The 72,089-nt window shown below is 49.0% G+C and overlaps 1 protein-coding gene across 1 annotated transcript; it reads left to right on the top strand.

Moving 5' to 3' along the window:
* The first annotated feature begins 12,021 nt into the window (after positions 1-12,021).
* Positions 12,022-40,870, top strand: LOC103637034 (probable LRR receptor-like serine/threonine-protein kinase At3g47570). The gene is made up of 2 exons (XM_008659310.2): positions 12,022-12,557; positions 40,827-40,870. Exons 1-2 carry the CDS (start codon positions 12,065-12,067, stop codon positions 40,868-40,870), a joined length of 537 nt encoding a protein of 178 aa, XP_008657532.2. The 5' UTR covers positions 12,022-12,064.
* Positions 40,871-72,089: the final 31,219 nt, after the last annotated feature.

Genomic DNA, 72,089 nt, shown 5'->3' with positions numbered 1-72,089 from the left:
TGGAGGTTTTTTGGGTCGTATTTATAGCCACCAACTACTTCCTAGTCGTTGCCCCTTTTCTACCAACCACGGACGGTCCGTGCCCCTGGTCCGGATGGTTTGCCCCTGTACATCAACAGCTGAAATCGCGACAGTCAGCAGTAATGGCTATATCAACGGCTATAGTGCATTTAATGTGTCGTTAGATGTCAAACACAGCAGTCGCGAACAGTTCGATCGTACACCCTGGACGGTCCGAGAGGACGCTAAAAATGCATTTTACCAAACCCATCACCTTTGGGTTTTTCTGGTTTTTTAACGATCGGACGGTCCGCGCCTGAGGCCGAATGGGCCAAGCTTGGTCCCGGATGGTGCTTTCTTCTGCTTCGAACAGTCCATAGTATAGATGCTTGTTTTGCAGTGTTCATGTCCGAGGCACACCTTGGTGTCGCGGATGGTCCACCGGAGAGGCCCGGACGGTCCGCACATAGGTTAATTTTCCAAAAAAGCTTCTTATGTCCAGAATAATCTACGGTACTCCGGACAGTCCACTTTGAATTGATATAGATGAACTTATGCACATGAGAAATAAGTAATTAGGCAAACTAGTTAGTCCATAAGATTTGTGGTGGTCGTCAAGCACCAAAATTGATTATAGAAAATGGTTAAGGTCATTTCCCTTTCACTCTGCTAGTGTCTTCTTTTTGCCCTCGACCTGGTTCCTGCCAGGGGCTCCTTTCTCCTCCTCGACTCCATCGCTGTCTTCTGTTCCTTTCTTTGGATCCCGATTCCTTTTGATTCGTTTCCTTGCAGTCTCTGCGCCCGATCCATGTGCGCTGACTCCATGTTTGTGTTGTTTTTTTAGATCTTCAATGTTGCAGGTTTGGTCACCGTGCATAGGTCCTGAAATCGTCCTCTTAGCCCCTTCTGCAGCGATCTGAGGTAAGCCACTACTTGCACCGTTCCTCGGTTTGTCGTGTTGCTTTGGTGTCTTCTTCGCGTTTTCACACTACTTTTTGTGCCATCTGCGTGCATACATATTTATTCCTCGTTTCACTGGATCCATACATAGGTACATGCATAGATGAATAGAGTGCCTACATTTTTAAGTAGTCGAAGGCTTTCACAGCTAGCTTTGTTTTAGGTTCCGTAGCTTCCTATCTAAGTTGTAGCGATTACGCATACATATTGTCAGGCATTAGTAGTGGTTGTTGCAGTTTAGTCAGTAATGGAACACTTGTGCAGCTAATTTTGATTTAGGGCCCATAACTTCCTCTCTAAGAGATTGTATTTGCCCTTGTAGAACTACAACATCCCTTAAATGTCGCTGAGAAATGAGTGTTCCACTGCCCTGGATCCCCATTTTTGTGTTGAGCCTTTATATGCTTCTAAATTTCCAACCTATGTAATAACACCGCTATAGAAGAAATAGGTTGGCTTTTGTTAGCAGCAAAGAAAGGGTATGGATTCTGCATTCATGTTCATCCCTGCTAGCACATTTCTGTTTGGACTTTTCAATACCCTAAATTGAGGACTTCCCCAAACTGGATTGAGCAGACCTGAGCCTTGTCTTCATTTGTTGTCTCCCACTCACATTTCCAAAACAAGCTATGAGTTGTTCCCACTTGACACTAAGCATTTCCCACTCTCATTTCCCACTATATGTAGAACAAACAACCATACTGACGCTAAGTATTAGATAACTTATATAATGCTAAAAGAACAATGTGTCATTTTTCTTAGTAAACGACAGATAGGTTATATCAGGCCAAAAAATAGCATATAATTTTTCTTAGTAAACGACTCAGAAGTGATAAAATTTCTGGACAAGACATCCCAGTGCCACACCCAATGAAATCAATGGAATTACCTAGACTTCCGCTCTTAAAACTGAAGGTTTACTGGGCCTACAGAAAAGGTGTAAATAAATACAGACCTATAGAGGAACCATGTTTGTTTCCTGTTGTGCAAACTTGCTTAATGTAAAAGAAAACCATGTAATACGTACCAAAAACGCATATCTTACTTCTGTTTTCAGCATCTTCTCTACATGCATAATGACATTGTATAAACATTGTAATTCATATAAATGCCTCTTTGATAGATTAAATATCTAATTGAGATGACCTAATTAAACAATCATGTTCTCTATTCCCTTGACACAACATAATCTGGCTCTCCTGCCTTCAGAGCGCTCGGAGGTTTATTTGGAGCATCTGTGCTCGAAAAATTGCCGCATGTGTTATATATTTTTTGAGACATTTTTCGGCTAGAAACAATCATGTTTTGTTTAACAGATTTGAGTGTGCATTTTTTGACAAGGGATTTGAGTTTCTTATTAGTTCCATTCCTTGATGTTAGGCACGTTTCCCTGCTAATATCGTCATATGAGGTGTGGTCAAGTAGCGCTTTCTTAGCTGATCGGCTCAAACTTGTACATAACCTACATGTAAAATAAAAAGGTTATATTGACAACACGTTTATTTCTCGTACATGTTCCACTAAAATGTTTTCCCTGCACTGTAACGTTCATCTACCAACCTATCGGCATGCGACCACTATATGTGGCAAGTTTACAAAGGGAAACCGCTATGTTTACATACTCCAATGAATCTTGGCATACAACATCCTTGCTAGATGCCTACTTGTAACGCCCCGAATTTTGCAGTTGAATTTTTTCTTTTCTTTACTCGCCAAAATTCGGGCGTTACCTTTTCCTTTTCTTTTTCCCTTCGCTAAACCTTGACCTTTTCCAAAGTTCTAAGCGGGATTCGGTTTGGATCTCCCGTGTAGGAAAAACCCTAAATACTTTATGTTGTTTGATGCACCATGCCGAACCTTGCATTTCTTTTGATTGCTTTGAAAGCGCAATTGCATTCATGTAGAAAGATCGGATTTCGAAAATGTGGAGAAGATCTTTTCTTTCTTTTTTCTCCCTCTCTTTTTTCTCTCCTCTTTTTCTCTCTCTCCCGCGCCGTGGGCCGACCCCGGCCGGCCCAGGCCCCTGCGCCCCCCCCCCTTGGGCCCAATAGGCCCAGCCGCCCCCCCTCTCTTTCCCTTATTCCCTAACCCTCTCCCTCTCCCCCTCATTTTCTCCCTCCCCACCTAAGCCGCCGCCCCTACCCCCTACCCGCCCCCTGCCCTAGGTCGCCGCGCCGCCCCCTGCCGCCGGCCGCCCCTCGCCGTCGATCCCCGACACCGGTGAGCCCCCCCCTCCTCCCTCTCTCCCTCCTCCCTCTCTCCCCTCCCCTCCCCCTCCCTGCCCGGCCAAGGCCCGGCCGCCCCCTGTCCGCGCCGGTCGTCCCCCGCCCCGCCGTGGCCGCTGGCCGGCCCTCGGCCGCGCCCAGCCGGCTCCCGGCCGCCCCCCAGCCCGCGCGCCTGGCCCCCCGGCCAGCCTGTGGCCGCCCGCTCGGCCGCCCAGCCCGACCCCCCCCCCCCCCCCCCCCCCGCGCCCGCCTGGCCGCCGGTTCAACCGGCCGGCTCAGCGGCTCAGCCGCCCGGCCAGCCCCGGCCGCGCCCGCGCCCGCGCCCCGCCTAGGGCCGGTTCAACCGCCCCTAGGGCCGGTTCAACCGCCCCCCTCTGTTTTTTTTATTTTTTTATTTTATTTTATTTACTTTCTGTGATCATAATTACTGTATTTAAGTAGGCTAATCACTGTTCATGCTATGGGAAAATAGGAAGTTTAATTTAGAATTCCGTTATGTTATTGATTCACGTAGTTAATTGTTTACCCTGTGCAATGTTGATCAACTAAAAGTGATTAGGTTTCCATTAGTATATATAAATATATATAACAGAATTATTTTGTTAAAAACCAATTGTGTCATTAGTGCATAAGATTTAACCCTCTGCGAGACCTTTCCCGTTTCTTTCTAACCATAACAAATGCGATATCGAATGTCATACTTGGTGCATACACTACCGGAATCAGCTTCTTTGCCGTGTGTTCTAAACACACGGCAAAGGCTATTTTACACTCGGCAAAGCCTTTGCCGAGTGTAACACTCGGCAAAGAACGCTCGGCGAACTGTACATCGGCAACAGCTTCTTTGCCGAGTACTTTTTGTCGGGCACTCGGCAAAGACTTTGCCGAGTGCCATTTGGCACTCGGCAAAGAAAAGTCACCGTCACGGCGCCAAGTGACGGTGACGGATCCTTTGCCGAGTGCCAACGGCGACACTCGGCAAAGACGGGTCTAGTGGACCCCACAGCCAGTCTCTGTGCCGAGAGCCCTAGTAGGCACTCGGCAAAGGAGGTTTCTTTGCCGAGTGTCTGGTGGACTGGCACTCGGCAAAGAACCCTCCAGTGGGCCCCTTTGCCAGTCCCTTTGCCGAGTGCCTTGGCAACGGCACTCGGCAAAGAAATCTTTGCCGGTTCCCAGGTTTCCTTCTTTGCCGAGTGCCATGGTCAGCACTCGGCAAAGATGGCTTTACCGGTTCCCAGGTTTCCTTCTTTGCCGAGTGCCATGGTCATAGCACTCGGCAAAGCGACCTTTGCCGAGTGTTACACTCGGCAAAGTGACCAGGATGTCCCTTTTTTATTTGTTTTTGCTGTTCCATCCAAACAAACAAAAGATATATATCATTCACATCACATTATATATCATTCGCATCACAGAATCAACACATTTATCATCAACACCATATATATCACAAATATCACCACATAAATCAGGTTTCACAGCACATAAGTCTCATTAAGTATCTCACAAGACCAAGTATAACTAACATCACCAACACTCACAAATATAAGTTTGGATCATCACAAAACAGATATAAGTCTGGATCATCACTAACATCACCAAGTATCTCACAAGACCAAGTCTAGCCAAACATCACCAACACTCACAAGACCAAGTCTGGATCATCAACGAGGTGGGCATCTGGACTGGTTCGGCGAAGGGCTGGACGAAGCATGAGGGTTGTTCGACGCCGCCGATTGACGCTGCACAGAGAATAGATTGTATGTGTGAGAACATATGAATATATATCATGCAGTACTAAAATTTTGATACTCACAGGAGTAGTGAACTCAGCAGGGTCAGTTGCAGGGAACAACGGAGGTGGTGGAGCATGACCCTGTGCGGCGCCAAGGCTCTGCACGTACGCGAACAAATCCGACATCCTCTTCTCCAGCTCCTCACGTTGCCTCCTCTCATCATCTAGCTGAGTCTGTAATATTTCGCCCTAATGTTACGATAATGCAAAGAGAAGATATATAAAAATTAATGAACGATGAATAGATAAGGAATAACCTGGAGTTGCTGGATACGATGCTGTGAGGTGTCCTGCCGAGGTCGTATGGCTGGGCTCGCGCTCGTGCTCCTTGCTCGCACCTGAGAGAGAGTGGGAGTGGAGGACGAGTCGATTGCCCCGTCGGCAATCCAGTACCGCCCATGCCTCTTGCCTCCTCCGACCCTCATGAGGACATCTCCGTCGATGTCCTCGGTCCTCGGATCGTAATCTGGCCCATGGACCTCCTTGGCCATTGCGGTGTACTCACTGAGTCGGCTGTGGATGGCGGGGTTGGTGTACGCCTCGGGCCCGTCATCCGGGTTGTAGGTGACGTCGGACGTCGCCTTCCCCTTGTGGGCCATGGCATATGCCGAGAACGTGGAGCAAGGCGCGCCACCATGTGCCGCCGACTGCGAGAAAACCAACGATATGGTTAGAAATCATGTCTAATCGAAAGTTATATACCTAAATAAAAAAGAGCGCGTACCCATGCTTCCGCGTATTTGCCCAGGCTGCGGCTGCCTTGATGGTGGGAGGGACCTTGCATCAGCAAACGCCGTTCCCGGCTAGCGTTGTGCGCCTCGTCCCACTCAGCCGAGCACCACCTCTGCACCATCTTCTCCCAGCACTCAGGATGCGCGGCGCACCAATGAGGAATCATCTAAAAAAATATAAGTACACCGCATATCAGAAGATAAGAATAAGCATATTTAGTACCAATAATAAAGTTTTGTATTTACCTGCAAGTACTGGTCCGCAGTCAATGACATGGTTCGGGCGTCCTTCTTGGTCACCTTCTCCCCAAGGACGGAGCCGTGGTAAGTGACGATGGCCTGGATGCGCGCCTCGTAGTGCATGTCCACGACGAGCTTCTTACAGCACGTCGTAGACACCACATCCGCCCTGGCCTCGTATCCAGCATCGCACCTGAAGAAATCCTACATACAAAGACGATGTATCCATACATTATTTAAAGAATATGCAACAAATGCGACTTATTAAACAATATAGTGCGAGAAAGACTTACCCACAGCTCTTGCTTGACCCGCTCCGCCTTGTTGTTGAATTGTCTGCCGTCCCGATCTACTGCATCGGGGGCGACGGCGTAGTGGTCGAAGGTGTACGCTGGGCTCGTCACTCCGGCGTACTCGACAAGCCCAGGGAAGTGTTCCCGGCATAGAAGGCCGAGGATGCCATTGGGGTTGCGGCCGTGACCCCCTGCAGTCTCCAAAACCATCCAAGACCTGTCGAAGTGATTAAGATGAAGTATTAGTTTCTATTATTAATTTGAACATATAATATGAAAAAGCAGCAACAACATCTAAAGTTACCTACCTCTCTCCATCGGGTCGTATGAGGGGACGTCTGTCACGAAGAATGGGTCGCTTAGGTAGGCTCGCGGGACCTCGCAGGTAGATACTCCTCGAACCTGAGGAGCCAGAACCTGAGACGCCCTGCTGAGCGGCGGCGTCGTCGTCGTCGTCCTGCTGCGCCGCATCGTCGTCGTCCTGCTGCGCCGCATCGTCGTCGTCCTGCTGTGCCGCATCGACAGCGGCTTGCTGCTCCACCTGCTGCTGTACAGCGTCGTCCTGCTGCGCCTCCTCCTCCGTCCTACGGGTGCTCCTCCTCCCCCTCCCCCTCCCCCTCCTCGTCCTCGTCCCACCGCCCACCATCTTTGTCCAACAACCTGCAATTAAGAGTAAACAATTAAGCACAGATAAAAAAATATGTATTTAGAAACATATGCAAAATAAATGAAATATAGCATTACATCGATTAAAAATAATCTTCATATGTGTCCGGGTTAGCCGGATCATAAGTGTCATCATCACTATCAACCATTTCATAGTCAACATCATCTGAAGGCACAACTTCGTCATTGGCATTGCCTTCAAGTATTTCTAAGTCATTCTCATTTTGCACCTCATCATCCTCGTCATCAACAACCATTTCAATATCTACTTCCATTCCGATCGCTTCGGTTAAGTCTATCTCAAATTGCCCTTCGAGCCCATCTTCTTGGAAGAACTCTCCGTCATATGTGTCCGGGTCTAAGTTATAATCTTCATCGTTTGGAACAGGTAATTTAGCGTGCGGTGATACCTTATACACAACATCCCAACCCTTAAGATGTTGTTTCGTTTGGCACGCATATGGAAGATAATACACTTGTGTGGCCTGTTGGGCCACAATGTAGACATCGTCTCCTGTTAAGGTGGAATCCTGTCGAATTTCGACTATCCCAAGATTAGAATGTGTCCGTCTCGTAACTTCAGGGTCAAACCAATGACATTTGAATATCACTGGAGTAAGAGGTTTGGAACCATAAAAATTGAGTTCATATATTTCTTCAATTCTTCCATAATACTCGACCTCGTCAAGCCCGGGCGTAAAGACTCCAGAACACGTGGTTTTTCGATTGGGCCGACTTTGGTCGTAGCTTGTTGTGCGAAAACGGTATCCATTGATGTCATACCCAGAAAATTTCCTGACCCTATAGGCAAAGCCATTGGCTACTTGTCTCAACTCGGCACTCATAGACGGCTCTCTTTGGCCCTGCAAGTTCAAACACGCTAGATTGTTATATTATTCGCACGTAAGAGCAATTTGGAATAACAAACTAAGCACGTACCTTATGTTTAAACCAGGAAATGAAATCGGGCAATCCATTTCCCGCACCCTTTCTAAGAAGGGTATCATATTCCTGTGGAGTTGGGTCCCTTGATCGACGCCAGAATTCATGAATAAATTGCTCCATGTATGGCGTCACCTCTTCAAGGTTGGTCAATACATATAGCATGATATGGCGCCACTCTTCATGTCTCAGGGTCTTGGTGGTCGAACCACTCGCGCTTCCGAGTTGCCCTCGAAAAATGCTGAGGTTCGATTCATTGCCGCCATCATTGTAACGAGGGGGTGGATTATGCACGCTCGGCAGTTTGTCACCATAGTAAGTTGTTGTGAAGTTTGACACCTCCTCCAGTATGTATGCCTCTGCAATGGAAGCCTCGATTTTGCATTTATTTCTACATTTCTTTCGGATACTCTTTAGACATCTCTCGATTGGATAGCACCAACGTCCCTGCACGGGCCCCCCATTCGTGCCTCATATGGGAGATGAATAATCAAATGCTGCATCGGATTGAAGAAGCCGGGTGGAAAGATCTTCTCCAGCTTACACAGTAACACGGGTGCCATCCTTTCCAAGTCTGCAATCATGGTCCGAGCTAACTCTTTTGCACAAAGCTGGCGAAAGAAATAGCTCAACTCTGCAAGCGCTAGCCAGACATGCTCAGGGACATAGCCTCGAACCATCGCCGGAAGAATTCGTTCAATCCATATGTGGAAGTCATGACTCTTCATCCCTAAGACTCGCAGAGTAGATAAGTTCACCCCCCTACTAAGGTTAGCTGCATACCCATCAGGGAACATTAACATCTTGATCCACTGTAGTACTTCCTTCCTCTGGGCCCTGCTCAGGACGAAATCGGCCTTAGGCCTTCTCCATGTCTTACCACCACTAGGCGGCTTCATCTCTTGGTTTGGTCTATCACATAACTCTGCCAGATCCACTCTTGCCTTTACGTTGTCCTTTGACTTATCAGGAATCTCCATAATTGTCGCCCAAAGTGCCTCGGCGACATTCTTTTCAGTGTGCATCACGTCAATGTTGTGTGGAAGGAGCAGGTCATCATAATAGGGGAGCCGAGTCAAGCCCGACTTATGTGTCCACATATGTTGCTCACCATATCCCACAAAACCACCTTCTGGGTTGGCCACGAGACCATCTATCTGTTCGCGAACTTCGGCACCAGTCATCATTGCAGGTGGGCGGTCTGTCACCACAACACCTTTCGTAAAGTTCTTGATGTCTTGTCGGAATGCATGGTCAGGAGGGAGAAATTGTCGATGTTTATCGAATGACGAATATTTGCCACCCTTCTTCAACCAAATGAACCTAAGAGCTTCCTTGCAAACTGGGCATGGAAACTTACCGTGAACACACCAGGCGGAAAATAGCCCGTACGCCGGAAAGTCATGCATGGAGTACTGGTACCAAACATGCATTTTGAAGTTTGTCTTCGTAGCTCGGTCGTACGTCCATACCCCTTCCTCCCAAGCACGGACCAATTCATCAATCAAAGGCTCCATGTACACGCCCATTTTATTCCCCGGGTGTCCAGGAATTATCAACGACACGAATATGTTCTGTCTTTGAAAGCATACGCCGGGGGGGAGATTGATGGGGATAACGAACACGGGCCAACATGTGTATGGGGCAGCGGTCATTCCATAGGGATTGAACCCATCTGTGGCCAGCGCAACACGAACATGTCGAGCCTCTTTGGCTTTCTCATGGTGAATGGCATCAAAGTGGGTCCATGCTTCACCATCGGATGCGTGAACCATCTTGTCAGGATTGTATCGTTTGCCTTTTTTGTGCCATGTCATCTGTTTCGCGGATTCCTCTGTCATGTATAGACGCTGGATCCTCGGTATGAACGGAAGGTGGCGTAGGATTGTCACGGGGATGTCGAGCTGCTTCTTCTGTCCATCACCAGAGTCTACCTCCATGAACCTAGACGATTTACACTTCGGACAGTACTTTGCCTCAGTGTGTTCTTTCCTAAATAGGACACAGCCCTTCGGACAAGCATGTATCTGCTCATACGTCATCTTGAGTGCACGAAGGAGTTTCTGTGCCTCGTACATGCTCTTTGGCAGAACGTGATCCTCCGGAAGCAGGCTGCCAATAACTGTCAACAAACCATCGAAGGCGTCTCGACTCATGCTATACTGCGACTTCAACGCCATTATACGCCCAATGGCATCCAGTTGAGAAACCTTTGTCTTGCCGTGAAGGGGTTTCTGTGCCGCGTCAAACATGTCGTAGAATGCCTTTGCGGTCGCCTCTGGCTCGTCCTCCGTACGTCCTTCGGCGAACTGTGCCTCGTGATAGTCGTTCAACATGTCTGCTACCCCGGCATCAGCATCGTAATCCTCGACGCGTTGTCTCACCACCTCCTCTCTCGTGCGATGCGCTTCACCATGGAAGATCCACCGAGTATAGTCCGGCGTAAATCCATTCTTCCAAATATGTTCTACCATGGCCTTCTTTGGTTTTCTTTTCCGGTTGTCACATTTGCTGCACGGACAAGGGACTAGGCTAGCTCCTTTAGCAGCTTCGCCATATGCCCGTTCCACGAAAGCATCGGTCTTCCTAATCCATTCTGGGGTGACATCATTACGTCGAACGCGGCCCGTGTACATCCACTCACGGTCCTCCATCCTCTAACATATATAACCGAGTATAGTTTAATATAGACATGTAATGCATGTACACTACGTTCCTACCTTCTAATAGGTGAGGATAGGTCCTAATCCCACCCGCGGTTGCGTAGATGGAGTTAGTTTCCATGCTCTACTCCGATCCGAGATAGAATTTCGGCAGCACCTCCCCGCTGTTCTCCGGATACACGTCCTGGCAGGGAGAGTGTACTGTCCGGAGAACAACAGGGAGGTGACGCCGAAACTCTTTCTCGGACCGGAGTAGAGCATGGAAACTAACACCATCTACGCAACCGCGGGCTGTCCAAAAAACGTGGACAATTCGAAACTGATACATTTGTAGATATGCAAAGATCTGCATATCTACACCGTATCACTTTCGAACGGGAGACGCCTAACTGGGTTACGTGATCTACGACCATGATGCGGAAATAGAGGTTATACCTAGGGTGGCGGTGGAGTCAGGCTAGTGGGGCTGTGGCGGGTCGGTGCAGTGGCGACGCGACGCGGTGCAGGCAGACCAGCAGCGGCTAGGAAGACAAGTATCTTCTCTGTAAAAAAGAAACACAAGTCTATTAATACAAAAAAAAATCGACAGCACCTCCACTGTACGTTGAGGTTTTTAAAACCTGCAAATAACACTAACAGCACGATGGCTGACATGCACACAGTAACAAAAAATCTCAACTTGCTGCGGCCTACGTTCGACTTGCTGCCTCGACGGACGGCCGGCTCGATCTCGACCGATCGCCGGTCGTCGATCGGAGATCGATGGAGTTCACCACTCCCCCGCCCGCGACCCGGTCGGGCGGCGGAGAGGAGAGGGCGGCTGCTGAGCACAACCAGCACCACCAGCAGCAGCATGCGACGGTGGAGAAGGAGCACATGTTCGACAAGGTGGTGACGCCGAGCGACGTCGGGAAGCTGAACCGGCTGGTGATCCCGAAGCAGCACGCGGAGAAGTACTTCTCGCTGGATGCTCGCGTGGCTGTGGCTGGCCAGCGGGGCTGGCTCGCTACGGCGGCTGGAGGTTTTGTATTGACTATAGAAGGTTGAACTCCATGACCATCAAGAACCGTTTTCCCATGCCCTTGGTGGATGAGATTCTGGATGAGTTGGCAGGAACTCAGTTTTTCACAAGTCTAGACATGACTGCGGGGTATCATCAGATTCGGATGGCAGAGGAGGATGAGGGTAAAACTGCATTCAAAACTCATCATGGATGCGGGGTATCATGAGATTTTGAATTCCTATGAGACAGATGCTGAAGCCCAGGAGTTAATTACTCAGCTGTTGGTGCATAGTCCAAATGAACAAGGGTTTAGCTTGCAGCAAGGTATTGTCAGGAAAGGTGACCAAATTTGGATAGGGTCCAACTCTGCCCTTAGAACCAAACTGATAGCAGCTTTACATGACAGTGCCATGGGGGGGCATTCTGGTATACATGCAACTTATCAGAGAGTCAAGAAACTTTTCTGGTGGAAGGGCCTTCTCGGAGTCTAACCTGGTCGGCAGAGGAAGCTACGGGTCAGTGTACAGATGCAGGTTAAAGGGGCACGGAATGGAGGAGGAGATGGCAGTGAAGGTCTTCGACCTCGAGATGCCAGGCGCGGAGAGGAGCTTCTTGGCCGAGTGCGAAGCGCTGAGGAGCATCCAGCATCGCAACCTTCTCCCCATCAGAACCGCGTGCTCGGCGGTCGACAACAGGGGCGGCATGTTCAAGGCCTTGCTCTACGAGTTCATGCCTAACGGGAGCCTCGACACGTGGTTGCACCCTAGAGCGGCGCCGGCGGCGGGCGAGAAAGCTCCGAAGCGTCTAGGGTTCTCTCAGAGAGTGAACATCATCGTCAACGTAGCCGATGTGCTGGACTATTTGCACCACGAGTGCGGGAGGCCGACTGTTCACTGCGACCTGAAGCCCAGCAACATCCTCCTGGACGACGACCTGAACGCCCTTCTGGGAGATTTCGGCATCGCGAGGTTTTACGCTGACTCCAAGTCAGCACCGTCGCCGGCGGTAGACCCAACTAGTTCCGTCGGTGTGAGAGGGACTAGTGCGCAAACCACAATGAGAATAATCCAGAGAATCATATCCGTAACAAACTCACCTGAATTGTTGCGACTCGCTGACGCTCCGACGAACTCACGCCCCGGCGGTGGCGCGCCGGCGGCCACGGGTTGTCTCAGCGCGGCGGGCGCGGGGAGGCGGCGGCGCGGCGAGCCGGCGGCGCGCGGCGGGCGCGGGCGGGCAAGGCGGGCGCGGGGAGGCGGCGGCGCGGCGAGCCGGCGGCGCGCGGCGGGCGCGGGCGGGCGCGGCGGGCGCGGGGAGGCGGCGGCGCGGGCGGGCGCGGCGGGCGCGGGGAGGCGGCGGCGCGGCGAGCCGGCGGCGTGGGGAGGCACGGGGAGGCGGCGGCGAGCGAACGGCGCAGGCGGCGGCGCGTGACAGAGAGAGTGAGAGGAGAGAAAGAAGGAGAAAGAAGAACGCGCGGGTAGTTTATTTCCTTTCTTTGCCGAGTGCCCGTGATCCGGCACTCGGCAAAGATTTTTTTAAAATATTAAAATATTCTTTGCCGAGTGCCAGATCAGCGGCTCTCGGCAAAGAGTTCTTTGCCGAGTGTCCCCCGTTCCGGCACTCGGCAAAGGTTCTTTACTTCCTCTTTGCCGAGTGTCACACATCTAGCACTCGGCAAAGAAGTCTTTGCCGAGTGTCAGCCCTAGACACTCGGCAAAGTGCATTTGTATTTTTTTTATTTTGTCTCCCAAACTTTTTGTGGTATGTTCCTACACTATGTAGATCTACATGTATCATTTGTGGACAATTTTAACAGAGTTTGAAATAGCTAGTAGATTTAGTTTGTTTATTTGAATTTCTTCGGAAAATTCAAATTTGAACTGCAGGTCACTCGAAACTTGGAAAACCGTGCATGAAAAAATGATATTCATGTTACTTAGCATAAGTTACGACCGATTCCATGAGCGGACCGAAAACTTCGAGCAAAATGCTCACTAAACATGGCCGTGAACTTGCCATCCACATGTTTAAAAATTGTATAAAACACAAACAAAGTCAGAAAATCATGAAACTTGTCCACGTGTCATGATATCATATGTACAGGTTGTGATAAAAAATTGAAAAAATTTCGAGAAAACTATGACGCGCTATGTGTACAAACCTAAGAGATCCACATTGAAACTCTATGATTTCATGTGTAGTTCTCTTAAGTTTCTACACATAGTGTCTCACAACTTTGTCCAAACATTCTCAATTTTTTATCACAACCTGTACATATGATATCATGACACGTGGACAAGTTTCATGATTTTCTGACTTTTGTTTGTGTTTTATACAATTTTTAAACATGTGGATGGCAAGTTCACGGCCATGTTTAGTGAGCATGTTGCTCGACGTTTTTGGTCCGCTCCTGGAATCGGTCGTAACTTATGCTAAGTAACATGAATATCATTTTTTCATGCACGGTTTTCCAAGTTTCGAGTGACCTGCAGTTCAAATCTAAATTTTCCGAAGAAATTCAAATAAACGAACTAAATCTACTAACGATTGAAACTCTGTTAAAATTGTCCACAAATGATACATGTAGGTCTACATAGTGTAGGAACATACCACAAAAAGTTTGGGAGACAAAATAAAAGAAATAAAAATATACTTTGCCGAGTGTCTAGGTATGGCACTCGGCAAAGAGTTCTTTGCCGAGCGTCAACTGGGCGACACTCGGCAAAGAAGGCTCTTTGCCGAGTGCTAACCGTTGGCGCTCGGCAAAGACTGACGGCCGTCAGCTTTGGGACGGCCGCTGACGGCCCTTTGCCGAGAGCCCCGTTTGCCGAGTGTTCGACACTCGGCAAACATGGATTTGCCGAGTGTGGACCTGTACCGAGTGTCCTACTCTCGGTAAAGATGCTCGTTACCGAGAGCCAAGCTTTGCCGAGTGCGGCTCTCGGCAAAGCCGTCTTTGCCGAGTGCCCGAGAAAAGGCACTCGGCAAAGCGGCCGGCACTCGGCAAAGTCTCGGATTCCGGTAGTGATATTCACTTTATTTGTTATCTTGTATGGTGTACTGTTCTTTTGTATTAAATATGTGGATGTATGTATGTATGTTTGCGCTCGCATAGAGAACGATCCGGTCGAAGAGCCCGAGGAATTCGCAGGAGAAGCCCCTGAGCAGCAGTCGGTTGGTGGAGGCAAGTGTCCTTTGACCTATCTCTGTCCTATTCATTCTTTAATTCACCTCCCGCATTACACATTTATACCTAAGGATTGACTAGCTTTTGTTATCCATGTCCTTGTTTACCTATTTGGGTCGGATTATTACTACTTAGTCTGATGCTATTGCTCAACTCTAATCAATGAACATGATGTGATTATCTATGATACGCTGTTTTCCCGTTCTTCTTTATGATTATACTTTTGGTTTTCAAGGGGACTCGAGCGGTTTCTCGAGTGCCTCTCCGTAAGGACCTGTTCTATGGATGACCGCCCGGGAAAACAGTGCAACCATGAGGGTGGAATGGGGTGCCCTTAGCTGAATAATTAGAGGATCCGGGATGTAGTTCACTTAGCCGTCGTGCCGTCAATGGGGCTCGGTGTATGCGGCTCGCTCTGCCAAGTTTGGGTTCGCCCCTTGGGGAGGAGTGCGGTGCATTTAGGAAACCTAACGGGTGGCTACAGCCCCGGGGAATCTTTGTAAAGGCTACGTAGTGAAACCCTGCCTATTCACCTTGGTAGTGTTTAAGGGTTTGATCGGCCCGAGGCAAGAGGGAATCACGGCTTGTGGGTAAAGTGCACAACCTCTGCAGAGTGTTATGAAACTGATATATCAGCCGTGCTCGCGGTTATGAGCGGCCAAGGGAGCTCCAGTGATTAGTGGTACTTGATCAGAGACATTGTGGTACAGGTGGTTATGAGATTGATGGTTTTGGTTATGACTATGGTGCTGGTAAGTGGTATTCTTTCCGTTTGGAAAGGGTACATCGGGTTAATAACTTGGGTAATGCTAAAACTTGGCTTTCTACTAGTAAATAATAATCTGACCAACTAAAAGCAACTGCTTGACTTATCCCCACATAAAGCTAGTCCACTACAGCCAAACAGGATACTTGCTGAGTATGTTGATGTGTACTCACCCTTGCTCTACACACCAAACCCCCCCCCCCCCCCCAGGTTGTCAGCATTGCAACCACTGCTCAGGAGAAGACGAAGCTGTGGAAGGAGACTTCCAGGAGTTCCAAGATTACGACGAGTTCTAGGTGTGGGTTAGCGGCAACCCCCAGTCGGCTGCCTGTGAAGGCCGCGTTATCTACGTTTCTTTTCCGCACTTTGATTTATTGTAAGAACTATATGGACGTCTCAGACGTATGATGTAATCGACTATTATCCCTTTTTAATACTATTTTGAGCACTGTGTGATGATGTCCATATTATGTAACTGCTGTGTACGTGAATAACTGATCCTGGCACGTACATGGTTCGCATTCGGTTTGCCTTCTAAAACCGGGTGTGACATAAGTGGTATCAGAACCGTGCTGACTGTAGGACCGCTAACCTAGAGTAGAATGGTCGTTCTAAGGATTATAGACCTCTGTCTCTTCCTTGACTTTGATATCCCTTCAAAAGTTGGTCCTACTGACCAAACCTATGTTCTACTACATATTATACCTTGCTGAAAATTATGTTTTATTCTGATCCTTCATTTACTTATGATTCATTACTTGCTGGTCATATTAATTCTGTTCTCACCCTTTTGCTTGCGATGTCTTTTGTAGATGGCTCGACTTAGACACACTGCACGAAAGTCAGTCATCCCCTTCTTACCCTCCCGCCTTGCTGAGCGTCCGCTTCGCCGTCCCGTGGCCGGACAGTCCAGCCACTTGGAGAGACTACACCACCGCCTGCGTGAGGAGCAGGAGCGTCGACGACAGGAGCAGCAGAGCTCTTCCCTCTCGCTCCACCAGGAGATAGAGTCTGTGAGGAGCTGCTCCCCTGTGCTTCCTCTGGAGCCGCCCCCTGCACCACCACTGGGCGCCCCAGCCTCTGGAGTAGCTGCTGGAGGAGACCCAGACGACGGAGATGGCGACGACAGCTCGAGCCACGACACCGACTTCTCTGCTAACCTTGAGCCGGAAGGATGGGTTGCTCGACCCATCACTCGCGACGCTGCTCGCGGGTGTCACTTCCATGATGCGCTCGACACCCTGCTACGTCGGGCATTTGACCGGCATACTTGGTCCGTCGAGTATCGCTGTGTGGTCTACCAGCATAGTCGCGGGGTCTACCCGGACCGCTGGGAGGCGACTTGCTTGGTGCGCTGCCCGGAGGACAGTCTCCAGGGTGCAGAGGCCTGTTCAGAGCACTATTCTATCTCTGAGCGGGACTCAGCTGAGGCAGCCATGCAAGATGCTGCACGGCGTGCGCTTTCGCACTACTGCTCGGTTTTCGGTGGGGCAGCTGACGGTCTTGACCTGAAGTATTACCCCCGCCGTTCATCTGGCAGCACAGGAGGCGTGATTGTCTCACCTGTCGGTGAGGGCAATCCTAGGTTGAGCAGCACAGTCAACCTAGCCGCCGTGCTAAACACGGAGCTGGACCATGCATTAGACGAGCTGAGTAGGGCTCGTGCTGAGATCGCCCTGCTGCGGGCTGAGCGCGCGGAACGTCGTTATCTGGACGGTGGTTCCCCCGCTCCCGTTGGGACTCAGCACCCGTACCGCTCACCTCAGCGTGGACACCAGTCTTATGGCAATCCCGCCTGCAAGACCAAGATAAACCTAGAACCATAGATCGTTAGAGTTGGATCTTGTAATTAATACGAAATAAATATATACATGGAAGCTTCAGTCTTAGCGTTAGTCTCGGTCTTAGTTAGCTTTAGTTAGACAGGGTAGTTTGCTATATCCTGTGCATTTATGTTTGTCATGATGAACTATGTTTGGTTTGGATCTTTGTAATGATTGTCACCAGAGTGTGGGTATCCCCTGCATTTTGGTTTACATACTATGTCAATAAAGTTAGTTATATAGTTGGGAAACCCATTATTCTCCTTTCCTCTTTATCTGAGAAGCTGTGTGGTCTGTGTTGGAGATCAGTGAAGATGCTCATCTGTTCAGTGCTGTTGGAGAATTCTATACTCTTTTCTTATGCTGCAAGCTTTGCCAGATCAGTTCTGATGTGTGGTTGCGTTCTGCAGATGTCAGAGAACAGGCGTAGAGGAGGAAGGCGTGCTCAGCAGGAGCGAGCCGCTCCGCAGGATGAGGTGCCCCAGCAGCAGCACCTGCCGCCCCCGCCCCCGATGTCGATCGAGCAGATGTTTCTGATGCAGACTCAGGCAGTTCAAGCCATCGGTCAGACTCTGGCCGCCATTCAGCAGCAGCAGCAGCAGCAACAGCAGCAAGCACCACCCCAGCCTCAGATGCCTCAGATGCCTAGAGACAAGCGTGCTGAATTCATGAGAGGTCATCCACCAACGTTCGCTCACTCTTCTGACCCCATGGATGCTGAAGATTGGCTGCGCACTGTGGAGCGGGAGTTGCATACCGCTCAGTGCGATGACCGGGAGAAAGTCTTGTATGGTCCCCGTCTGTTGAGAGGAGCAGCCCAGTCATGGTGGGAGTCTTACCTCGCCACCCATGCCAACCCCGACACCATCACCTGGGAAGAATTCAGAGGTAGCTTTCGTCAGTACCATGTCCCTGCAGGTCTGATGACAGTGAAGAAGGAGGAGTTCCTGGCCCTTAAGCAAGGGTCATCGTCTGTCAGTGAGTATCGAGACAGGTTTCTGCAATTGTCTCGCTATGCTCCTGAAGATGTCAACACCGACGCCAAGCGACAGTACCGTTTCCTGAGAGGCTTGGTTGACCCACTGCAGTATCAGCTGATGAACCACACCTTCCCGACATTCCAGCACCTGATTGACAGAGCAATCATGACAGAAAGGAAGCGTAAGGAGATGGAAGATCGTAAGCGCAAGATCAGTGGACCCCAGCCTGGAAGCAGCAGCCGTCCCCGTTTCTCAGGCAATCAACCTCAGCAGTTCAGGCAGAACCAGCGTCCACCTCAGCAGCATCAGCAGCGTCAGCAGTATCAGCAGTTCCAAAGGCAGTACCCTCAGAATCAGTACCAGAACCGTCAGAGCAATCAGTCAGGAGGTCAGTTTCAGAGGCAGAATCAGCAGACACCTCGTCTTCCTGCCCCAGCAAACCAGCAGAACAATCAGGCAGCACCAGTTCAGGTTGGAAACAGGGCATGTTTCCACTGTGGAGAGCAAGGCCATTGGGTGATGCAATGTCCGAAGAAGGCAGCCCAGCAGCAGTCAGGCCCCAATGCCCCAGCAAAGCAGAATGTGCCTCAGCCTGGAGCAGGCAATCGCTCTCAGCAGCGCTATAATCATGGAAGATTGAATCACTTGGAGGCTGAAGCAGTTCAGGAGACCCCCGACATGACAGTAGGTATGTTCCCAGTCGATTCCCATATTGCAGAAGTGTTATTTGATACTGGAGCAACACATTCTTTCATTACTGCATCATGGGTAGAAGCACATAATCTTCCAACTACTACCATGTTAACCCCCATTCAAATTGACTCAGCCGGTGGTAGAATTCGAGCTGATAACATTTGTTTAAATGTAAGTGTGGAAATAAGGGGGATAGCGTTTCCCGCCAACCTTATAGTAATGGGTACTCAGGGAATAGATGTCATCCTAGGGATGAATTGGTTAGATAAGTATCAGGCAGTTATCAGTTGTGATAAAAGGACAATCAAGTTGGTGTCCCCACTAGGAGAGGAAGTGGTGACCGAGTTAGTCCCGCCTGAGCCAAAGAAAGGAAGTTGTTATCAGATGGCTGTCGATAGCAGTGAAGCAGACCCAATTGAGAGTATCAAGGTTGTGTCTGAATTCCCAGATGTGTTTCCAAGGGATTTACCGGGTATGCCACCAGAGCGGAAAGTTGAATTTGCTATAGAGCTTCTTCCTGGAACCGCCCCTATCTTCAAGAGAGCTTACAGAATATCTGGACCAGAGTTGGATGAACTTAAGAAGCAAATTGATGAGCTGTCAGAGAAAGGTTACATTCGGCCAAGCACCTCGCCTTGGGCCGCTCCTGTCTTGTTCGTAGAGAAGAAAGATGGCACCAAGAGGATGTGTATCGATTACCGAGCTTTGAATGAAGTCACGATCAAGAACAAGTATCCTTTGCCCAGAATAGAAGATCTGTTCGACCAGTTGAGAGGAGCCAGTGTGTTCTCCAAGATCGATCTGAGGTCAGGTTATCATCAGCTCAGGATCCGACCTTCGGACATTCCGAAGACGGCATTCATTACCAAGTATGGTTTATATGAGTTCACAGTGATGTCTTTTGGTTTGACCAATGCGCCAGCATTCTTCATGAACTTGATGAACAGTGTATTCATGGATTATCTTGATAAGTTCGTGGTGGTATTCATTGATGACATTCTGGTTTATTCTCAAAGTGAAGAAGAGCATGCAGATCATTTGAGGATGGTATTGCAGAGATTGCGAGAGCACCAGTTGTATGCAAAGTTGAGCAAGTGTGAGTTCTGGATCAGTGAAGTCCTGTTCTTGGGTCACATAATCAACAAAGAAGGATTGGCTGTGGATCCGAAGAAAGTGGCAGACATTCTAAACTGGAAAGCGCCAACGGATGCTCGAGGAATCAAGAGCTTCATTGGAATGGCCGGATATTATCGGCGATTCATTGAAGGGTTTTCGAAGATTGCGAAGCCAATGACAGCGTTGCTAGGCAACAAGGTTGAGTTCAAGTGGACCCAGAAATGCCAAGAGGCCTTTGAAGCGCTGAAAGAGAAGTTGACAACAGCGCCTGTCCTAGTCTTGCCTGATGTGCACAAGCCCTTCTCGGTGTATTGCGATGCTTGTTACACAGGTTTGGGATGTGTGTTGATGCAAGAGGGAAGAGTTGTGGCTTACTCGTCCCGACAGTTGAAGGTTCATGAGAAGAACTACCCAATCCATGATCTAGAGTTGGCAGCAGTGGTTCACGCACTGAAGACATGGAGGCACTATCTGTATGGACAGAAATGCGATGTTTACACAGACCACAAGAGTCTGAAGTACATATTCACTCAGTCAGAATTGAACATGAGGCAACGAAGATGGTTAGAATTGATCAAAGACTATGAGTTGGAGATTCATTACCATCCAGGAAAAGCGAACGTAGTGGCAGATGCTTTGAGCAGAAAGAGTCAAGTCAATCTGATGGTTGCTCGCCCGATGCCTTATGAGTTGGCCAAGGAGTTTGACAGGTTGAGTCTCGGATTTCTGAACAATTCGCGAGGAGTCACAGTTGAATTGGAACCTACCTTGGAGCGCGAAATCAAAGAAGCGCAGAAAAATGATGAGAAGATCAGTGAGATTCGGCGATTGATTCTAGATGGCGGAGGCAAAGATTTTCGAGAAGATGCAGAAGGTGTGATATGGTTCAAAGACCGCTTGTGTGTTCCCAATGTCCAGTCTATTCGGGAGTTGATTCTTAAGGAAGCTCATGAGACAGCTTATTCGATTCACCCTGGCAGTGAGAAGATGTATCAGGATCTGAAGAAGAAATTCTGGTGGTACGGAATGAAAAGAGAAATCGCAGAGCATGTGGCTATGTGCGATAGTTGTCGAAGAATTAAGGCAGAACACCAGAGACCAGCTGGATTGTTGCAACCGTTGCAGATCCCTCAGTGGAAATGGGATGAAATTGGTATGGATTTCATAGTCGGATTGCCTCGCACTCGAGCCGGCTACGATTCCATTTGGGTAGTAGTGGACCGCTTGACCAAGTCAGCCCACTTCATACCTGTCAAGACCAACTACAACAGTGCAGTATTGGCAGAATTGTATATGTCTCGGATCGTCTGTCTTCATGGTGTGCCAAAGAAGATAGTGTCAGACAGAGGAACGCAGTTCACCTCTCATTTCTGGCAGCAGTTGCATGAAGCCTTGGGCACGCATCTGAATTTCAGTTCAGCTTATCACCCGCAGACAGATGGTCAGACTGAAAGAACCAATCAAATTCTTGAAGATATGTTGAGAGCCTGTGCGTTGCAAGATCAGTCCGGATGGGACAAGCGATTGCCTTATGCAGAGTTTTCCTATAACAACAGTTATCAGGCCAGTTTGAAGATGTCACCGTTTCAAGCGCTGTACGGAAGGAGTTGCAGAACTCCGTTGCAATGGGATCAGCCTGGAGAGAAGCAGGTGTTTGGGCCAGATATTTTGCTTGAAGCCGAAGAGAACATCAAGATGGTCCGAGAGAATCTGAAGATAGCGCAATCAAGGCAGCGAAGCTATGCAGACACAAGAAGAAGAGAGCTGAATTTCGAAGTCGGAGACTTTGTTTATCTGAAAGTGTCACCGATCAGAGGAGTCAGAAGGTTCGGAGTGAAAGGCAAGCTAGCACCCCGCTACATTGGTCCGTATCAGGTTCTTGCAAGACGAGGAGAAGTGGCTTATCAGCTCAGTTTGCCAGAGAATTTGTCTGCTGTGCATAATGTCTTTCATGTGTCTCAGTTGAAGAAGTGCTTGCGTGTGCCGGAAGAGCAGTTGCCAGTGGAAGGTCTTGAGGTCCAGGAGGACTTGACCTACGTTGAGAAGCTAGCTCAGATCCTTGAGGTTGCAGATAGAGTCACCCGAAGGAAGACCGTCAGAATGTGCAAAGTCAGATGGAGTCACCACTCTGAAGAAGAAGCAACCTGGGAGCGTGAAGATGATCTGATGGCCAAGTACCCGGAGCTCTTTGCTAGCCAGCCCTGAATCTCGAGGGCGAGATTCTTTTAAGGGGGATAGGTTTGTAACGCCCCGAATTTTGCAGTTGAATTTTTTCTTTTCTTTACTCGCCAAAATTCGGGCGTTACCTTTTCCTTTTCTTTTTCCCTTCGCTAAACCTTGACCTTTTCCAAAGTTCTAAGCGGGATTCGGTTTGGATCTCCCGTGTAGGAAAAACCCTAAATACTTTATGTTGTTTGATGCACCATGCCGAACCTTGCATTTCTTTTGATTGCTTTGAAAGCGCAATTGCATTCATGTAGAAAGATCGGATTTCGAAAATGTGGAGAAGATCTTTTCTTTCTTTTTTCTCCCTCTCTTTTTTCTCTCCTCTTTTTCTCTCTCTCCCGCGCCGTGGGCCGACCCCGGCCGGCCCAGGCCCCTGCGCGCCCCCCCCCCTTGGGCCCAATAGGCCCAGCCGCCCCCCCCCCCTCTCTTTCCCTTATTCCCTAACCCTCTCCCTCTCCCCCTCATTTTCTCCCTCCCCACCTAAGCCGCCGCCCCTACCCCCTACCCGCCCCCTGCCCTAGGTCGCCGCGCCGCCCCCTGCCGCCGGCCGCCCCTCGCCGTCGATCCCCGACACCGGTGAGCCCCCCCCTCCTCCCTCTCTCCCTCCTCCCTCTCTCCCCTCCCCTCCCCCTCCCTGCCCGGCCAAGGCCCGGCCGCCCCCTGTCCGCGCCGGTCGTCCCCCGCCCCGCCGTGGCCGCTGGCCGGCCATCGGCCGCGCCCAGCCGGCTCCCGGCCGCCCCCCAGCCCGCGCGCCTGGCCCCCCTGCCAGCCTGTGGCCGCCCGCTCGGCCGCCCAGCCCGACCCCCCCCCCCCGCGCCCGCCTGGCCGCCGGTTCAACCGGCCGGCTCAGCGGCTCAGCCGCCCGGCCAGCCCCGGCCGCGCCCGCGCCCCGCCTAGGGCCGGTTCAACCGCCCCTAGGGCCGGTTCAACCGCCCCCCCCTCTGTTTTTTTTATTTTTTTTATTTTATTTTATTTACTTTCTGTGATCATAATTACTGTATTTAAGTAGGCTAATCACTGTTCATGCTATGGGAAAATAGGAAGTTTAATTTAGAATTCCGTTATGTTATTGATTCACGTAGTTAATTGTTTACCCTGTGCAATGTTGATCAACTAAAAGTGATTAGGTTTCCATTAGTATATATAAATATATATAACAGAATTATTTTGTTAAAAACCAATTGTGTCATTAGTGCATAAGATTTAACCCTCTGCGAGACCTTTCCCGTTTCTTTCTAACCATAACAAATGCGATATCGAATGTCATACTTGGTGCATATTCACTTTATTTGTTATCTTGTATGGTGTACTGTTCTTTTGTATTAAATATGTGGATGTATGTATGTATGTTTGCGCTCGCATAGAGAACGATCCGGTCGAAGAGCCCGAGGAATTCGCAGGAGAAGCCCCTGAGCAGCAGTCGGTTGGTGGAGGCAAGTGTCCTTTGACCTATCTCTGTCCTATTCATTCTTTAATTCACCTCCCGCATTACACATTTATACCTAAGGATTGACTAGCTTTTGTTATCCATGTCCTTGTTTACCTATTTGGGTCGGATTATTACTACTTAGTCTGATGCTATTGCTCAACTCTAATCAATGAACATGATGTGATTATCTATGATACGCTGTTTTCCCGTTCTTCTTTATGATTATACTTGTGGTTTTCAAGGGGACTCGAGCGGTTTCTCGAGTGCCTCTCCGTAAGGACCTGTTCTATGGATGACCGCCCGGGAAAACAGTGCAACCATGAGGGTGGAATGGGGTGCCCTTAGCTGAATAATTAGAGGATCCGGGATGTAGTTCACTTAGCCGTCGTGCCGTCAATGGGGCTCGGTGTATGCGGCTCGCTCTGCCAAGTTTGGGTTCGCCCCTTGGGGAGGAGTGCGGTGCATTTAGGAAACCTAACGGGTGGCTACAGCCCCGGGGAATCTTTGTAAAGGCTACGTAGTGAAACCCTGCCTATTCACCTTGGTAGTGTTTAAGGGTTTGATCGGCCCGAGGCAAGAGGGAATCACGGCTTGTGGGTAAAGTGCACAACCTCTGCAGAGTGTTATGAAACTGATATATCAGCCGTGCTCGCGGTTATGAGCGGCCAAGGGAGCTCCAGTGATTAGTGGTACTTGATCAGAGACATTGTGGTACAGGTGGTTATGAGATTGATGGTTTTGGTTATGACTATGGTGCTGGTAAGTGGTATTCTTTCCGTTTGGAAAGGGTACATCGGGTTAATAACTTGGGTAATGCTAAAACTTGGCTTTCTACTAGTAAATAATAATCTGACCAACTAAAAGCAACTGCTTGACTTATCCCCACATAAAGCTAGTCCACTACAGCCAAACAGGATACTTGCTGAGTATGTTGATGTGTACTCACCCTTGCTCTACACACCAAACCCCCCCCCAGGTTGTCAGCATTGCAACCACTGCTCAGGAGAAGACGAAGCTGTGGAAGGAGACTTCCAGGAGTTCCAAGATTACGACGAGTTCTAGGTGTGGGTTAGCGGCAACCCCCAGTCGGCTGCCTGTGAAGGCCGCGTTATCTACGTTTCTTTTCCGCACTTTGATTTATTGTAAGAACTATATGGACGTCTCAGACGTATGATGTAATCGACTATTATCCCTTTTTAATACTATTTTGAGCACTGTGTGATGATGTCCATATTATGTAACTGCTGTGTACGTGAATAACTGATCCTGGCACGTACATGGTTCGCATTCGGTTTGCCTTCTAAAACCGGGTGTGACACTACTCAATGATATTAAACTACCTTTACTTAGCATGTTTCTCCTATACTAAATAATTTTTGGGTACACATACTGACCTTATCATCATTGAGTGTAATGTTTGATGTTTTATGGTGATTGCTTATTTCACTGGAAATGACTAACCTCTTCATTACTACAGATGGGGGACATACTCATTCCTAGCCTTATGGTTGGAGACTGCTCTTGCAGCTTGTGTGTGCGTGTCTCAAGGCTTTGGGAATTCCTTGATCCTTAGGATGACAGTAGGCCCCTGCATATTGATCTTGTTTTGCTTGACGAAGAGGTAAATACACCCCTAGACTGGTCTAATACTTGTGCATGCATAATAATAATCATCTCATACAACACGATATACAGTGTTCTACATAGTTCTTGCATGTTGTTTTAAACATTGTCTCCTTTTGTTAGGGAAACAACATACATGCCCAGATTTATCCTCCGTTATGCTAGCAGTTTAGTGATCTGATTGATGAGGGAGGGGTATACAACTTGAAGTATTTCTTAGCCAGGAAAGCTAACAAATACTACAAACAAGTAGAAAACTACAACATGATCAACTTTACAAAGTGGACTATGGTTGAGGTTGTCCTCCAAATCCCCCTCCTTTTTAGGTTTACACGTATGTTGACGTCACAAGTGTAATATATCAAAAGACAATGCAATAAATGTGTAAAGAGAGTAGAGTAACTTTATTACATCATCTAGACATATAAGTCTCAAATAATATCATCATCAAAGTACAATGGATATAACATGGGCAATCTTCCATAGGAAGATGACTGCCGCATCGTTAGACTTAGTACTCGTCATCACCATCATCACAGTCTTCCTCATCAGCTTCTGATCAAAATATTAGCAAGGGGTGAGCTCACTTATGGTGGGGGCTCATCAAGTGGAAGGAGTTATGCAAGGTTACAAGGTAGGCTATTGTTATGCGGTAAGCATTTTAGTTGGTCAATATTTTAATAACAACGCCTAACTTACTTATTGTAAGTGTATCCCAAAATATCCCAATTAATCATAAGCATATGATTATATCAAAAGTACTTAAGTGAAACCACTTAAGCAAACCATTTATAAATCCTTGGATCACGATTTATTCTCCATCTTTGAGTTTAATTATCATGTGAGGGTTCAGGTTGCTCTTAACCGTGAGCACGACTGACATATCAATTTTACACTTTACAGAGGTAGTACAACTTTACCCACAAGCCATGTATCCCATCTAGTCTGGGTTGTACAGACCCATAAACACTGCCGAAGTGAATGGCTAGGGATCCACTATGAGGCTTTCACAAAACACACTTAATACGAAACAACCTGCTAAGGTTTCCAGGTCAGTGTGGAGGCCCTCTGGGCGAGGCAGCTTAGCCAAGTCTACATCCCCATGTTAACGTGACCTGCCACAACCCTCTTGCCCATATTTCAGGAAAGGTTGCTAGGTACTAAGTGCATTAAGCTAATTACCAAAGCCAGAACCATGATAGCACTTGTGGTTGCACTGTTATGCTGGATGCTCACTCCATGTTACATTTAATATGAAATGATCTTGTTTAACCATCCGGTTAACATCATAATACAAAATTTATTTTCGGGACATTAGTATCATTAAAGAGTGACATCATAGTTATCAAGTTGAGCGATAGCACAAATTGCTAAGCATAGTATTTATTCTAGGGTAATCAAGGAATAGGATTGGTATTTCTGGGAAATCCTATTTAGGCAAATCTCATCAAATTATGAAAATATTCCAAAAAGTAAACATTATTATATATATTATTTGGGTACAAACAGAAATACAGAGGGATAATCCACTTGCCTTTCACAAAAGTGTCATGCGGGTCGTCTTCAAACGTATTTTGGTCTTCTACCACGAAATTAGCTTCTAATATAGATTCACATATTGTACATACAAAAGGAAACATTCACTAAATAAATAAACATACACCAATACATGAATAGCATTCACCATTACACGAACAAACATATACCATTACATGTATAGACATATGCCAAACAAACCATACTTATAAAAGTGCCTAGAATAAAACCTAATTCATATTCATTTTATTAATCCACTATAACTCTATTTTGGATTGTCACTAGTGAAAGTTATATAGACATTTGACTACGAAAGTATTTTACATAACATAGCTTAGATGTAATGATTTAACCAATTCTATAGAAATAAATTAATCATCAATTAATTATTTCTATTATGAACAATGATCTCCTTTTAGTTTTATATTTTCTTTCTAAAAGAAAATGTCATTATAATAATCGGAGGTCAAAACATTTTACTAATTAAAACCACTGATTAGACTACAATATTTGTATTATTATGAATCCTATACCACTTATTACTATCTATGTTAAGAAAATTTCTATTATTTACTTAGTGGGTCTAAATGAACCTATGATTATAAACTTCTAGATTAATTCTAAAATTCATCATAGACAAAATTTGCTATGAAATTACTTATCTAGTGTTTTTATTACTAACATATGGCCTACCAATTTTTTTGTCATCCTTCTTTCTAATCCCAAATTCTAAAGTAATCGTAAATCAATATCATGACTAACAACAATTCACTAATTCATCGCATATATACCCAAAATCAATAGTTCACATACACATGCATTACAAATCACAATATTTCCAAATTACAACAACAATTACAAAATTTATGAAATAATTCAAAACATGATTTTGAAAATAAAAAACCAGGTTGTCTTCAACCTTGGATGAACGGAGGGGTTTGGTCACGGCGAGGTGAGGCACGGGTGTGGCCGATCGGCGGACGAAGGTGGCAGACGTTGACGGCGACATTAGCGCGACCGGGAAGCAGGGGTTTGCTGCGGCCGGGGTCAGCGGGGCACGGCCGGGACGACGAGCGTGGGCGCGGCAGGGCGAGAGCGCGGCCGAGGAGGAGCAAGGCGCCGGTGGGCGGTGTCTCGGTGGTGCTCCAGCGGGCGGCGTGGGAGAGAGAGAAGGGGCGAGGGAGAGTGAGCTCGGAGGGGAAGGAGCAAGGGGCTCGGTGGCTTTTATAGAAGAGTGGAGGGAGGTGAGAGGGTGCTAGGGGAGAGGAAGAGGTAGCGGCTCCATTGATGGTAGGAGTTTCTCCATTGATGGGGAGGAGTGAGTGGGGGGAGAGGAAGAGGTGGTGGCTCCATAACTCCATTGATGGCGGGAGTTACAGAAGGGGAGAGGGTGGGGAGAGGAAAGGAAGGGGTGGCTGCTGCTACAGGTGCTGAGGAGGCAAGGGGGCATGACGGGCGGCTCGGCAGTTGGGCGGCTCGGCCGGGGGGGACAGCACGACCAGGGCGGCGGCGCACTCATGCACGCGCAGCGCATGCGCGTCTGGGAAGACGAAGGGCCTGTGGGTGGGGCCCGCATGCCAGCGAAAGGGAGGGGCACGCGTGGCGGCTCGCGCGGAGATGGGTCTCCTAGCTGGGTCGGTTCAGCTGGTATGGCTAGGGTTTTGTTTTTTTCTTTTATCCTTATTTCCCATAATAATATAAATATATATTTTAATATTTCTAAAAAATCATAATAATTATCCAAAAATATTTACCATTAAAGTTTTATTTTTGGACCAAGGTTCCCACATTAATTAATTGGGTTTTCATATAAAAGAAATTTTATGAAAACAATCATCAATCAATTATGAGCAAAAAATCATTCTAAAGATAAATAAGATCAAACACTTGATTTAAAATTTTCTTTACTATACTCTCTACTATAATTTAAATGCATTATTTTTAATTGATGGTTTTGAGGTGTTACAAACCTACCCCCCTAAAAAGAATCTCGTCCTCGAGATTAAGGAACTTCTAAAAATAGATGGAGAAATTCTGCTCTCAGTTCATCTTCTCTTTCCCAAGTGGCCACATTTGACGAATGATGACTCCGCTGAACTTTGCCCAAATTGATAACTTTACTCCGAGTAATTCTGTGAGATGTTTCCAAAATTCCAATCAGATACTCAGAATAAGTCAAGTCATTATTAACATTCAGTTCTTCCATGGGTCACTGTTCTTCTGGTACTCTTAAACATTTCTTGAGTTGTGATACATGGAACACATCATGTACATCCAATAAATTGTCGGGTAGTTCCAACTGATATGCTACTTCTCCTTTCCTTTCCAAGATTTTAAATGGACCAATATAACAAGGAAATAATTTGCCTTTAACCTTAAATCTTCTCATTCCTCTCATTGGTGACACCTTAAGATACACGAAGTCTCCAACTTCAAAGGTTAATTCTCTTCTTCTATTGTCAGTGTAATAACCCTGGTGTTACGAGAACTAAAACTTTGGCATGACATCGTATGCATTGACATTTCATTATCTATGATACACCTAAGATGCATCCACTAGGCTAAAATTTCAAAACAAACATGTGATGTGATGCGTGGGTGATGATCTGATGTGGTAAAAGAGGTCCTTGACCCTAGGTGGGAGTGTCTCTCTCCAAGGATTAGAAGCTTGTGGTCTTGTGAGATGAGCACTAAAGGATGATCTCAACAATTTGGTAGAAATGTTCAAGAAATGTTAAGCTTAATGAGCTTAAGTGGTACATGTACCCTAGAACACTCAAAACCCAAATTTGGAACCCTAAAACCCTAAATAGTGCCCTATTGGGTGATTTCAAGTTCTATGCACTTTTAGTCAAAAGTGTATACATCAAAGTGATAGAGTAACAAAAGTTAAGCAACTTTCATGTTTGAGGATTTCCATATTTTGTGGTGAAACTTGGAGTAAATTGCAAAAATATCCAAGAGCACCCTTGTTCTTAAACTCTGAAAACAGTGTCAACAAGCCAACTTTAAGCCTTTGTATCTCTTGATCTATGAGGAGTTTGTTATGAGTCACCACAACAAAGTTGTAGAGCTACTATAGTTGTCTAAGTTTGATTAAGTGACTTAGCCCAAGAATGGTATAGAAATTGGAGTAAAATGCCCTAGAAGTCGGGCTGTCAGTCAAGCAGTAATCTGAAATCAAACTGTTAGTTGTATTGGATCAAATTTGGAGCCAAGTGGTGCTTGATCTAGTAAGTAAATGACCAAGGTCTCTATGACAACGTTGAAGCTGGTCTATAGGGGAATAACTTTGATGTAATCGGATTAGTAGCTCATCACATGGAAATCGAAGAAAAATGCCCCTGAAGTTGCTCTGTCAGGTGCACTTAATGGAGTCAGCATGGTACAGTAGACTGAAGAAGATCACAGGTGCAGGGAACCTGGTGAGAGCACCTAGAGGGGGGGTGAATAGGTGATCCTGTAAAAACTTGAAACTTAAAGCCACAAACTTGATTAAGTGTTAGCACAATGAAATCAAGTGGCTAAGGAGAGCTCTTGTGAACCACAATTGACACAGTGAGAACAAGCACAAGAGACATAGAGATTTATCCCGTGGTTCGGCCAAGTACAACACTTGCCTAGTCCACGTTGTGGCGTCCCAATGGACGAGAGTTGCACTCAACTCCTTTCAAGTGATCCAATGATCAACTTGAATACCACGGTGTTCTTCTTTCTTTACTTTTTCCCGTTTGCGAGGAATCTCACGAACTTGGAGCCTCTCGCCCTTACAATGAGATGATCACAAAGAAGCACAGATGTAAGAGTGGGAAAAGCAACACACACAAGTCCACAGCAATACGCACACACACAGCCAAGACTTGAGCTCAAATGAATAACACACGGTTCACCACTAACACAAAGCTCAAATCACTAAGAATGCCAATCGAGTGCGTAAAGACGGAGTGTGAATGATCAAGAATGCTTAGAGTGTGCTTGGTATTCTCCTTCATGCGCCTAGGGGTCCCTTTTATAGCCCCAAGGCAGCTAGGAGCCGTTGAGAGCAATCCAGGAAAGCAATTCTTGCCTTCTGTCGACTGGTGCACCGGACAGTCCGGTGCACCACTGGACAGGTACTGTAGCATGTCCGGTGCAGATTGCTTTCCTGTTTTGGCGCAGCCGACTGTTGAAGATTTGGAGACGTTGGCACACCGGACGCTGTCCGGTGCACACCGGACAGTCCGGTGCCCCATCAGACCGTTGGCCCGGCCACGCGTCACGCGCGGATTGCGCGGCCGACCGTTGGCTCGGCGGACCGTTGGCTCACCGGACAGTCCGGTGCACCACCGGATAGTCCGGTGATTTATAGCCGTACACCGCCGTTCAGTTCCCGAGAGCGGCCAGTTGATCAGTCCCAGCCTAGCGCACCGGACACTGTCCGGTGCACCACCGGACAGTCCGGTGCACCACCGGACACTATCCGGTGCACCACCGGACAGTCCGGTGCACCCAGACTGAGCAGAGTCTTGGCTGCTCGAGCCAAGTCTTCCATTTGTCTTTTCTCTGATTCTAGCACTTAGACAAGTATGTTAGTACACTAAAACCAATGTACTAAGTCTAGAATCATACCTTTGTGTTGATTTGCACTTTGTCCACCATTTGGCATAGTTTAATACATAACCATTTGTGTTGGTCACTTAATCACCAAAATACTTAGAAATGGCCCAAGGGCACATTTCCCTTTCAATCTCCTCCTTTTTGGTGATTTATGCCAACACAACAAAAAGCAACATATAGAAGTGCAACATCAATGCAAATGAGAACAAGAATTTGTTTTGATTCAAATTTGGCATATTTGGATCGTTCTTTGCCACCACTTGGTTTCTTTTTGCAAATCAAACTCAATTTCCTATCTCTAAGTCAAATTCACTTGTTGAGGCATAGAGAAAGGTATTCCAAGAGAAATTGATCAAAGATTCAAAAACTCCCCCTTTTTCCCATAATCAAACATTCTCTCCACAAGAGACCAAGTTTTGACAATATGAGACCATAAAAGTATTTTGACAAAACAAAAACTTTAACTCTACTATTTTCAAAATTCTCAAGTGGTAGCTGATCCATTTCTTGCTTTGGCCTTAACTTCTCCCCTTTTGGCATCAAGCACCAAAACGGGATCATTTTTGGCCCTTAAACCCCATTACCTCACCAAAATCTTCAACTTAGAGTAAAGAGGCAATAAGATCATAGAGATGAACTTGGAGTAAGTTACCCTCTCATCGGAGTGCAGTGGAAGTCTTTCATGGTCCAAGTCCACCTTTCCCTTTCAATGCACCTTTGAGACTAATTTAAAAAAACTCAAGCACATGGTTAGTCTCAAAGGATCAAGTTGTAGCACATCTCCCCCTAAATATGTGCAGCACTTACACATGGACTTTTGAGGTCCGGGGAGTGCTTGTACAACTTGAGCACCATAAATAAACAACAAAATGCATAAGGAACATGATCAAGGCATAAAACACATGTATGCTGTAAATCAATCCAAGTTCCGCGAATCTAAGACATTTAGCTCACTACGCAGCCTGCAAAAGGTCTTCTCATCTAAAGGCTTGGTAAAGATATCGACTAGCTGGTTCTCGGTGCTAACATAAAACACTTCGATATCTCCCTTTTGCTGGTGGTCTCTTAAAACGTGATGCCGGATGTCTATGTGCTTTGTGCGGCTGTGTTCAACAGGATTATCCGCCATGCGGATAGCACTCTCATTATCACATAGGAGTGGGACTTTGCTCAGATTGTAGCCAAAGTCCCGGAGGGTTTGCCTCATCCAAAGTAGTTGCGCGCAACACTGACCTGCGGCAACATACTCGGCCTCAGCGGTGGATAGGGCAACGGAAGTTTGTTTCTTAGAACTCCAAGACACCAGGGACCTTCCTAAGAATTGGCACGTCCCTGATGTACTCTTCCTATCAACCTTACATCCAGCATAATCGGAGTCTGAATATCCAATTACGGCAAAGGTAGACCCCTTTGGATACCAGATCCCGAAGCAAGGCATAGCGACTAAAGATCTAAGGATTCGCTTCACGGCCACTAAGTGACACTCCCTTGGATCGGATTGAAATCTAGCACACATGCATACACTAAGCATAATATCCGGTCTACTAGCACATAAGTAAAGCAAGGAACCTATCATAGACCGGTTGCTTTTTGATCAACGGACTTACCTCCTTTGTTGAGGTCGATGTGTCCGTCAGTTCCCATTGGAGTCTTTGCAGGCTTGGCGTCCTTCATCCCAAACCGCTTGATCAAGTCTTGCGTGTACTTCATTTGGGAGATGAAAGTGTCGTCCTTGAGTTGTTTCACTTGGAACCCAAGGAAGTAGTTTAACTCGCCCATCATTGACATTTCAAACGTTTGAGTCATCACCCTGCTAAACTCTTCACAAGACTTTTGGTTAGTAGAACCAAATATTATGTCATCGACATAAATTTGGCACACAAATAAGTCACCATCACAAGTCTTAGTGAATAAAGTTGGATCGGCTTTCCCAACCTTGAAAGCATTAGCAATTAAAAAGTCTCTAAGGCATTCATACCATGCTCTTGGGGCTTGCTTAAGTCCATAGAGCGCCTTAGAGAGCTTACACACATGGTCGGGGTACAGTTCATCCTCAAAGCCAGGGGTTGCTCTACGTACACCTCCTCCTTGATTGGCCCGTTGAGGAAAGCGCTCTTCACATCCATTTGGAACAACCTGAAAGAATGGTGAGCGGCATAGGCTAACAATATGCGAATTGACTCTAGCCTAGCCACAGGAGCAAAAGTCTCCTCAAAGTCCAAACCTGCGACTTGGGCATAACCTTTTGCCACAAGTCGTGCCTTGTTCCTTGTCACCACCTCGTGCTCGTCCTGTTTGTTGCGGAACACCCACTTGGTTCCCACAACGTTTTGCTTGGGACGTGGCACCAGTGTCCAAACTTCATTTCTCTTGAAGTTGTTGAGCTCCTCCTGCATGGCCAACACCCAGTCCGGATCTAGCAAGGCCTCTTCTACCCTGAAAGGCTCAATAGAAGAGACAAAAGAGTAATGCTCACAAAAATTAACTAATCTAGAGCGAGTAGTTACTCCCTTGCTAATATCACCAAATATCTGGTCGACGAGATGATTCCTTTGAATCGTCGCTCGAACTTGAATTGGAGGGGCATGTTGTGCTTCTTCCACCATAACATGATCATCTTGTGCTCCCCCTTGATCACACGCCTCTTCTTGATGAACCTGTTCATCGTCTTAAGTTGGGGGTTGCACCATTGTTGAGAAGAAGGTTGATCTTGCTCTTGGTGTTCTTATGGTCACACATCTCCAATCGCCATGGTGCGAGTTGCGTCCGTTGGAACATCATATTCATCTACATCATTAGGATCAACAACTTGCTCTCTTGGAGAGCCATTAGTCTCATCAAATACAACGTCGCTAGAGACTTCAACCAAACCCGATGGTTTGTTGAAGACCCTATACGCCTTTGTATTTGAGTCATAACCTAACAAAAACCCTTCTACAGCTTTGGGAGCAAACTTAGAATTTCTACCTTTCTTTACTAGAATATAACATTTGCTCCCAAAAACACGAAAGTATGACACATTGGGTTTGTTACCGGTTAGAAGCTCATACGAAGTCTTCTTGAGGAGGCAATGAAGGTAGACCCGGTTTATGGCGTGGCAAGCCGTGTTCACGGCTTCCGACCAAAACCGCTCGGGCGTCTTGAACTCTCCAAGCATCGTCCTCGCCATGTCGATGAGCGTCCTGTTCTTCCTCTCTACCACACCGTTTTGCTGTGGTGTGTAGGGAGCGGAGAACTCGTGCTTGATTCCTTCCTCCTCAAGGTACTCCTCCACTTGAAGATTCTTGAACTCGAACCCGTTGTCGCTCCTTATCTTTTTCACCTTGAGCTCAAATTCATTTTGAGCTCTCCTTAGGAAGCGCTTGAGGGTCCCTTGGGTTTCAGATTTATCCTGCAAAAAGAATACCCAAGTGAAGCGGGAAAAATCATCAACAATTACTAAACCATACTTACTTCCCCTGATGCTAAGGTAGGCGATGGGTCCGAAGAGGTCCATATGCAGCAGCTCCAGGGGTCTTGATGTAGTCATCACGTTCTTGCTGTGATGAGCATTTCCCACTTGTTTACCTGCTTGACAAGCTGCATAAGGTCTATCTTTTTCGAAAGTCACATTTGTTAGACCTAACACATGTTCTCCCTTTAGAAGTTTGTGAAGGTTCTTCATCCCCACATGGGTTAAACGGCTATGCCACAACCAGCCCATGCTAGTCTTAGCAATTAAGCATGCATCTAGACCGGCCTCCTCTTTTGCAAAATCAACTAAATAAAGTTTGTCGTCTAGTACACCCTTAAAAGCTAATGAACCATCACTTCTTCTAAAGACAGACACATCTACATTTGTGAATAAGCAATTATAACCCATATTACAAAGTTGACTAACGAACAATAGGTTATACCCGAGTGACTCAACTAAAAACACATTAGAAATGGAGTGCTCGGATGAAATAGCAATCTTTCCTAGTCCTTTAACCTTGCCTTGGTTCCCATCACCGAATATGATTGAATCTTGGGAATCCTTGTTCTTGACGTAGGAGGTGAACATCTTCTTCTCCCCCGTCATGTGGTTTGTGCATCCGCTGTCGATAATCCAGCTTGAGCCCCCGGATGCATAAACGTGCAAGGCAAATTTAGGCTTGGGTCTTAGGTACCCAACTTGTGTTGGGTCCTACAAGGTTAGTAACAATGCTCTTAGGGACCCAAATGCAAGTTTTATCTCCCTTGCATTTTGCCCCTAGTTTCCTAGCAATCACTTTCTTATTTTTCCTACAAATTGCAAAAGAAGCATTGCAAGCATGATAAATTGTAGAAGGTTCATTACTTGATTTTCTAGGTACATGAACAACATTTCTCCTAGGCATATCTCTACCATGCACAAAGGAAGAACTTGAAGCAAACATGGCATTTGAATCATAAGAACAATTCCTATAAGCATTTCTAGAGAATTTTCTATCACTATAAATGAAAGCATGATTCTTTTGAGCACTATTAGCTATAGGGGCCTTCCCTTTCTCCTTGGCGGAGATGGGAGCCTTATGACTTGTTGAGTTATTGGCTTCCCTCTTAAAGCCAAGCCCATCCTTAATTGAGGGGTGTCTACCAATAGTATAGGCATCCCTTGCAAATTTTAGTTTATTAAATTCATTCTTGCTAGTCTTAAGTTGGGCATTAAGACTAGCCACTTCATCATTTAATTTGGAAATGGAAATTAAGTGTTCACTACAAGCATCAACATTAAAATCCTTACACCTATTACAAATTACTACATGATCAATACATGAGCTAGATTTATTAGCTACTTCTAACTTATCATTCAAGTCATCATTAATACTCTTTAAGTTAGAAATAGATTCATGGCATGTAGATAGTTCACATGAAAGCATTTCATTTCTTTTAACTTCTAGAGCAAGAAAATTTTGTGCACTAACAAATTTATCATGCTCTTCATATAAAAGATCCTCTTGTTTTTCTAACAATCTATTTTTCTCATTCAAGGCATCAATTAATTCATTGATCTTATCAATTTTAGTTCTATCTAAACCTTTGAATAAACTAGCATAGTCTACTTCATCATCACTAGACTCATCATCACTTGAAGAAGCATATGTAATAGTACTTCTAGTATTTACCTTCTTCTCCTTTGCCATGAGGCATGTGTGATGCTCATTGGGGAAGAGAGCCGACTTGTTGAAGGCTGAGGCGGCGAGTCCTTCGTTGTCGGAGTCGGACGAGGAGCAATCCGAATCCCACTCCTTTCCAAGGTGTGCCTCGCCCTTCGCTTTTTTGTAGGTCTTCTTCTTTTCCCACTTTCCGCTTTTTCCTTGTTCCTGGTCACTATCATTATCGGGGCAGTTAGCAATAAAGTGACCAATCTTACCACACTTGAAGCAGGAGCGCTTCCCCTTTGTCTTGCTCTTGTTGGGGTGCTCCTTGCGACCTTTGAGCGCCGTCTGGAAGCGCTTGATGATGAGGGCCATTTCATCTTCATTTAGCCCAGCCGCCTCAACTTGCGCCACCTTGCTAGGTAGCGTCTCCCTTCTACTTGTTGCTTTGAGAGCAACGGTTTGAGGCTCGTAGATTGGGCCATTCAACGCCTCATCAACGTATCTCGCCTCCTTGATCACCATTCGCCCGCTTACAAACTTTCCGATTATTTCCTCGGGCGTCATCTTGATGTACCTAGGATTCTCACGAATAGAGTTTACAAGATGAGGATCAAGGACAGTGAAGGACCTTAGCATAAGTCGGACGACGTCGTGGTCCGTCCATCTCGTGCTTCCATAGCTTCTTATCTTGTTGACCAGGGTCTTGAGCCTATTGTACGTTTGAGTTGGCTCCTCTCCCCTGATCATTGCGAACCTTCCTAGTTTGCCTTCCACCAACTCCATCTTGGTGAGCATGGTGACGTCGTTTCCCTCATGCGAGATCTTGAGGGTGTCCCAGATCTGTTTGGCGTTGTCCAAGCCGCTCACCTTATTGTACTCTTCCCTGCACAAAGATGCTAAAAGAACAGTAGTAGCTTGTGCATTTATGGATTTGTTCATTGATAAATATGGAGTTATCCGAACTATCAAATTGCATCCCATTTTCTACTATCTCCCATATACTTGGATGAAGAGAAAACAAGTGGCTACGCATTTTGTGACTCCAAAATCTGTAGTCCTCTCCATCAAAGTGTGGGGGTTTACCAAGTGGAATGGAAAGCAAATGAGCATTTGAATTATGCGGAATACGTGAATAATCAAAAGAAAAGTTCGAGTTAACCGTTTTCTTTTTCTCCTTGTATTCGTCGTCCTTTTGAGAAGAGGAAGATTCGTCGCTGTCGTAGTAGACAACCTTCCTGATGCGCCTCTTCTTCTTTTCGTCTTTCTTCTTTTGACTCGAGCCGGAGTCATTGACTTTGTCATCCCTTGGCTCGTTGAAGATGGACTCCTTCTCATTGGCACTAACCACCATCCCCTTTCCCTTAGGATCCATCTCTTCGGGCGATTAGTCCCTTTCTTGAAGAGAACGGCTCTGATACCAATTGAGAGCACCTAGAGGGGGGGTGAATAGGTGATCCTGTAAAAACTTGAAACTTAAAGCCACAAACTTGATTAAGTGTTAGTACAATGAAATCAAGTGGCTAAGGAGAGCTCTTGTGAACCACAATTGACACAGTGAGAACAAGCACAAGAGACACAGAGATTTATCCCGTGGTTCGGCGAAGTACAACACTTGTCTAGTCCACGTTGTGGCGCCCCAATGGACGAGAGTTGCACTCAACTCCTTTCAAGTGATCCAATGATCAACTTGAATACCACGGTGTTCTTCTTTCTTTACTTTTTCCCGTTTGCGAGGAATCTCCACAACTTGGAGCCTCTCGCCCTTACAATGAGATGATCACAAAGAAGCACAGATGTAAGAGTGGGAAAAGCAACACACACAAGTCCACAGCAATACGCACACACACAGCCAAGACTTGAGCTCAAATGAATAACACACGGTTCACCACTAACACAAAGCTCAAATCACTAAGAATGTCAATCGAGTGCGTATAGACAGAGTGTGAATGATCAAGAATGCTTAGAGTGTGCTTGGTATTCTCCTTCATGCGCCTAGGGGTCCCTTTTATAGCCCCAAGGCAGCTAGGAGCCGTTGAGAGCAATCCAGGAAGGCAATTCTTGCCTTCTGTCGACTGGTGCACCACCGGACAGGTACTGTAGCATGTCCGGTGCAGATTGCTTTCCTGTTTTGGCGCAGCCGACCATTGAAGATTTGGAGCCGTTGGCGCACCGGACACTGTCCGGTGCACACCAGACAGTCTGGTGCCCCCATCAGACCGTTGGCCCGGCCATGCGTCACGCGCGGATTGTGCGGCCGACCGTTGGCTCACCAGACAGTCCGGTGCACCACCGGATAGTCTGGTGATTTATAGTCGTACGCCGCCGTTCAGTTCCCGAGAGCGGCCAGTTGATCAGTCCCAGCCTGGCGCACCGGACACTGTCCGGTGCACCACCGGACAGTCCGGTGCACCTAGACTGAGCAGAGTCTTGGCTGCTCGAGCCAAGTCTTTTCCATTTGTCTTTTCTCTGATTCTAGCACTTAGACAAGTATGTTAGTACACTAAAACCAATGTACTAAGTCTAGAATCATACCTTTGTGTTGATTTGCACTTTGTCCACCATTTGGCATAGTTTAATACATAACCATTTGTGTTGGTCACTTAATCACCAAAATACTAAGAAATGGCCCAAGGGCACATTTCCCTTTCACCTGGCCGTCGTCGATCTCCACGCGGTGATTAAGGTTGGTCATAGTGATTTGTGCTCGATTCGGGTGAGATGTTACCACGAAGATGAAAAGATCTGAGGGGGTGTGGATCGAGCTGGTCTCGCCGTACCCACTTGCCCGACGACATGGCCGCGCGACCACCGCCGTCATGCCAGCCGTTTACCCCGGTCGTGCCACGCCATACGCCATCGTACCACGTTGTAGTAAGTCGTGGTCGACATCCATTTACTTCCCCGAGACCTTACCCCATTGAGCGTCACGATAGACGAGCTCCCGTGACTCACCTCTTCACCGACGTGAGCTCGCCTTCGTCCAAAATTCGGAACACCCGTACCGGCTTCTATAAATTGAGTGCCCTCCCTATTCCACCCTCTTGTTACACGCTCAGAGCACCACTTCTCACCTCAATCCATCCACAATAGCCCAAGAATTTGGAATTTCACCCAAATCGGTCAAGGTCGCCGCTGTGAGGCATCGCGTCGTGGCCAGCCATTCTCAGGTCAGTTCATGCCTCTCGGGTTCATGTTTTAGCATTCCTTACTGCTAGTGAAGCTCCCGGTCTCAGCCAATTGAACGCTACCGCGTCGTAGCTTAGGGAACGCCGCGTTGTCGCTCGGGAACGCCACCATGGAAATTGCTTATGTCGACCGGCCATTCTGGGTCGCCCCTATCCAAGATTGCGCAAGCACCGTAGTCCTAGTAGGTCACTGATTCGTTCCAAGTCCTTGGATTGAATGCAACTGACTTGTGTATAATGGAACGGGCTCGCCGACGAGTTTGCTCCGTGGTTGTCGTGGACAGACATGGATTAGTGGCAGACTGGTCAAATTAAACCCATGGACATCCCATGTATTCGACACCATCGGAACAAGTCACCGCTGGCGAGGACACGTGATTCCGGCCAAGTGCTCGACGGGCGCGCGGTCGAGGACCCGAGTCGTGAAGAAATAAAAATAGGAGGGCTTATGCACAATTGTTAGTGAAGCACATGAATAGTACTCATGGACTCTATTGGATATTTAAAACCCTAGGGACCCCGGCGCAAACTGATCAGCGCGGGCGCGGGCGCGCCGGTTTACTCGTGGGTTTGGGCCAATTAGGCTGGTTTCGGCCCGATACTATTCATGCATAAAATCAAGAAACCAATTTTTTTAGATTCCTAAAATCAAGTAGTATTTAATAAAAATAAATCCAAGATTTTTGTTTCAAATCTGGAATTATGTAGCATTTAAAGGTGCTTAAATAAAGTCTTTCGGAATTTTAGAAATAGTTTAGTAATTCCAAAAATCATAAAACTTTTTGGGTAGGCTTAATATGATGGCCAAATACCCTGAGTAAAATTTGAAGTGGTTTGGACACTGTTTGACCAGAAAACCCAATAACTAGCTTCATAGGATTAATCATTTAATACTAATCCTAAAGGAACACCTAACTAGGAAATCTTAGTGATTGATTCGTACCATGAAGGAAAGTTGTATTCAAGACGCAACTTACTATATTTCTATTGTATGATTGCATATTCATGACATAGCATGAGCATTCATGTACATGTATTCTCATGTATAGAACACGAGAAAGAATCCATAGTAGAGGAAGAAGTTATCTCCTAGACCGAGAATCCTTCAGTGGAGAACAACTTTTATTTCGACATATGCGGTGTGGAAACAGAAACTCCTACAACACAAGGCAAGCCCTGATGCATTTTACCCCTTTTCATTGTTGTTTTAAAATCTTTATCACCATATATGATGCATTAGGTGATAGGAATTGTGTGCTAAACAATTGATGTATTTCCTTCCTTGGAGAATTTGGTTACCAGTCCTTGTTTACCTGTTTTATTTAAACAAGTTTTATAATGCTTAGTCATGCTATAGAAAACAAAATGTTTTGTTTTGAAAAAGGTGTTGCTTCACACTTGATGGGGATTTTTAGCTGGTATCGGAGCGAAGCCCATTCCTACGGACATTACTTAGTGCTTCAAAAGATTTTAAATTCCTTACCTTTGAATATTCTTTCATTCTTACCTTGATCCTTTCTTATAACAACTTACTTTTAAAGAAGTCGGGTGAAAGAGTGCCAAATAGCAGGTTATATATAGGAGGTATGGGATCAACAAGTAGTTGGTTCCATAATCGTAGGTCATGCATGCATCATATTTAAACAATACTAAGTAATCTTCCCCTCTTATAGAGCCATGGCACGCACAAAGACTACCCTTCGGGAAGGTGGCCGGACCTCAGTGTGTACCTCGACATCAATTGGTTCTACGACATGAGGGGAGCAGTAGCGGGAGTAATGATCCCATAGGGGATCTGGAGGCCAGAGTTGAACGTCTAACCATAGAAATGTGCCATGGAGGCAGGGAGCGTGCGCGTGGTAGTCGTCGCATCGTTGAGTTGTCAGCAGAGGTTGAACGTTTGCAGCGGGAGATTGTGGAGCGAGATAGGGCTATTGACTGTGCTGTAAATTCACGATCTATAGCCTAAGATTGCGAGGCGACTGCCCGAGCCCGAGTGGAAGAGCTAAGCGTAGCTCTAGAAAATCTGCAAGTGTATAATAATGCTCTGCACGAGGAAGTGCACGTGTTGTATGACTAGCTACATTCGAACGTGCCACTAGAGGTTGCGGCGATGAGAGTTGGTGCAGCAGGAGCAGCTGGCGAAGGACCTCATGGGGAACTGGATCTCTTTGGAGCCCCTCCTTCCATGAACATCACGGATGATCGCCCTCCCGAAGTTAGCAGTGGAGCGGGAGCAGACAAGGATGTAGAGGACTAGATTAGTGTAGTAGTAGGTTGTTTCCTTATGTAATCTAAATAAGGAAAAGTGAGTTGTATAAGTTGAGTATGTATAATTAGAACAAGCTTGGAATAATATAACAGAGGTTGTGTAATTGTGATATGTAATAATCAAGTATGTTTTCTTCAGATGTCGTCCAGAACTCGTGCTCATGATGGGGCTGGAACTTCCAGTGGTGGGGAGGAGACTCCGATCACACCGCGTGTACCTCCCACGCTGGCAGAGGTCATTGCTGCTTTAATAAATGCCACCGCTGATAATACTCCCTTTCTTCGAGAAATGGTTGGAAATCAAATTCATTAGTAGGGAGGCAGAGGCCAACACCAAGCCCCCAGAGAACCACATACATGGAATTTTTGGAAACTCGTCCACCTATTTTTATTAAGGCAGAAGAACCTTTGGAGGCGGACGAATGGATTCGGGTTATGGAGCAGAAATTTGGACTGATTCGGTGCATAGAGACCCAGAAGCCTCTGTTTGCTGCTCAGCAACTGAGAGGTCCTGCCTGTACCTAGTGGGCAAACTTTGTAGCTGTTCAACCTGAAGGTCATCTTGTTACGTGGTCAGAGTTTAAGCAGGCATTTAGGGAACATTATGTTCTAGATGGTGTTTTGCAGATGAAACTGGAAGAGTTTGTTTGCTTAAATCAAGGAGGAGACTATGTGATGCAATACCTTACCAAATTCAACCATCTCTCCTAGTATGCTATAGAGCAAGTTGACACAGACCTAAAAAAGAAGAATTGTTTCATGAGAGGTCTGAATGATTGGCTACAGCGAAAGATGGCCATGTGTCTAGATCTCACTTTCAGCAGGGCCGTGAGCACAACACTCTCGATGGAGGCAAAGAATTAGGGGTAGCAAAAGACAAAAAGGTTTGGATGTGAAGGGAGTGAGGGATCCTCTCAAGGATCCGAAAAGCGGTCAAGGTTGGTGATTCATCCCTTTAACCCAAATCGCTCTTTTCCTCGTCCACCCGTCTATCCTTTCAAGTAACCAGTCTTCATCCGTCCAACAGCTATCCCTACTCAAAATATTCAGCCGAGTGCCCCTGGTACTCGTTTCCTAGCCCTACCCAGTTCATCTAATAGCTGCTTCAACCGTGGGAAGTCTGGGCATTTCATCAAGGATTGTCCCTATCCGAAGCAAAAGAAATCAAACTTCCAAAAGGCTTCTGGAAGCACATCTCAAGGCAAGGGAAATGTGGCAAGCACTCAGGCAGGCAAAGGTGAAAGGAAAACTGGACGGGTCTACTATACTCAAGTGGCTACCACACCTGAAGGAGAGCCTATGATGGTGGGTACGTTTTCTGTTGCCATTCATCCCACCGTCATTCTTTTTTATTCTAGTGCATCACATACTTTCATGAGCAAAGCTTTTGTTGAGAAGCATTGCATACCTGTGGTGAATCAAAGAAGGGTCTTAATATTCAATCACCTAGGGGTCAAATTTTTACTAAGGAAGTAGTCTTCCATGTACCCGTGAAATTAGTCGGATATGATTTCCCCACCAATATGATAGTTATAAAGGGGCAAGACGTAGATGTGATTTCAAGCATGAATTGGTTAGCCTAAAATAAGGTTGTTATTAATGCCAACCAAATGACTATTGAGCTAAGTCATGGACAAGAGGAAGTCAGGTTATCTATCCCTATATCTGTCCCAGTCAAGGCATCTGGACGAGCTTTTAAAGCCGTAGTGCAAGAAATACAAGACATTCCAGTTGTGTGTGAATTTCCGGATGTATTCCCTAAAGATTTACCCTGATTACCTCCTGAGAGGGACGTAGAGTTTGTGATTGAGTTGAAACCTGGTATGACTCCTATTTCTAGAAGATTGTACCGTATGCCTCCCAATGAATTGACAGAACTAAAGACACAATTACAAGATTTGCTGGAGAAGGGATTTATTAGACTGAGTTCATCGCCATGGGGATGTCCAATCATCTTCGTCAAGAAGAAAGATCAAACCCTATGAATGTGTGTGGACTATCGACCCCTTAATGAAGTTACCATTAAGAACAAGTATCCCCTTCCTAGGATCGATCTTTTATTCGATCAGCTTATTGGAGCCCGGGTATTTTTTAAGATTGACCTCAGATCGGGCTATCATCATATAAGAATTCGACTTGAGGATATACCTAAGACGGCTTTCACAACCTGATACGAATTATTCGAGTATTTGGTTATGTCCTTTGGATTAACAAATGCTCTAGCCCATTTCACATACTTAATGAATTCAATGTTCATGCCAGAATTAGACAAGTTTGCAGTGGTCTTTATTGATGATATTTTGATTTATTCCAAGAATAAGGAAGAGCATGCAGAGCATTTGCAGATTGTTTTAATGCGCTTAAGAAAACATCAACTTTATGCTAAATCTAGCAAGTGCGTGTTTTGGTTGGAGGAAATCCAATTTTTAGGGCATTTTATCAGCTAAAAGAATTGTGGTTGATCCTAGCAAAGTTAAGGATATTCTGGAATGGAAATCTCCTACCACAGTACATCAAGTCAGAAGCTTCCTTGGACTAGCTGGGTACTACCGTAGGTTTATCCTAGATTTCTCCAAGATTGTTAAACCTATCACGGAGCTGTTGAAAAATGATGTTAAGTTTAATTGGTCTCCCAAGTGTAATGAGGCCTTTGAACAGTTGAAAACATTATTGGCCACTGCACCGGTTTTGGCTCAACCGGACATTGAGAAGTCGTTTGATGTATATTGTGATGCATCAGACATTGGACTTGGATGTGTTTCGATGCAAGAAGGCTAAATAATAGCTTATGCCTCAAGACAGCTGCGTCAGCATGAGGAACATTACCCGACACACGATTTAGAATTGTCAGCACTAGTTCATGCCCTTAAAATCTGGCGTCATTATTTGCTGGGAAATGTATGTCCTATGTATACTGATCATAAGACTTTAAAGTACATTTTTACCCAGTCAGAGTTAAATATGAGACAGAGTAGATGGCTCGAGCTAATCAAGGACTATGACCTAAAGATTCATTATCATCCAGGAAAGGCTAATGTGGTGGCTGATGCTTTAAGTCGTAAAGCATTTTGTCATTGTCTCACTGTGGGATTGCCTGACACAATCTTATGTCAAGAAATGGAAAGACTAAATCTGAGAATAGTGCAACAAGGAGCCTTAATGCACTTGAAGCTTGAGTCTGTCATTCAGTAGAGGATTATTGATGCTCAGAAAGTTGATAAGGGTATGAAGCATATCCAATAGAAAATGGAAGCCGGTAAAGCTACTTGTTTTAAGAAGGATGACCAAGGGGTGTTATGGTTTAGAGACCGCATAGTGGTGCCTAAAGATGTTGAACTCCATCAACAAATCTTGGATGAAGCCCATCTTAGTCGGTATTCTATTCATCCTGGAAGTATCGAGATGTACCAAGATTTGAAACATTATTATTGGTGGACTAAGATGAAGATAGAAATAGCTCTCTTTGTGGCAAAATGTGACACTTGTAGACGAGTAAAGGCGGTGCATATGAAGACTGCGGGACCCCTGCAATCATTGTCTATCCCCACGTGCAAATGGGAGGACATAAGTATGGATTTTGTTGTTGGATTACCCAAAACATCTAAAGGATATGATTCTATTTGGGTTATAGTGGATCGGCTTACAAAGACTGCTCATTTTCTCCCCGTCAAGGTGAGGTATCCAGTGATTACGTATGCGAAACTCTATATTGCACGTATCCTGAGTTTGCACAGGGTGCTAAAGACGATAGTGTTGGACTGTGGACCGCAGTTTGTATTCAAATTTTGGGAAGAGTTACATAAATCTTTGGGCACTAAATTGCTCCATAGTTCGGCCTATCATCCTCAAACGAGCAGACAAACAGAAAGAGTAAATCAAATACTGGAAGATATGCTACGAGTCTGCGCCTTGGAATTTCCACAAAAGTGGGATGATTATCTGTCGTTGGCAGAATTTTCTTATAATAATAGCTATCAAGGAAGTATCAAAATGGCACCGTTTGAAGCTCTATATGAACGGCGATGTACAACACCCTTGAATTGGTCAGAACCAGGGGAACGGTGGTTTTTTAGACCTGGTTTGGTCAAAGAAATGGAAGAAAAGGTCCAACGCATAAGACATAACTTGAGAGAAGCTCAAGCACAACAGGAGAATTATGCAGCTAAACAACGTCGACCATTAATTTTTCAAGTCAGAGATCATGTGTACTTAAAAGTATCGTCGATTAAAGGAGTTAGTCGGTTCGGGGTTAAAGGAAAGTTAGCGCCCCGATATATTGGCTCGTTCCCTGTTCTTGAACGATGTGGGCAGGTTGTGTATCGACTTCGGCTGCCAGAATCACTATCTGATGTACATGATGTGTTCCACGTATCCCAATTGAAGAAGTGTCTTCAGATCCCTGATCAAACTATGGATATATCAGATGTGAATTTGGAACCAGACTTAACTTATTCTGAACATCCCATCCAAGTTTTGGATCAGAAAGACCGAGTTACTCGAAAAAGGACCCTCAAGTTTTACAAGGTACAGTGGAACCAACACATAGAAGAAGAAGCTACATGGGAGTCTGAAGATTTCTTAGAAAAGCATTTTCCTAAGTTCTTAGCCTCTTGTAATTTTTAGGGTTTATGTACTTTATTATAAAACTAGAACACACCCACACACCCACCCCATGCTCTGTAAGAGAAGATAGGAAATAAAGTTGTAACGCGTTTCCTTTTCCATTACTTATCCTGGAGCCTTAAATCTCGGGACGAGATTCTTTTATGGGGGAACGATGTAACACCCCTGGTGTTACGAGAACTAAAACTTTGGCATGACATCATATGAATTGACATTTCACTATGTATGACACACCTAGGATGCATCCACTAGGCTAAATTTTCAAAACAAACATCTGATGTGATGCTTGGGTGATGATTTGATGTGGTAAAAGAGGTCCTTGACCCTAGGTGGGAGTGTCTCTCTCCAAGGATTAGAAGCTTGTGGCCTTGTGAGATGAGCACTAAAGGATGATCTCAACAAGTTGGTAGAAATGTTCAAGAAATGTTCAAGAAGTGCTACATGTACCCTAGAACACTCAAAACCCTAATTTGGAACCCCTAAAACCCTAAATAGTGCCCTATTGGGTGATTTCAAGTTCTATGCACTTTTAGTCAAAAGTGTATACATCAAAGTGATAGAGTAACAAAAGGTAAGCAACTTTCATGTTTGAGGATTTCCATATTTTGTGGTGAAACTTGGAGTAAATTGCAAAAAGATCCAAGAGCACCCTTGTTCTTAAACTCTGAAAACGATGACAACAAGCCAACTTTAAACCTTTGTATATCTTGATCTATGAGGAGTTAGTAATGAGTCACCACAACAAAGATGTAGATTTATTATAGTAGTCTAAGTTTGATTAAGTGACTTAGCCTAAGAATGGTACAGAAATTGGAGTAAAATACCCTAGAAGTCGGGTTGTCAGTCAAGCAGTAATCTGAAATCAGAGTGTCAGTTATATTGGATCAACTTTGGAGCCAAGTGGTGCTTTATCTAGTAAGTAAATGACCAAGGTCTCTGTGACAAAGTTGAAGCTGGTCTATAGGGGAATACCTTTGATGTAATCGGATTAGTACTCATCACATGGAAATCAAAGAAAAATGCCCCTGAAGTTGCTCTGTCATGTGCACTTAATGGAGTCAGCTTGGTACAGTAGACTAAAGAAGATCGCAGGTGGAGGGAACCTAGCCACCGGCGATCTCCGTGCGGTGATTTGGGTTGGCCGCAGTGATTCATGCTTGATTTGGGTGAGATGTTACCGCGAAGATGAAAAGATCTGAGGGGGTGTGGATCGAGCCGGTCTCGTCGTACCCACTTGCCCGGCGACGTGGTCGCGCGACCACCGCTGTCATGGCCGCCGTTTACCCGATCGTGCCATGCCATACGCCATCATTCCACGTCGCAGTAAGTCGTGGTGGACGGCCATTTACTGCCCCGAGTCCTTACCCCATTGAGCGCCACGGTAGACGAGCTCCAGTGACTCACCTTTTCACCGACGTGAGCTTGCCTTCGTCTAAAATTCGGAACACCCGTAGCCGACCTCTATAAATTGAGTGCCCTCCCTGCTCCGCCCTCTTATTACACGCTCAGAGCAACACTTCTCACCTCAATCCATCCACTGTAGCCCGAGAATTTGGAATTTCCCCCAAATCGGTCAACGTCGCTGCAGTGAGGCATCGCGTCGTGGCCAGCCATTCTCAGGTCAGTTCATGCCTCCCGGGTTCATGTTTTAGCATTCCTTACAGCTAGTGAATCTCCCGGTCTCGACCCATTGAACGTTATCACGTCGTAGCTTAGGGAACGTCGTGTTGTCGCCTGGGAACGCCGCCATGGAAATTGCTTATGTCGATCGGTCGTTCCGTGTTGCCCCTGTCTAAGATTGTGCAAGCATCATAGTCCAAGTAGGTCACTAATTCATTCTGAGTCCTTGGATTGAATGCAACTAACTTGTGTAAACCGGAACGGGCTCGCCGGCGAGTTTGCTCCGCGGTTGTCGTGGACAGACATGGATTAGTGGTGGACTGGTCAAATTAAACCCATGGACATGTTCGGATAGCGTCAGAGATGGAGCCCATGTACTCAACACCACTGGAACAGGTCACCGCCGGCGAGTACACGTGATTCCGGCCAAGTGCTCAACCGGCGCGTGGTCGAGGACCCGAGTCGTGAAGAAATAGAAATAGAGGGCTTATGCGCAATTGTCGTTGAAACACATGAATAATACTCTAGGGACCCCGTCGCAAATTGATCAAAGCGGGCGTGGGCGCGCCGGTTTCCGCGTGGGTTTGGGCGGATTAGGCTGGTTTCGGCCCGATACTATTCATGCGTTTATTTTTTTTACTACTAACTTGGGAAATTTATAGAAAATACTAGAAAATTGGTAAAATTATGAGACCAATTTGGTTAGATTCCTAAAATCAAGTAGTATTTAGTAAAAATAATTCCAAGATTTTTATTTCAAACCTGGAATTATGTAGCATTTAAAGGTGCTTAAATAAAGTCTTTCAGAATTTTAGAAATAGTTTAGTAATTCCAAAAATCATAAAACTTTTTGGGCAGGCTTAATATGATGGCCAAAGACCCTGAGTAAAATTTGAAGTGGTTTGGACACTGTTTGACCAGAAAACCCAATAACTAGCTTCATAGGATTAATCATTTAATACTAATCCTAAAGGAACACCTAACTAGGAAATCTTAGTGATTGATTTGGACTGTGAAGGAAAGTTGTATTCAAGACGCAACTTACTATATTTCTATTGTATGATTGCATATTCATGACATAGCATGAGCATTCATGTACATGTATTCTCATGTATAGAACACAAGGAAGAAGTTGTCTCCCAGACCGAGAATCCTCCAGTGGAGAACAACTTTTATTTTGACATTTTTATCACCTTATATGATGCATTAGGTGATAGGAATTGTGTGCTAAACAATTGATGCATTTCCTTCCTTGGAGAATTTGGTTACAAGTCCTTGTTTACCTGTTTTATTTAAACAAGTTTTCTAATGCTTAGTCTTGCTATAGAAAACAAAATGTTTTGTTTTGGAAAAGATGATGCTTCACGCTGGATGAGGATTTTTACAAAGAAAAGACTTATGATGGTGGATCCATCACGACCGTGATGGGTTCAACATCTTAAAAGAGTACCTCTGCCAGGTACCAAACTTTGGGATTTTAAGTAATAAAGATGAGACGGGGCGGGTGACTTACACGAGAGAGGAGTCTCGGTGTAGTGTCTCCGTCTGAGTCGGTTAAGGACCGAGCCGATGTAAGCTTGATGATCGAGGTCCGTTGAACTAGCCACATGCCTCATCATGGGTAAGCTTTGCCTCGGTCGGACCAATACCAGAAAGGCCACCATGCAATGGGAGTGGAGAGATGGCGAGAGTAGCGTGTACCCTCCGTGACAAGAGGCTGGACGGTGGAGTATCTGTGCTCTCAGTTGGCGTCAACCCATTCTAGTCTTGAGAAACCGGGCACGAGTTGACATATGCAAGGGTTAAGTGCTACATATGTCGTGTGGTTGGAGATCCCCAGCTGGGTATTAATCGATTCAGATCGCCGTTACTTCTCGGGCATGAAGACTTGGTCACTGCCCTACACGTAGCATCAAGTGAACTGAAGAGATGATAAAAGATGGCTAGTATAGGCAAAGTGCTTGATCTAGAATAGAAAGAAATCTAGATGCAGGTAACTACTTAACCTGACAAGTAAAATAAATTCTTAAAGATCCACTCATAGTAAGCTTTTCAGCAAAAAGATTTTTTGAATCTTGATAAGCTTTACCTTAATTCCTAAACGCCAGCATATACTTAAGAGTATTTTTCCTTAGACGGGTAAGACTTACGAAAGTACACTCCGTACTTAGGGTTTTCAAACCCATGTTGTTGTAGGTGATGAAACTGCTGAGTTCTGTTGTTTATGCTCCAAGGTTGTCCCAAAGCAGGAGGAAGAAAACTAAGACCTACCTTTGGAAGGTGTTTTGCCTTCCTATGATGTAATAGGTTTAAGCACTCAGTACCCGGTTATGTAATAATCAACTCTTTCTATATTACACTTATGAATGTAAACTATGTTATTGTAATCCTTTCCGCTTACTCTGATGGTGTGTAATGTGTGTGTTATGGGATAAGCGCTCTTGGGCGATGTGATGGAGATACAGGTAATCGGACCTACCGGGCCATTAAGCGTACCTACATGACTGTCTGAGGTCCTTAGGACAAGGACATTAGTAGGTGGGCCTAATATCTTGGGTGGTTCCGTGATAGTCAGCATAGCTTTTCTACCTTGACTGTGTTGTTTTCAAATTCTCTCTAACAATCTGCACTTGCTTCTCTGCTTCTTGCAAAATTTCTGGACCAAATACTTGACTTTCTCCTGTTTGATTCCAATATAAAGTTGTTCTGCATTTCCTTCCATAGAGTGCTTCGAAAAGTGCCATCTTTAGACTTGCCTAGTAACTATTGTTATAAGAGAATTCTGCATAGGGTAAACTCTTACCCAACTGTTACCATACTTTAAAGCACAAGCTCTTAGCATATCTTTTAGCACTTGATTTGTTCTTTATGTTTGTCCATCCGTTTGCGGATGATAGGCTGAGCTGAAATTTAACTTAGTATCCATAGATTCATGCAATCTTTTCCAAAAGCGTGAGGTAAATTGGGTTCCTCTATCTGATACTGTCGGGTACCATAATTAGGGGTACCCCCAAGACTCCTAAACTCGGCTGGTAATCCCCATCAGCGCAAAACTGCAGAGGCTGATGGGTGCAATTCAGGTCAAGGCTTTGCCTACTCAAGGGACGCGATCTCGCCTCGCCCGAGCCCAGCCTCGGGCGAGAACAGTAGTCCCGGACGGATTCACGCCTCGCCTGAGGGCCTCCTCAAGCAACGGGCGCTCCCTCGACTCGCCCGAAGCCCAGCTCAGGCAGGCTTCGTAGTGAAGCAACCTTGGCCAAATCGCCTCACCAACCGACCGTATCACAAGCGCATTCAATGCAAGGATCGCCTGGTGCCTTATCCTGACACGCGTACCTCAGTCGACAGGGTCGAAGTGACCGCAATTACTTCGCCCTCCCACTGACTGACCTGACAGGAAAACTACACCGCTCGCCCCTCTCCGACTGCTGTGCCACCCTCCAGGGTGAGGCTAACAGCAGCTGAGTCCAGCCTCAGGCGCCACAGGAAGCTCCGCCTCGCTCGACCCCAGGGCTCGGCCCCCGCCTCGGCCTCGGAAGATGGACTCCGCCTCGCCCGACCCCAGGGCTCGGCCTCGACCTCGACCTCGGAAGGTGGTCTCCGCCTCGCCTGACCCCAGGGCCCAGCCACAACCTCGACCTCGGGAGGAATCGCGTCCTCGCCCGACCCCGGCCTCGGCCTCAGGAGGAGTCTCCGCCTCGCCCGACCTTGGGCTCGGACCGACCACTCCGCAGGAGGTACATCATTACCCTACCCCTAGCTAGCTCAAGCTACGGGGGAACAAGACCGGCGTCCCATCCAGGCTCGCCCCAGTAACAAGTAATGATGGCTCCCTGCGTGCGTCTATGACGACGGTGGCTCCTAGCCCCTTACGGAAGCAAGGAGACGTCAGCAAGGTCCCGACAGCCCCGACAGCTGTGCTTCTACAGGGCTCAAACGCTCCTCCGACAGCCACGACACCATGTACACAGGGTCCCAGCACCTCTCCGACAGTCACGTTGCCATGTACATAGGGCTTCGGCTCCTCTCTGCTGGACACGTTAGCACACTGCTACACCCCCATTGTACACCTGGACCCTCTCCTTGCATCTATAAAAGGAAGGGCCAGGGCCCTCATACGGGAGGGTGGTCGCGCGGGACTCTCTCTCTCTCCCTCGCGGACGCTTGTAACCCCTACTGCAAGCGCACCCACTCTGGCGCAGGATAACACGAGGCCACGGTTTTCCCCCTTTGTGTTCTGTCTCGCGCTAACCCATCTGGGCTGGGGCACGCATCGACAATTTAGTCGTCGGTCCAGAGACCCCCCTGGGTCGAAACGCCGACAGTTGGCGCGCCAGGTAGGGGCCTACTGCGTGTTGACGAACAACTTCCCGTCAAGTTCCAGATGGGTAGTCTCCAACAACCTCTTCAGCCCGGGACACTGCTCTGTTTCGGGAGTCTCGAGTTCATGTCCCTCGACGGCAGCTACGACATGGTACTCCTTCCCCCTCAGCGCGATAGCGACAACGACGGTCGTCAGCCCGCCCGACGGCGGTGGATTCAGCGACATCTTCCCTCCATGGCGGAAGAGCAACATCCGGGTTTGTCCCGTCGCCTCCCTCGCCGCAGGAGGAGGAGACGGGGCAACCGTGGCCAAGCAGGAGGCAGCACCTTGTTGCCTGTCGAGCGAGTCGACGATGCTGGCGCCCCAGCGGGGGACATGTTGGGCGTTGACCTCGTGCCTGAGACGACGACGAGCGTCGTTTCCCCGCAACACGCCAACCCCAAGCGGACAGATGACGCCAGCGCGCTCGCGAAGGGCCTGCTGGGCGTTAGCCTCGTACCTGACATAACGGTGCAGTCCGTCCCTAACGCGACTTCGTCACCATCCATCGATCAAGAGGTACCGTCCGTTTTCCACCCTGTGCCTTTTAGATTCAGCTTCGATCCACCAAGCGATCCCGCTTCGGTGAGCGCTTTCATAAAGGCATATCCTAACCTTTCAGGGTACCATATGTGGTCAACCTGGGACCGACTGACGGCCGTCTCGACCTATGAGCCCCCGGGCTCCGAGGAAGACGACGAGCCCGACTCTGGTTGGGATTTCTCCGGGCTCAGTAATCCTAGCGCCATGCGAGACTTCATGACCGCATGTGACTACTGCCTCTCCGATTGCTCCGATGATGGCCACAGCCTTGTCGACGGAGGTTGTGGCCCAAGTCGCGAATGTTTCCACGTCGATCTAGGGGTCACGACGAAGGCAACCACCTTGGTATGCCGGAGGACGATGATCCCCCTGGGCCTGCGCCTCGCATTGACATCCTACGGGAGCTAGATGTGGTCCCAGTCCCTGCGGGGGGTCAGGACACACAGCTCGAGCAAATCCGCGAGATGCAGGCCAAGCTCGACGAGGAAGCAGGACAACTTGTGCAGCTCCGGCAAAACATCGGGCAGGAGTGGGCAGGCCGAGCACTAGCCGGAGAAGCGCGTCATCAGGCCCAGGACATCCAGTGCCGTATCACTGACGATGCCAGGGCAAGGCTGCCCCCGGCTTCCAGTGGAGTCGGCCAGAACCTGGCTGCAGCGGCAATACTACTCCGAGCGATGCCGGAGCCATCCACCACCGAGGGGCGGCGTATCCAGGGAGAACTCAAGAATCTCCTGGAGGATGTCACGGTCCGACAGGCCGAGAGCTCTGCCTCCCGAAGGCAGGGGTACCCCCCGGAGCATCACGTCGCGACTTCCCGATTCATGCGGGAAGCCTCGGTCCACACCGGGCGCACGCGGGACGCGACGCCTGCAGCCCCGGGTCGCCTCGGCAACGAGCACCGCCACCATGACCATCGAGCCCGCCTCGACGAAAAGGTGCGTCGAGGCTACCACCCTAGGCGTGGGGGACGCTACGACAGTGGGGAGGATCGGAGCCCCTCGCCCGAACCACCTGGTCTGCAAGCCTTCAGCCGAGCCATACGACGGGCGCCATTCCCGACCCGGTTCCGAGCCCCGACTACCATCACCAAGTACTCAGGGGAAACAAGGCCGGAACTGTGGCTTGCGGACTACCGGCTGGCCTGCCAGCTAGGAGGAATGGATGATGACAACCTCATCATCCGCAACCTCCCCCTGTTCCTCTCCGACGCCGCCCGAGCGTGGCTGGAGCATCTGCCTCCTACGCAGATTTCCAACTGGGACGATCTGGTCAAGGCCTTCGCTGGAAACTTCCAGGGCACATACGTGCACCCTGGGAACTCCTGGGATCTCCGAAGCTGCCGCCAGCAGCCAGGGGAATCCCTGCGGGACTACATCCGGTGGTTTTCGAAGCAGCGCACCGAGCTGCCCAACATCACCGACTCGGATGTCATCGGCGCGTTCCTCGCCGGCACCACTTGTCGCGACCTGGTGAGCAAGTTGGGTCGCAAGACCCCCACTAGGGCGAGCGAGTTGATGGATATCGCCACCAAGTTCGCCTCTGGTCAGGAGGCGGTCGAGGCCATCTTCCGGAAGGACAAGCAGCCTTAGGGACGCCAGCAGAAAGACGTCCCCAAGGCGTCCGCCCAGCGCGGCACGAAGAAGAAGGCCAAGAAGAAGTCGCAAGCGAAACGCGACGCCGCCGACGCAGATCTTGTCGCTGCCGCCGAGCATAGAAACCTTCGGAAGCCTCCTGGAGGGGCCAACCCGTTTGAGAAGATGCTCAAGGAGTCGTGCCCCTATCATCAGGGTCCCGTCAAGCACACCCTTGAGGAATGCGTCATGCTTCGGCGCTACTTCCATAAGACCGGGCCCCCGGCGGAAGGTGGCAAAGGCCATGACAACGACAAGAAGAAGGGCAACAGGGCGGAGGAGTTCCCCGAGGTCCACGACTGTTTCATGATCTACGGTGGGAAAGTGGCGAATGCCTCGGCTCGGCACCGCAAGCAGGAGCGCCGGGAGGTCTGCTCGGTGAAGGTGGCAGCGCCAGTCTAACTAGACTGGTCTGACAAGCCCATCACCTTCGACCAAGGCGACCACCCCGACCGCGTGCCGAGCCCAGGAAAGTACCTGCTCGTTGTCGACCCCGTCATCGGCAACGTCAGGCTCACCAAGGTCCTCATGGACGGAGGCAGCAGCCTCAACATCATCTACGCCGAGACCCTCTGGCTCTTGCAGATCGATCTGTCCACGATCCAGGCCGGTGCGGCACCTTTTCACTGGATCATCCCCGGGAAGCGCGTCCAGCCCCTTGGACAACTCGATCTGCCCGTCTGCTTCGGGACCCCCTCCAACTTCCAAAAGGAAACCCTCACGTTCGAAGTGGTCGGGTTCCGAGGAACCTACCACGCGGTGCTGTTGAGACTGTGCTACGCCAAGTTCATGGCCGTCCCCAACTACACCTACCTCAAGCTCAAGATGCCAGGCCCCAATGGGGTCATCACCATCGGATCCACATATCGACACGCGTACGAATGCGACGTGGAGTGTGTGGAGTACGCTGAGGCCCTCGCCGAGTCCGAGGCCCTCATCGCCGACCTGGAGTGCCTCTCCAGGGAGGTGCCAGATGCAAAGCGCCACGCCGGCAACTTCGAGCCAGCAGAGGTGGTTAAGACCGTCCCTCTCGACCCCAGCAACGACGCCTCCAAGCAAGTCCGGATCGGCTCCAAGCTCGACCCCAAATAGGAAGCAGTGCTCATCGACTTTCTCCACGCGAACACCGAGGTTTTTTGCGTGGAGTCCTGCCTGGCATACCGAGGGATGTCGCCGAGCACTCGCTGGATATCTGAGCTAGAGCCTGACCCGTGAAGCAGCCTCTGCGCCGTTTCAACGAAGAAAAGCGCAGAGCCATAGGCGAGGAGATCCACAAGCTGACAGCTGCGGGGTTCATCAAAGAGGTATTCCATCCCGAATGGTTAGCCAACCCTGTGCTTGTGAAAAAGAAAGGTGGGAAATGGAGGATGTGTGTAGACTACACTGGTCTAAACAAAGCATGTCCGAAGGTTCCCTACCCTCTGCCTCGCATCGATCAAATCGTGGATTCCACTGCTGGGTGTGAAACCCTGTCATTCCTCGATGCCTACTCAGGGTATCACCAAATCAAGGTGAAAGAGTCTGACCAGCTCGCGACTTCTTTCATCACACCTTTTGGCATGTACTGCTATATTACTATGCCATTTGGTTTGAGGAATGCCGGCGCGACATACCAAAGGTGCATGAACCACGTGTTCGGAGAACACATCGGCCGAACGGTCGAGGCTTACGTCGATGACATCGTGGTCAAGACGAGAAAAGCCTCCGACCTCCTCTCTGACCTTGAAACAACATTCAAGTGTCTGAGGGCGAAGGGCGTGAAGCTTAACCCCGAGAAATGTGTCTTCGGAGTCCCCCGAGGCATGCTCCTGGGGTTCATCGTCTCCGAGCGGGGCATCGAGGCCAACCCGGAGAAAATCGCGGCCATCACCAACATGGGGCCTATCAAAGACTTGAAAGGAGTACAAAGGGTCATGGGATGCCTTGCGGCTGTGAGCCGCTTCATCTCGCGCCTCGGCGAAAGTGGCCTACCCTTGTATCGCCTCTTAAGGAAGACCGAGCGCTTCTCTTGGACCCCCGAGGCCGAGGAAGCCCTCGGAAACTTAAAGGCACTCCTCACAAGTGTGCCCATCTTGGTGCCCCCGCTGCAGGAGAAGCCCTCTTGATCTACGTAGCCGCAACCACTCAGGTGGTCAGCGTCGCGATCGTAGTCGAGAGACGAGAAGAAGGGCATGCACTGCTCGTCTAGAGGCCGGTTTACTTCATCAGCGAAGTGCTATCTGAGACCAAGATCCGCTACCCGCAAATTCAGAAGCTACTGTACGCAGTAATTCTGACGCGGCGAAAGTTGCGACACTACTTCGAGTCTCATCCGGTGACTGTGGTGTCATCCTTCCCCCTGGGGGAGATCATCCAGTGCCGAGAGACCTCGGGTAGGATAGCAAAGTGGGCGGTGGAGATCATGGGCGAGACAATCTCGTTCGCTCCTCGGAAGGCCATCAAGTCCCAAGTCTTGGCAGACTTCGTGGCTGAATGGGTCGACACCCAGCTACCAACAGCTCCGATCCAACCGGAACTCTGGACCATGTACTTCGATGGGTCGCTGATGAAAACAGGAGCGGGTGCGGGCCTGCTCTTCATCTCACCCCTCGGGAAGCACCTCCGCTACGTGCTGTGCCTCCATTTCCCGGCGTCAAACAACGTGGTCGAGTACGAAGCTCTGGTTAGCGGGTTGCGCATCGCCATCGAGCTAGGGGTTCGGCGCCTCGACGCTCGTGGCGACTCGCAGCTTGTCATCGACCAAGTCATGAAGAACTCCCACTGCCGCGACCAGAAGATGGAGGTCTACTGCGACGAGGTTTGGTGCCTGGAAGACAAGTTCTACGGACTCAAGCTCAACCACGTCGCCCGACGATACAACGAGACTGCGGACGAGCTGGCTAAGATAGCCTCGGGGCGGACAACGGTTCCCCTGGATGTCTTCTCCAGAGACATACATCAACCCTCCGTCAAGACCGACGACATGCCCGAGCCTAGGGAAGCCTCGACCCAGCCCGAGGAGGCCTCGGCCCAGCCCGAGGCACCCTCGCCCGCCGAGGGTGAGGCACTGCGTGTCGAGGGAGAGCGGGATGGGGCCATGCCTAATCGAAACTGGCAGACCCCGTACCTGCAATATCTCCACCGAGGAGAGCTCCCCCTCGACAAAGCCGAAGCTCGGCGACTGGCGCGGCGCGCCAAGTCGTTCGTCTTACTGGGCGACGAAAGGGAGCTCTACCACCACAGCCCCTCAGGCATTCTCCAACGATGCATATCCATCGCTGAAGGACAGGAGCTATTGCAAGAGATACACTCGGGGGCTTGCGGTCACCGCGTAGCACCTCGAGCCCTCGTTGGGAATGCCTTCCGACAAGGTTTCTACTGGCCGACCGCGGTGGCCGACGCCACTAGGATTGTACGCTCCTGCCAGGGGTGTCAATTCTACGCAAGACAGACGCACCTGCCCGCTCAGGCCCTGCAGACAATACCCATCACTTGGATGTTTGTTGTGTGGGGTCTGGACCTCGTCGGTCCCTTGCAGAAGGCACCCAGGGGCTTCTCGCACCTGCTGGTCGCCATCGACGAATTCTCCAAGTGGATCGAGGTCCGACCCCTAACCAGCATCAGGTCCGAGCAGGCGGTGGCGTTCTTCACCAACATCATCCATCGCTTCGGGGTCCCAAACTCCATCATCATCGACAATGGCACCCAGTTCACTGGCAAGAAGTTCCTGGACTTCTGCGAGGACCACCACATCAGGGTGGACTGGGCCGCCATGGCTCACCCCATGACAAATGGGCAGGTGGAGCGTGCCAACGACATGATTCTGCAGGGACTTAAGCCGAGGATCTACAACGACCTCAACAAGTTCGACAGTTGGTGGATGAAGGAACTACCATCGGTGGTCTGGAGTCTGAGGACGACGCCAAGCCGAGCCACGGGTTTTTCACCGTTCTTTCTAGTCTATGGGGTCGAGGCTGTCTTGCCCACAGACTTAGAATACGGTTCCCCGAGGACAAGGGTGTATGACGACCAAAGCAACCAGACCAGCCGAGAAGACTCGCTGGACCAGCTGGAAGAGGCTCGGGACGTGGCCTTGCTACACTAGGCGCGATATCAGCAGTCTCTGCGATGCTACCACGCCCGAGGGGTTCGGTCCCGAGACCTCCAAGTGGGAGACTTGGTGCTTCGGCTGCGGCAAGACGCCCGAGGGCGCCACAAGCTTACTCCTCCCTGGGAGGGGCCATTCATCATCGCCAAGATTTTGAAGCCCCGAACTTACAAGCTGGCCAACAATCAAGGCGAGGTCTACAACAACGCTTGGAACATCCGACAGCTACGTCGCTTTTACCCTTAAGATGTTTTCAAGTCGTTCATATACCTCGTTTTCTATTCAAATAAAGTCTAACCATCAAGGAAGGGTCAACCTTGCCTCGGCAAAGCCCGACCCTCCCTCGGGGCTAGAAGGGGGGAACCCCCTCTGCGTCAAAATTTTCCTCGGATAAGTTTTCTACCAAAACGACTTTCGTGCTTTCCGACTACATCAACAGCAGAACGAGTAAGAGCGCACGTAAGCGGCAAGGACAATCGAGCCGAGGGACTCCTACGCCTCCGGGATATGGATACCTCACTCGTCACCTTCTGCGAAAAGTAACTCTTACTCAGACGAGCGATTTTGCTACTGACGAACAAGTCCGGATACTCGGAACGAGAGGAAAAGAAACACAGCTTTATAACACGACAACAAAGTGTTTGGGCCTCGACAGCCACGAAATACACATGTATGCTCCAAACAGACTGCTCCGACAGAATCAGGCATCACCCGGGGGAGGAGCGGCACCCTCGGCTTCGTCTCCACCCTCGGCGAGATCTGGCCCGACCTCGGACGTCGACACGGGCAGAAGGATCTCCACCTCGAAGGAGGACGCTAGCACCGCGCTTGGGCCCACGACGGCCGCGTCAAGCCTCTGGACCTCGGCTAAGGCAGCCTCATCTTCGTCGTGTAGACAGTACCCCTCGCTGACCCGCTCCAGGTCCACGTTGTAGTGGGAAGCGAGCACGGCGAAGGTCCACCTAACGCCGTGATGCAGCGCCTCGCGGAGTCTGCCGCGCACATGGCCGCCCAAGGCCCGCAGGCGGCTCTGGGGGGAGCTACCCGAGGGGACGTCATCAAGGCCAAAGACCTGGCAGAAGCCCGAGATAGCTTCGGACATGGCCACGCGGTTGGCCTCTTTCTGCTCAGTCGCCTGGGCGAGAGCCTTGACGGACTCGCTGAGAGCTGTCTCGAACTCTGCAAACAGCCAAACATAATTCTTCGGACGCGAGTTGAAGAATGAAGATGAATCGAAGTCACAAAGCGGCCGAAACATACCTTCAGCCCGGGCATGTTGCTCCGAGGCTGCGGCTTGGGCAGACTGGGCAGACCCGACCGCCACGGCCAGGTCCTCCGCAAGGGCTCCGGCCCGAGCGGACACCTCGGCTAGCTGGCCCCCAAGGGTCTCGGCCCGACCTACAGCCTCGGCAGCCTGGTTCCGAGATTGGTCCCGCTCGCCAATGACCTGGCCAAGCTCCAGCTGCCGCTGCTGCGCCTCCGCCCGTGCCGACGCCGCCTCTGCCCGCACCGCCGCTGCCTCCACCTCCAGCTCATCACAGAGCAACCGGAGGTCCGCCGCCTCGGTGCTCCGTTGGGCAAGGCGTTCGGTAGCCTCGGCAAGAGCGGCCCTCAGGAACCGCAGCGAACCCCAAACACCAGTCTCGTGACGGATGAACAACGACTTGGCGGTACTCAGATCTGTCAGATCCTGAAGAAGGGAAGCAGGGTGTCACAAAGAATGCCCTGGTCACACGAAAGGTATCCCTGAAACCCTCACCTGGAGGACCCTGGGAACGTCCCTGGAAAGGATCTCCATGGTCGACCGAAGCGACCCCATCGCTGCCTCGGCATACTCACGGAGCTCATCCCGAGACTGCTCCTCCCGCTCGTCGTCAAGGACGAAGAGGGGTTTCGAGGCGCCACGGGTCCAGAACTGGAGCGCCTGCCCACGCCGCTCGTTGGGATCGCGCCGCGCGGGGATGAGGTCGCCGCTCCCTAAGACGGGCCGCAGTTCTGCGCACCCCTCCTCCAAGGCGTTGGGACCCCCTGCAGTCGACGCATCGGGTACAACCTTGGCTAAGGAGGTGGGCTTCCAATCGCCGACCTCGGCAACGGCGGTCGCCCCCTCCTTATGGCCGAGACTGGGAAGGTCGGAGACGGCCTCGAGCAGCGGCACCTCAGCCATCCTAGCATCGGCAGCGACGGGTGGCTCCACGGGCAAAACCGCAACGGCCTCGGCAGAGGCTGGGGCCGGCGCCGACAACGCGTCAGGTGGGCTCAGGGCCGCGGCCACGCTAGCAGCCTCCCCCAGCTCGATGGCCGCCCCGACGGAGGGGTCGGCCTGGGGGGCTTGCCCCATGGCAATTCGCGCCGCCTGGGCCCCCCGCTTGGGGCGTCTTGTGCGGAGGCCAGCCAACCGGCGTGGTGCGGTGCGGCACTGGCTGCAGAAGCCGGCACCGTCTTAAGGGCCTTCCTGGGAGCCAGACTGGCCGAACCGTGCCTCCGTTTGCTGAGAGAAAAAGGTGAAGCAGGATCAGGACACACAAAGAAGAAGCCAGAACAGTGGTATCCTCAGATACTTACCCGCTCCGGACCAAGGCCAATCGTGCCTGCGGGGAGGCCCCTTGGCCCCCGCAGGCGCCATCGAGGTTCGCCCCGCTGCTGGCTTCGGCGCCGTTCCCACTTCGGGCGCCTGGGGCATCGAAGGGATGACCTGCCCCATGCGCCGTCACAACGGCCCGAGGACCAACCTCTTGTACTGCCGGCACGAGCGACCGCTCTGGGGAGACAGGCAGGTCGGCCCGACTCCCCGGAGTCACCTCAACTACTTCGGCCAAGGGGTCAAGTACCCCCTCGGCCTGCCCCTGATCTTCGGACCGGGACCCTGATGTCCCGGCCCCAGGTACCGACGGCGCCAGCCCACTCGGGGGCTAGCTCGACGACCCCTGGCCCAGCCTCAGATCCGGGCTAAGGCCAAGGCGGGCCACCATGTCGTCGTCCTCGTCATCATCCTCGTCATCGTCATCGTCAGGCGTCTCCGGCGACGGCTCCCTCGGGAGCCCGTCCCTCTCCTGCCTCCGACGGCGCCTCTCCAAGGCGTCCCGAGCCCGCATCCGCTCGCGAGCCCGAGCCTTTTTCGCGTCTTTCTTCCCCTTCTTCTTCTCCGCAGCGACCCTCCGCGCGGCTCGGTCCACCACGTCCTCCGGGACCGGTGGCAGGGAAGGCTTGTAACACCCCAACTCCTGGAGATGAACGGAAATCCTGACTGTGAGAATCAAGGGCAACCTGACGCAAGAAAGGAGAAGGAGCGGACACTCACCATGGACACGCACCCACGCTCGGGACGCATGAGGGGCTGGGTAAGGGCGCCGACGTCTAGCCTCCCTACCGTGCCCGCTACCCGCCTATGGAGGTCATCGGCGGAGAGGGAGACCGAGGACATCTGCGAACCCTCCAAGTCGACCCTCAGCATCATCTCTGAAAGCGGCAACCGCCGCTCCGCCAAGGGAAGCACCCTCCGGCGATGGATGGCGGCGACCACCCCCGCGGCGGTAAGCCCCCCGTCTCGTAGCTCCTGCAAGGCCTCCAGAAGGGGCTGGAGTTTCTCCTGTTTCTCGCGCGCGGCCCCATAGCGCCAGTTGCTGCCGGCGGCAGTCACCACTCGTTGAGAAAACGACGGGAGTCTCCCATCGTCATTCCGGAGGTAAAACCACCGGCGCTGCCACCCCTTGTTCGAAGACACAAGGATGGCGGGGATGTACTATTGCGCGCGCGCCTGCCTCAACTGGAGGATGCAGCCACCGGCCCGCACCACCATACGGACCTTCTTTTCCCCCGTTGTCAAGGCAAAAAGCTCCACGGAGAAGAGATGGGTCCACAGATCCTAGTGGGGGTCAATCCCCAAAAAGCCTTCGCAAACCACCGCGAAGATGGCCGCTTGTGCAATGGAGTTGGGGTTGAGGTTGTGCAGCTCCACCTTGTAGTAATACAGGAGCGCCCGCATGAAACGGCTTGCTGGCACTCTGAACCCCCGCTCATGGAAGGAGACGAAACTCAGCACATACCCCGGCGGCGGGGTCGGGTCAGCCTCGCTCGGAGGGACCATCCACTCCGGCTGCAGGTCACCAGAGAGGGGACGGAGCAAACCATCGGCGACAAGGGCCTCCAGATCGTCCACCGTGACGGTGGAGAAAGGCCACGGGTCGCGCGGTGGAACGACGGTTACCCGGTCGGCCATCGCCAAACGAAGGGGATGGCGGCGGAGCGGACAAGGTGCGCGATTTTCTTTCTCTGGCTATTCCCTTAGGTTGCGGAAACCAAAGCAGGAGGCGAGCAGCAGAGTAAAGAACCACCACCGGACCCTCTTCCGGGTATATAAAGGCCCGGGCAAGACCCGTTCAACACTTCGCCCGAACCCGCCGCAAAATTCAAACTCGAAGGCGAAACGCCCGTTCCTCGAACGACTCGCGCACGCGCAACGACTGCCCCGCGAACCGCCCGTCCCGTCGCATTAACTTCGCGGTAGGGCAGGTGACACCTTTGGCAGGCGAAGCGGGCGACGTTTCACCTCTGCCATGATGACCGTGTCAAAAAAGGTGCGCCACACCGTTTAAATTCATATCCTTTTCTTCTTCCCCTTTCTCTCTCTTGCTACAGGGACCGAGAAAGGGGATATTTCGAAAGGGATCCTTCTCCGCGAAGGAAGCGGGCCCCGAGCCCTCCTACTGATCAGGGGTTCGAAGGCTGGCCCCTCGGAAGGGTTCGACAGCCGCCCTAGAGCACTCGGGCTTCAGGCTCATTACTGATCAGAGGTTCGAAGGCTGGCCCCTTGGAAGGGTTCGACAGCCGCCTCAGATCACTCGGGCTCCGTGCCCACTACTGATTAGGGGTTCGAAGGCTGGCCCCTCGAAGGGTTCAACAGCCGCCCCAGAGCATGCAGAGCGAGGGATGACTCTGGGTACGTCCGATACATGGCCGACGCTCGGGCTATGCTCCTGAGGTACCCTAGGACATTTCCGAGACCAGCAGGAGCGATTTTGTAACGGAATCCCATCAGAGGGAGGCATCGAGCCCTCGGACCCTATCGAACGGGACCGGGTCCGGCAAAACACCTACAGGTACTTTTGGAGCGCGCCTCTGGGCCACTAGCCGACCCTTATCGAACGGGGCACGAGCGTCCACTCGGATCACCCGTTAGCAACTCACTGGAGACACCATGTTCGGCGCCCTCCGAGGGCAACATGGCGCTTTCCCCCCTCCTCCTTGTGGAAAGGCGACGAAGGGGCGTATGATAAAAGCCGAGTCAGTCCTTGATCGTCCTCTCGCTCTGTGCAGAGGCTCGGGGGCTGCTATCGCAAACCTGGCTCCGGCCAAACTGTTGACAGCGTCAACAAACCAGCCTGAAAACTCGAAACCTGACCATGCACCCGGACTACGATCAGATCGCATGAGGGAATAACCAGACCGGCCAAGGCATCACGAAAGGCATTAAGACCTCGGAGGAGTCAAACCACTCCTCCGAGGCCTCGGGGGCTACACCCGGCGGGTGCGCTCGCGCACACCCACCGGAACATAATATAACCGAGAAAGGTCGGCCCCCTTGCAAAAAAGTGCGACAAAGCCTCCAAGCGAGTACCAACACTCCCTTTGAGGCTCGGGGGCTACTGTCGGGTACCATAATTAGGGGTACCCCCAAGACTCCTAAACTAGGCTTGTAATCCCCATCAGCGCAAAACTGCAGAGGCTGATGGGTGCAATTCAGGTCAAGGCTTCGCCTACTCAAGGGACGCGATCTCGCCTCGCCCGAGCCTAGCCTCGGGCGAGAACAATAGTCCCGGACAGATTCACGCCTCGCCCGAGGGCCTCCTCAAGCAACGAGCGCTCCCTCGACTCGCCCGAAACCCAGCTCGGGCAGGCTTCGTAGTGAAGCAACCTTGGCCAAATCGCCTCACCAACCGACCGTATCACAGGCGCATTCCATGCAAGGATCGCCTAGCGCCTTATCCTGACACGCGTACCTCAGTCGACAGGGCGAAGTGACCGCAATCACTTCGCCCTCCCACTGACTGAGCTGACAGGAAAACTGCGCCGCTCGCCCCTCTCCGACTGCTGTGCCACCCTCCAGGGTGAGGCTGACAGCAGCTGAGTCCAGCCTCAGGCGCCACAGGAAGCTCCGCCTCGCCCGACCCCAGGGCTCGGCCCCCGCCTCGGCTTCGGAAGATGGACTCCGCCTCACCCGACCCCAGGGCTCGGCCTCGACCTCGACCTCGGAAGGTGGTCTCCGCCTCGCCCGACCCCAGGGCCCGGCCTCGACCTTGGGCGGAATCGCGTCCTCGCCCGACCCCGGCCTCGGCCTCAGGAGGAGTCTCCGCCTCTCCCGACCTTGGGCTCGAACCGACCACTCCGCAGGAGGTACATCATTACCCTACCCCTAGCTAGCTCAGGCTACGGGGGAACAAGACCGACGTCCTATCCAGGCTCGCCCCGGTAACAAGTAATGATGGCTCCCCGCGTGCGTCTATGACGACGGTGGCTCCCAGCCCCTTACGGAAGCAAGGAGACGTCAGCAAGGTCCCGACAGCCCCGACAGTTGTGCTTCTACAGGGCTCAAACGCTCCTCCGACAGCCACGACACCATGTACACAGGGTCCCAGCACCTCTCCGATAGCCACGTTGGCATGTACACAGGGCTCCGACTCCTCTCTGCCGATCACGTTAGCACACTTCTACACCCCCATTGTACACCTGGACCCTCTCCTTGCATCTATAAAAGGAAGGGCCAGGGCCCTCATACAGGAGGGTGGTCGCGCGGGACTCTCTCTCTCTCTCCCTCGCGGACGCTTGTAACCCCTACTGCAAGCGCACCCACTCTGGCGCAGGATAACACGAGGCCGCGGTTTTCCCCCTTTGTGTTTCGTCTTGCGCCAACCCATCTGGGCTGGGGCACGTAACGACAATTTACTCGTCGGTCCAGGGACCCCCGGGGTCGAAACGCCGACAGATACGATCTTCTTTGGTACTCCATGCAGACAAACAATCCTTGACATGTACAAATCTGCTAATTGAGCTCCTGAGTAAGTTGTCTTCACTCGTATAAAATGTGCAACTTTAGTCAATCTGTCTACAATAACCCATATGGAATCATAACCATCACGAGTATGGGGTAATCCAACTATGAAATCCATACCAATTTCTTCCCATTTCCATTCAAGTACTTTAAGAGGTTGTAGTAAACCTGCTAGTATTTGATGTTCTGCCATAACTCGTTGACACACATCACAAAGTGCAACATGAGTAGCAACATCCCTTTTTAAACCGTGCCACCAATATTTTTCCTTCAGATCCTGGTACATCTTAGTACTTCCAAGGTGAATAGAATATGTTGAATCATGAGCTTCTCTCAAAATAAGTTGGTGTAGATGTTCAATTTCTAGTACACAGATCCTATTTTTAAACCAAATTGTGCCTTGTTCACCTTTTGTGAAATCTAGGGCTTTTCCCAAAATAATTTGCATTTTAATTTTTTTGATTTTCTCATCGGATTCCTGTCCTTTACGAATCTCTTATTTCAAAGTAGATTCCACTTCCATAACGGTGGCTTCCGTATTATTGACCATACCAAGATTAAGTCATTCCATTTCCTAACATAATTCTTGTGGCATCAAATAGGTAGTAACACTGTTCACCTGACCTTTATGATTCAAAGCATCTGCCACTACATTTGCTTTACCTGGGTGATACTGTATATCCAGATCACAATCTTTGATTAACTCAAGCCATCTTCGTTGTCTTAGGTTGAGTTCTTTCTGAGTGAATATGTATTTCAAGCTTTTGTGATCCGTGAAGAATTTGCACTTATTTCCAATCATGTAGTGCCTCCAAATCTTCAAAGCGTGCACTATGGCAGCTAATTCCAGATCAAGCGTAGGATAATTCTTTTCATGCTTCCACAACTGCCTTGAGGCATAAGCTATTACTTTTCTTTCTTGCATTAATACATAGCCAAGTCCTAGGTGCGAGGCATCACAATACACATCAAATCCTTTGTGAATATCAAGCATTACCAAGACTGGTGCAGTGGTTAGCTTTTCCTTTAATTCTTCAAAACATTTCTGGCAAGCTTCATCCCACTTAAACTTTTTACCTTTCTCTAGCAGTGAAGTAAGAGGTTTCACTATCTTAGAGAAGCCTTCGATGAATCTTCTGTAGTATCCTGCCAATCCAAGGAAACTTCTGATCTTGGATACATCTGTTGGTTGCTTCCAATTTAATATTTCACTTATTTTACCGGGTCTACCTTGATTCCTCCATCTGTGATAATATGTCCTAGAAAAGCGACTTCCTTGACGATTCTGTTGATAACCACTAAACCTTTGACTGGTTTGAGAGCTGTTCCTCTGTTGGTTCTGGTACTGGTTACTTCTCTGTCCTTGTTGTCCAGAGCGTTGCATTTGATAATTGTTGTTTCCACTCTGATTTCCAGAGCGAAACTGAGAACCTTGAGAGTTGTGCTATCGAGTATTCCTACTAGACTATCCTTGAAATTTCCTCTTATGATCCCATAACTCCCTTCTTTTACTTTCTAGGTCAATCGCCTTGTTAAGCAGAGTCTAGAAATTCGGGAAACTATGGCTTTGTAGCTAATAGTTCAATGGTCCAATCAGTACTTCTAAGAATCGCTCTTGGCGCTTCTCATCTGTGTCAACTTCCTCCCATGCATAGCGAGAAAGTTGGGTGAAACGATCTCGGTATTCACTAGCGGACATACCTCCTTGAGTGAGGGATAAGAATTCCTTCTTCTTAAGCTTCATTATTCGCGATGGAATATGATGAGCATGGAAGTTCTCCTAAAATTCCTGCCAAGTTATAGCGTCTGTGTTCACGTGTGCCGCAGTGAAGGCATCCCACCAGTCGGACGTGGCGCCTTCGAGTCTTCCAGAAGCATACAAGACCTTCTCTCTGTCGTTACACTACGTAATGTCCAGCTTCTTTCCTATGACCTTAAGCCATTCATCGGCATCCAAGGGATCAACCGAATGAGAAAATGCATGGGGATGATGACTCATAAAATCTCTGTGCTTGTCCCGAGCTTGGGGTGCATTCTAATATTGGGGATTCTGTTGGTTCTATTGATTCTGTTGGATTTGTTGTATTTAAGCAGTGAGGCCTTGGAGAGGTTGCATCTGCGCGGCAATGAACTGCTCCATGGTTGGGTTAGGTGGTGGTGGTGGCATTGCTGACTAGCACGTCGATTGCGGGTGTTTCTGGGAACTGAGCGATCGTTCACCATCTGGTTGGTTAGAAAGTGTATCCTTTAGATAAGTGAAGAGTAGAGAAAGATTCTTAGGAGGAATAGCTTTTAACTAAAGTTAAGATTATTTGTTAATTTTAAATGTTCTTATGGCCATCATTCCATAAGATCATTGCACTCAAGCAAAAATCCAAATCAAACATTATGCAAACATCAACATCATATGGCTGTTATTATAATAATAATATCATAGAGAGTTTTGTCGTCTAACTCAAAATCAAACTTATTACAATATGACTTATATATATCTAGAGTAGCCTGATAATAGATCTTGGGGCTCCATAACGAATTCTCTTACGGGACGGGGACACGGCTATTGTAACACCCTGAATTTGGAGATATAAATTTTCTTTTCTAATATCCACTAAATTCAGGTGTTACCCTCCTTTTTCTCTGTCTTTCTATTTCTTTTTCTAGATAGTGGAGGGTCATTATATATATACAAGGGTTAAGTTAGTGAAATAAGATCCTAGAGACACTTTGATTGTTGCATTCATGTCGTTGCATAGTGTTTATGAGTGCAAAGGTTATCGAACCATATCAAATTATCTTGTTTATGTCTTCGGGAACCTTCAAAACGTTTTTAGTACTAAATATGAATTTCAGATTTTTTTTTCTGATATTATTTTAATCCCTATAATTTAATGTTTACGAAAACCAAAGTATTCTGAAAACTTAATAATATGTAGATATCTATATCTTCCTCTTGTCGAGACCATTTCGGATCTCGTGTCCTTTTTGCGAGATCCCCAAACCGTCGCTCTTTGTGTCTACCTCTAGATGTCTACCCTTATCTACCCCTGCGCGCAGTCTCACTGTCGCCTTACTATGGTGTTCGCACTGTGCGCCATAGCTTGCACCCACGTTGTTGAGTTCGTGTGTGTCATACGTGTTATTTCACGTGTTGTCGCAAGCTGATTCAAGTGTGCTGTTTTGCGTTGTTCGCGTGTCGCACGAGCTATATCACATGCCACGTACGTCGTGCACGCAACCACATCGCTACATCTCTCCTTTATAAATATACAGACATTTGCCTCCTCTTGTGGCATTATGTGCCACCAACCCTGACACACCGCCCACGCACAACTCCTCCCCACATCCACGTCTCCCTCTCCTTCACTGTTACACGCATCTGGTCGATGCCCCGTCGCGCCCCTACTGCTGTGCAGCACGTCGCCACACCGACGTCAACGCTGGCGAGCCCTTCATCTCTGGTGAGCACACTTTCTTCTCCGGTGCTGTGTTAGTTTCCATCGTTTGAGTCGTCGTGCATAGTCCTGTAAGTTTGGGCCGTGCTTGCTGGGCCAGCACGAGCCCGGCACGAAATAGATGGCACGTAGCCCGGCCCAGCATGAAATAGAAAAAACCGGGCCAGCACGGCACGTTAGACGGGCTGGGCCGTGCTTCGGCTGGTGGCCCGACGGCCCAAATAGCCCGGCACGCCATCATGGGTCGTGCTCGGGCCAGCCCGGCACGATTTAGGGTTAGGAAGCCGCGGTCTTGTGTCGCGCGATATTTATTTCCAGCCCCAGCCGTTCTGTTCTCTGGCGGCGGCTCCTTGGCTTCTCTGCCAGTCCGCATGCGCAAGCCGCCCAGCCCGCCGTCGCTTCTTCCCTCCTCCTCCTCGGTTCCTGTGGTGGCGACGGTCCTCCTCCCAGACGTCAGCGGCGGGGCCCTGCTCCTCCTCGACTAGCAAGCAACCGAACTGAGGAGGAATCGCAGGAGGCCAAAGCAGACACGCACGGCTAGTTCCTCTCACTGACGCGGCTCCTCCATGATATCTAGAAATGCAGTCAGGACCTCGAGCATGGCGCGGCTCCTCCATGCGGACCGACTTGACGGCCACGAACAGCGCAGCGACGGCTCCTCCATGATCTCGCCCTCGCCCGCCGCGAACAGCGACAGTGACGACGCGACCGACTTGACGGCCACGAGCTCGCCCTCGCCGGCCGCGAACAGGGACAGAGTTACGGGCCGGGTCTGGGCCAGCCCGGCCCGATACAAGCCCGCCGTGTTTTAGGGCCATGCTGGGCCTATATTTTAGAACATGAGCACGATTTAGTCCGACCCGAATGCAATGCGTGCTAGCCTGGCCCAAATTATTTAAGCCCGAAGCACAACGGACCGTGCCGGGTCAGCACGGCCCGACCCAACTTACAGGAGGACTAGTCGTGCAGCCGCTACTCGCGGGCATCCTGCCCCAGCCACGCATTGTAGCACCGCCCTAGCCTCCGTAGCCGCTAGCTGGCCGCATCTGGCCCACGAGCTCCGTGTCCCACCTCTAAGGCTGGGCATTCGGTTTTTTCTAAACTTCGGTTCGGTTTTTCGGTTTTACAGACATTAGAAACCGATCGGTTTTCTAGAAAATAAAAACCGAGAAGTTCGGTTTCGGTTTTTTACTTCGGTTTTTCGGTAAAAACCGAATACCAAACTTATACTCAAGACAATACATACAACAAGTGTACATGATAGATTACACATAATTTTAAAAACTAAAAATTTTATAGGTACAAATATTTAGAGATACATCATACATCACATACAAATAAGTGAATAACAATTTAATTGTATCACATATTTAGTTCACATAATCAAATAGTCAAATTTGATAATTGATAAAGTTTGGTATTCGGTTTTTTTGGTATTTCGATTCGGTATACGGTGAAAACCGATTACGATACCGAAAACCGAACTTCTTAGATACAAAAACCGAAACCGAATCGAACTACCGAAAAAACCGAAATTTCGGTTCGGTTCGGTTCGATTCGGTTTTCGGTTTATGGTAAAAAAGTGCCCATCCCTACCCACCTCCCCTTCGCATGTCGCCAAACGCCAGCTCCCAGCCATGTGCCGCTACACGCCTCGTTCCCGGTCTTGTTGCGCGCCCGGTCGTGCGCTGCCGTCACTCCGGCCAGCGAGCCGCCGGCGAGTGGCCGAGCAGCCCAATGGCCAAGCCTATCGGGACGGCAGAGAACTTCCTCCTTTCTCTCCCCTTGTTGTGGCTGTGTTGGTTGGCCCAAGGAAGGTCGAAGGAAGAAGAGGAACCGCTGGTGCGATTCGTTCGTCCGTGCAGAGCCTGGAAACGAAGAAACCGTGTGGAGAAACGGCTGGTGGGCCCACCCATGTACACATGCATGCCGTGAGAAACCTCCTGGCCGCATGCATGAAAACAACCCTCCATAGAACGTGGCAACGTTTAAGCCTTTTCTTTGGCCACTTCTACCGTGCAGGGTCTTCTTTGGATAGGTTCTTATGGCCCACTATGTGGTTAATCCCTCAACCAATCATATTGCGCCACATAGCTCAATTCGGTAACTATTCATATCTTTTTGCGTTATAAATCTGCTTCGACCCGTTTGAGTAGTGTTAACTTTATAATAAGTAGAGTATATATTAGTAACATTGTTTAGTCGTGTAAACTAATTTATAGTTTTAATTTATGCATTTATAAATATATGTTAATATGATTAATAATAATCAAATGTTTTGATTCAATATTACTTAGTGTGATTGCGACGTGTGTTTAGCAGTTCTTATATGTGGCGTCGTTTATAATCCGCAGATTGTTATTTATTCGATATATTATCCGTCGTCATGGGTCGAGCCAAGGGGGGCCAGCAGGGGCCATGGCCCCTCCGAAGGCTGAGACACAAACAAGAGAATTATATATATAGTCTAAATTATATGTATCTAAATATAAATATTCCAAATTTTGTGCAACATAATTAATGAAATGTTTAATATAGTGGCCGGGAATATATGATCCATAACTCTGTTGTAGTATATGCCAACCAACGTCTAAAAGAGACAAAGAATATAAGATAAAATATTCGTTGAATGACCAATCATGCATGAAACGCCAAAACTAATTCACTTGTA

The sequence above is a fragment of the Zea mays genome, chromosome 8 (genome assembly GCF_902167145.1).
Source record: "Zea mays cultivar B73 chromosome 8, Zm-B73-REFERENCE-NAM-5.0, whole genome shotgun sequence".
NCBI lineage: Eukaryota > Viridiplantae > Streptophyta > Magnoliopsida > Poales > Poaceae > Zea > Zea mays.
The sequence above is the reverse complement of the archived record's forward strand: the minus strand, read 5'-3'. Positions and strand labels throughout refer to the sequence as shown.

Bases quoted from the DNA above. Each gene is read 5' to 3' on its own strand.
- LOC103637034 (XM_008659310.2), top strand. From the start codon at position 12,065: ATGGAGGAGGAGATGGCAGTGAAGGTCTTCGACCTCGAGATGCCAGGC. The intron at 12,558-40,826 runs GTGCGCAAACCA...TCTCATGTATAG, and splicing joins CGTCGGTGTGAGAGGGACTA to AACACGAGAAAGAATCCATA.